The 72,089-nt window shown below is 54.4% G+C and overlaps 1 protein-coding gene across 1 annotated transcript; it reads left to right on the top strand.

Annotated features, from left to right (window-relative positions):
• The first annotated feature begins 25,663 nt into the window (after positions 1–25,663).
• On the top strand, positions 25,664–38,296 carry LOC140190185 (voltage-dependent calcium channel gamma-7 subunit-like). Its single transcript, XM_072246699.1, has 6 exons — positions 25,664–25,671; positions 26,878–27,161; positions 29,698–29,784; positions 30,405–30,545; positions 35,491–35,636; positions 36,769–38,296. Exons 1-6 carry the CDS (start codon positions 25,664–25,666, stop codon positions 37,021–37,023), a joined length of 921 nt encoding a protein of 306 aa, XP_072102800.1. The 3' UTR covers positions 37,024–38,296.
• The last annotated feature ends 33,793 nt before the right edge of the window (positions 38,297–72,089 follow it).

Raw genomic sequence — 72,089 nt, 5'->3', positions numbered from 1 at the left:
TTCCCCTCTCTCACTCTCTCCATCTCTCCCATTCACCTCCCACACTCTCCCCATCTCTCCCGTTCCCCTCTCACACTCTCTCCATCTCTCCCATTCCCTTGTCACACTCTCTCCATCTCTCCCATTCCCCTCTCTCACTCTCTCCATCTCTCCCATTCCCCTCCCACACTCTCTCCATCTCTCCCATTCCCCTCTCACACTCTCTCCATCTCTCCCATTCTCCTCTCTCACTCTCGCCATCTCTACTGAACCTCATTGAAACAGTCTCCATCTGTCCTGAACCCCTCATTCACACTCTCTCCATCTCTGCTGAATCACTCTCTCTATCATTCCTGAGCCCTCTGTCACACTCTCTCCATCTCTCCCATTCCCCTCCCACACTCTGCCCAACTGTCCCGTTCCCCTGTCACATTCTCTCCATCTCTTCTATTCCCCTCCCACACTCTCTCCATCTCTCCCATTCCACTCTCTCACTCTCTCCTTCTCTCCCGTTCCCCTCTCAGATTCCCTCCATCTCTCCGATTCCGCTCCCTCACTCTCTCCATCACTCCTATCCCCTCCCACACTCTCTCCATCTCTCCCATTCCCCTCCCTCACTCTTTCCATCTCTCCCATTCCCCACTCACCCTCTCTCCATCTCTACCATTCCCCACTCACACTCTCTCCATCTCTCCCATTCCCCACTCACACTCTCTCCATCTCTCCCATTCCCCTCTTTCACTCTCTCCATCTCTCCCATTCACCTCCCACACTCTCCCCATCTCTCCCGTTCCCTTGTCACACTCTCTCCATCTCTCCCGTTCCCCTCTCACACTCTCTCCATCTCTCCCATTCCCCTCCCACACTCTCTCCATCTTTCCCGTTCCCCTCGCTCACTCTCTCCATCTTTCCCATTCCCCTCCCACACTCTCTCCGTCTCTCCCATTCCCCTCCCTCGCTCTCTCCATCTCTCCCATTCCCCTCTCTCACTCTCTCCATCTCTCCCATTCCCCTCCCACACTCTCTCCATCTCTCCCATTCTCCTCTCTCACTCTCGCCATCTCTACTGAACCTCATTGTAACGGTCTCCATCTGTCCTGAACCCCTCATTCACACTCTCTCCATCTCTGCTGAATCACTCTCTTTATCAGTCCTGAGCCCTCTGTCACACTCTCTCCATCTCTCCCGTTCCCCTCCCTCGCTGTCTCCATCTCTCCAATTCTCCTCTCTCATTCTTTCCATCTCTCCTATTGCCCTCCCACACTCTGCCCAACTGTCCCGTTCCCCTGTCACACTCTCTCCATCTCTCCCATTCCCCTCCCACACTCTCTCCATATCTCCCGTTCCGCTCCATCTCTCTCTCCATCTCTCCCATTCCACTCTCTCACTCTCTCCTTCTCTCTCGTTCCCCTCTCAGATTCCCTCCATCTCTCCGATTCCTCTCCCTCACTCTCTCCATCTCTCCTATCCCCTCCCACACTCTGTCCATCTCTCTCATTCCCCTCCCTCACTCTCTCCATCTCTCCCATTCCTCTCCCTCGCTCTCTCTATCTCTCCCGTTCTCCTCTCTCACTCTCTCCATCTCTCCCATTCCCCTCCCACACTCACTCCATCTCTCTCATTCTCCTCCCTCGCTCTCTCCATCTCTCCCATTCCCCTCTCTCACTCTCTCCATCTATCCCATTCCCCACTCACACTCTCTCCATCTCTCCCATTCCCCACTCACACTCTCTCCATCTGTCCCATTCTTCTCTCTCACTCTCTCCATCTCTCCCATTCCCCTCTCACACTCATCCCATCTCTCCCGTTCTCTTCCCTCGCTCTCTCCATCCCTCCTGTTCCCGTCTCTCACTCTCTCCATCTCTCCCATTCCCCACTCACACTCTCTCCATCTCTCCCATTCCCCTCTCTCACTCTCTCCATCTCTCCCATTCACCTCCCACACTCTCCCCATCTCTCCCGTTCCCATCTCACACTCTCTCCATCTCTCCCATTCCCCTCTCTCACTCTCCATCTCACCCGTTCTGCTCTCACTCTCTCTCCATCCGTCCCGTTCCCCTCTCACTCTCTCTCCATCTCTCCCATTCCCCTCCCACACACTCTCCATCTCTCCCGTTCCCCTCTCTCACTCTCTCCATCTTTCCCATTCCCCTCCCACACTCTCTCCATCTCTCCCATTCCCCTCCCACACTCTCTCCATCTCCCCCGTTTCCCTCTCACACTCTCTTCATCTCTCCCGTTCCCCTCCCTCACTCTCTCCATCTCTCCTGTTCTCCTTTCTCACTCTCTCCATCTCTCCCATTCTCCTCTCTCACTCTCTCCATCTCTCCCATTCCCTTCTCACACTCTCTTCATCTCTCCCATTCCTCTCTCTCACTCTCTCCATCTCTACCATATCCCTCTCACACTCTCTCCATCTCTCCGATTCTCCTCCCACACTGTCTCCATCTCTCCCGTTCCCCTGTCGCACTCTCTCCATCTCTCCGATTCCCCTCCCACACTGTCTCCATCTCTCCCGTTCCCCTGTCGCACTCTCTCCATCTCTCCCATTCCGCTCCCTCACTCTCTCCATCTCTACCATTTCCCTCTCACACTCTCTCCATCTCTCCGATTGCCCTCCCACACTCTCTCCTTCTCTCCCGTTCCCCTCTCAGATTCTCTCCATCTCTCCGATTCCTCTCCCTCACTCTCTCCATCTCTCCCATTCCCCTCCCACACTCTCTCCATCTCTCCCATTCCCCTCCCTCGCTCTCTCCATCTCTCCCATTCCTGTCCCTCACTCTCTCCATCTCTTCTGTTCTCCTCTCTCACTCTCTCTATCTCTCCCATTCTCCTCCCTTGCTCTCTCCATCTCTCCCATTCCCCTCTCTCACTCTCTCCATCTCTCCCATTCTCCACTCAGCCTCTCTCCATCTCTCCCATTTCTCTCTCTCACTCTCTCCATCTCTCCCAGTCCCCTCTCTCACTCTCTCCATCTCTCCCATTCCCCTCCCACACTCTCCCCATCTCTCCCGTTCCCTTCTCACACTCTCTCCATCTTTCCGTCCCCTCTCACACTCTCTCCATCTCTCCCATTCCACTCTCACACTCTCTCCATCTCTCCCATTCTCCTCCCTCGCTCTCTCCATCTCTCCTGTTCCCCTCTCTCACTCTCTCCATCTCTCCCATTCCCAACTCACACTCTCTCCATCTCTCCCATTCCCCTTTCTCACTCTCTCCATCTCTCCCATTCCCCTCCCACACTCTCCCCATCTCTACCATTCGCCTCTCACACTCTCTCCTTCTCTCCCATTCTCCTCTCTCACTCTCGCCATCTCTACTGAACTTCGTTGAAATGGTCTCCATCTCTCCTGAATCCCTCATTCACACTCTTTCCATCTCTGCTGAATCACTCTCTCTATCACTCCTGAGCCCTCTGTCACACTCTCTCCATCTCTCCCATTCCCCTCCCACACTCTGCCCAACTGTCCCGTTCCCCTGTCACACTCTCTCCATCTCTTCTATTCCCCTCCCACACTCTCTCCATCTCTCCCGTTCCACTCTCTCACTCTCTCCAACTCTCCCATTCTCCTCTCTCACTCTTTCCATCTCTCCCATTCCCTTCTCACACTGTCTCCATCTCTCCCATTCCCCTCTCACACTCTCCCCATCTCTCCCGTTCCCCTCCCACATTCTCTCCATCTCTCCCATTCCCCTCTCACACTCTCACCATCTCTCCCAATACCCTCCCACACTCTCTCCATATCTCCTGTTCCCCTCTGTCACTCTCTCCATCTCCCCAGTTCCCCACTCACACTCTCTCCATCTCTCCCATTCTCACTCTCTCCATCTCCCCCATTCCCCATTCACACTCTCTCCATCTCTCCCGTTGTCCTCTCTCACTCTCTCCATCTCTCCCATTCCCCACTCAAACTCTCTCCATCTCTCCCATTCTCCTCCCTCGCTCTCTCCATCTCTCCAGTTCCCCTCTCTCACTCACTCCATCTCTCCCATTTCCACTCACACTCTCTCCATCTCTCCCATTCACCTCCCACACTCTCCCCATCTCTCCCGTTCCCTTCTCACACTCTCTCCATCTCTCCCATTCCCCTCTCACAATTTCCATCTCTCCCATTCTCCTCTCTCACTCTCTCCATCTCTCCCATTCCCCTCCCACACTCTCTCCATCTCTCCCATTCCCCTCCCTCGTTCTCTCCATCTCTCCCATTCCTCTCCCTCGCTCTATCTATTTCTCCCGTTTTCCTCTCTCACTCTCTCCAACTCTCCCATTCTCCTCTCTCAATCTTTCCATCTCTCCCATTCCCTTCTCACACTGTCTCCATCTCTCCCATTCCCCTCTCACTCTCTCTATCTCTCCCACTACCCTCTCACACTCTCCCCATCTCTCCCGTTCCCCTCCCACACTCTCTCCATCTCTCCCATTCCCCTCTCACACTCTCTCCATCTCTCTTGTTCCCTCCCACAGTCTCTCCATCTCTCCTGTTCCCCTCTCTCACTCTCTCCATCTCTCCTGTTCTCCTGCCACACTCTCTCCATCTCTCCCATTCCCCTCTCACTCTCTCCATCTCTCCCATTCCCCTCCCTCACTCTCTCCATCTCTCCCATTCCCATCCCTCGCTCTCTCCATCTCTCCCATTCCCCTGCCTCGCTCTATCTATCTCTCCCGTTTTCCTCTCTCACTCTCTCCAACTCTCCCATTCTCCTCTCTCACTCTTTCCATCTCTCCCATTCCCTTCTCACACTGTCTCCATCTCTCCCATTCCCCTCTCACACTCTCCCCATCTCTCCCGTTCCCCTCCCACAGTCTCTCCATCTCTCCCATTCCCCTCTGTCACTCTCTCCATCTCCCCAGTTCCCCACTCACACTCTCTCCATCTCTCCCATTCTCACTCTCTCCATCACTCCCATTCCCCACTCACACTCTCTCCATCTCTCCCATTGTCCTCTCTCACTCTCTCCATCTCTCCCATTCTCCTCCCTCGCTCTTGTCATCTCTCCTGTTCCTCTCTCACTCTCTCCATCTCTCCCATTCCCCACTCACACTCTCACACTCTCTCCGTCACCCCTGCGCCCTCTCTCACACTGTCTCCATCTCTCCCGTTCCTCTCCCTCACTCTCTCCTATTCCCATCTCACACTCTCTCCATCTCTCTCGTTCCCCTCTCTCACTCTCTCCATCTCTCCCGTTCTCCTCCCACACTCTCACCATCTTTCCCGTTCCCCTCTCTCACTCTCTCCATCTTTCCTATTCCCCTCCCACACTCTCTCCATCTCTCCCGTTCCCCTCTCACTCTCTCTCCATCTCTCCCATTCCCCTCCCACACTCTCTACATCTTTCCCGTTCCCCTCGCTCACTCTCTCCATCTTTCCCATTCCCTCCCACACTCTCTCCATCTCTCCCATTCCCCTCCCTCGCTCTCTCCATCTCTCCCATTCCCCTCTCTCACTCTCTCCATCTCTCCCATTCCCCTCCCACACTCTCTCCATCTCTCCCATTCCCCTCTCACACTCTCTCCATCTCTCCCATTCTCCTCTCTCACTCTCGCCATATCTACTGAGCCTCATTGAAACAGTCTCCATCTGTCCTGAACCCCTCATTCACACTCTCTCCTTCTCTGCTGAATCACTCTCTCTATCAGTCCTGAGCCCTCTGTCACACTCTCTCCATCTCTCCCGTTCCCCTCCCTCGCTGTCTCCATCTCTCCAATTCTCCTCTCTCACTCTTTCCATCTCTCCTATTGCCCTCCCACACTCTGCCCAACTGTCCCGTTCCCCTGTCACACTCTCTCCATCTCTCCCATTCCCCTCCCACACTCTCGCCATATCTCCCGTTCCCCTCCATCTCTCTCTCCATCTCTCCCATTCCACTCTCTCACTCTCTCCTTCTCTCTCGTTCCCCTCTCAGATTCCCTCCATCTCTCCAATTCCTCTCCCTCACTCTCTCCATCCCTCCTATCCCCTCCCACACTCTCTCCATCTCTCTCATTCCCCTCCCTCACTCTCTCCATCTCTCCCATTCCTCTCCCTCGCTCTCTCTATCTCTCCTGTTCTCCTCTCTCACTCACTCCATCTCTCCCATTCTCTTCCCTCACTATTTCCATCTCTCCCATTTCCCTCTCTCACTCTCTCCATCTCTCCCATTCCCCTCCCACACTCTCCCCATCTCTCCCGTTCCCTTCTCACACTCTCTCCATCTCTCCCGTTCCTCTCTCTCACTCTCTCCATCTCTCCCATTCCCCTCCCACACTCACTCCATCTCTCTCATTCTCCTCCCTCGCTCTCTCCATCTCTGCCGTTCCCCACTCACACTCTCTCCATCTCTCCCACTCCCCACTCACACTCTCTCCATCTGTCCCATTCTTCTCTCTCACTCTCTCCATCTCTCCCATTCCCCTCTCACACTCATCCCATCTCTCCTGTTCTACTCCCTCGCTCTCTCCATCACTCCTGTTCCCCTCTCTCACTCTCTCCATCTCTCCCATTCCCCACTCACACTCTCTCCATCTCATCTCTCCCATTCCCCTCTCTCACTCTCTCCATTTCTCCCATTCCCCTCTCTCACTCTCTCCATCTCTCCCATTCACCTCCCACACTCTCCCCATTTCTCCCGTTCCCTTCTCACACTCTCTCCATCTCTCCCGTTCCCCTCTCACACTCTCTCCATCTCTCCCATTCCCCTCTCACACTCTCTTCATCTCTCCCATTCTCCTCTCTCACTCTCTCCAACTCTACTGAACCTCATTGAAATGGTCTCCATCTCTCCTGAACCCCTCATTCACACTCTCTCCATCTCTCCCGAATCACTCTCTCCATCTCTCCCATTCCCCTGTCACACTCTCTCCATCTCTCCCGTTCTCCTCCGACACTCTCTCCATCTCTCCCATTCCACTCTCTCACTCTCTCCATCTCTACCATTTCCCTCTCACACTCTTTCCATCTCTCCAATTCCCCTCCCACACTCTCTCCTTCTCTCCCGTTCCCCTCTCAGATTCTCTCCATCTCTCCGATTCCTCTCCCTCACTCTCTCCATCTCTCCCATTCCCCTCCCACACTCTCTCCATCTCTCCCATTCCCCTCCCTCGCTCGCTCCATCTCTCCTATTCCTGTCCCTCACACTCTCCATCTCTTCCATTCTCCTCTCTCACTCTCTCCATCTCTTCCATTCTCCTCCCTTGCTCTCTCCATCTCTCCCATTCCCCTCTCTCACTCTCTCCATCTCTCCCATTCTCCACTCACCCTCTCTCCATCTCTCCCATTTCTCTCTCTCACTCTCTCCATCTCTCCCAGTCCCCTCTCTCACTCTCTCCATCTCTCCCATTCCCCTCCCACACTCTCCCCATCTCTCCCGTTCCCTTCTCACACTCTCTCCATCTTTCTGTTCCCCTCTCACACTCTCTCCATCTCTCCCATTCCCCTCTCACACTCTCTCCATCTCTCCCGTTCTCCTCCCTCGCTCTCTCCATCTCTCCTGTTCCCCTCTATCACTCTCTCCATCTCTCCCATTCCCAACTCACACTCTCTCCATCTCTCCCATTCCCCTTTCTCAATCTCTCCATCTCTCCCGTTCTCCTCCCTCGCTCTCTCCATCTCTCCTGTTCCCCTCTCTCACTCTCTCCATCTCTCCCATTCCCAACTCACACTCTCTCCATCTCTCCCATTCCCCTTTCTCAATCTCTCCATCTCTCCCATTCAACTCCCACACTCTCCCCATCTCTACCATTCGCCTCTCACACTCTCTCCTTCTCTCCCATTCTCCTCTCTCACTATCGCCATCTCTACTGAACCTCGTTGAAACGGTCTCCATCTCTCCTGAACCCCTCATTCACACTCTTTCCATCTCTGCTGAATCACTCTCTCTATCACTCCTGAGCCCTCTGTCACACTCTCTCCATCTCTCCCATTCCCCTCCCACACTCTGCCCAACTGTCCCGTTCCCCTGTCACACTCTCTCCATCTCTTCTATTCCCCTCCCACACTCTCTCCATCTCTCCCGTTCCCCTCTCTCACTCTCTCCATATCTCCCGTTCCCCTCCCTCTCTCTCTCCATCTCTCCCATTCCACTCTCTCACTCTCTCCTTCTCTCCCGTTCCCCTCCCAGATTCCCTCCATCTCTCCGATTCCGCTCCCTCACTCTCTCCATCTCTCCTATCCCCTCCCACACTCTCTCCATCTCTCCCATTCCCCTCCCTCACTCTCTCCATCTCTCCCATTCCTCTCCCTCGCTCTCTCTATCTCTCCCGTTCTCCTCTCTCACTCTCTCCATCTCTCCCATTCTCCTCCCTCACTCTTTCCATCTCTCCCATTCCCCACTCACCCTCTCTCCATCTCTACCATTCCCCACTCACACACTCTCCATCTCTCCCATTCCCCTCTCTCACTCTCTCCATCTCTCCCATTCCCCACTCACACTCTCTCCATCTCTCCCATTCCCCTCTCTCACTCTCTCCATCTCTCTCATTCACCTCCCACACTCTCCCCATCTCTCCCGTTCCCTTGTCACACTCTCTCCATCTCTCCCGTTCCCCACTCACACTCTCTCCATCTCTCCCATTCCCCTCCCACACTCTCTCCATCTTTCCCGTTCCCCTCGCTCACTCTCTCCATCTTTCCCATTCCCCTCCCACACTCTCTCCGTCTCTCCCATTCCCCTCCCTCGCTCTCTCCATCTCTCCCATTCCCCTCTCTCACTCTCTCCATCTTTCCCATTCCCCTCCCACACTCTCTCCATCTCTCCCATTCCCCTCTCACACTCTCTCCATCTCTCCCATTCTCCTCTCTCGCTCTCGCCATCTCTACTGAACCTCATTGAAATGGTCTCCATCTGTCCTGAACCCCTCATTCACACTCTCTCCATCTCTGCTGAATCACTCTCTCTATCAGTCCTGAGCCCTCTGTCACACTCTCTCCATCTCTCCCGTTCCCCTCCCTCGCTGTCTCCATCTCTCCAATTCTCCTCTCTCACTCTTTCCATCTCTCCTATTGCCCTCCCATACTCTGCCCAACTGTCCCGTTCCCCTGTCACACTCTCTCCATCTCTCCCATTCCCCTCCCACACTCTCTCCATATCTCCCGTTCCCCTCCATCTCTCTCTCCATCTCTCCCATTCCACTCTCTCACTCTCTCCTTCTCTCTCGTTCCCCTCTCAGATTCCCTCCATCTCTCCGATTCCTCTCCCTCACTCTCTCCATCTCTCCTATCCCCTCCCACACTCTCTCCATCTCTCTCATTCCCCCCTCACTCTCTCCATTCTCCCATTCCTCTCCCTCGCTATCTCTATCTCTCCCGTTCTCCTCTCTCACTCTCTCCATCTCTCCCATTCCCCTCCCACACTCACTCCATCTCTCTCATTCTCCCTCGCTCTCTCCATCTCTCCCGTTCCCCTCTCTCACTCTCTCCATCTCTCCCATTCCCCACTCACACTCTCTCCATCTCTCCCATTCCCCACTCACACTCTCTCCATCTATCCCATTCTTCTCTCTCACTCTCTCCATCTCTCCCATTCCCCTCTCACACTCATCCCATCTCTCCCGTTCTCCTCCCTCGCTCTCTCCATCCCTCCTGTTCCCCTCTCTCACTCTCTCCATCTCTCCCATTCCTCACACTCTCTCCATCACTCCCATTCCCCTCTCTCACTCTCTCCATCTCTCCCATTCACCTCCCACACTCTCCCCATCTCTCCCGTTCCCTTCTCACACTCTCTCCATCTCTCCCGTTCCCCTCTCACACTCTCTCCATTTCTCCCATTCCCCTCTCACACTCTCTCCATCTCTCCCATTCTCCTCTCTCACTCTCTCCAGCTCTACTGAACCTCGTTGAAATGGTCTCCATCTCTCCTGAACCCCTCATTCACACTCTCTCCATCTCTCCCGAATCACTCTCTCCATCTCTCCCATTCCCCTGTCACACTCTCTCCATCTCTCCCGTTCTCCTCCGACAGTCTCTGCATCTCTCCCATTCCATTCTCTCACTCTCTCCATCTCTACCATATCCCTCTCACACTCTCTCCATCTCTCCGATTCTCCTCCCACACTGTCTCCATCTCTCCCGTTCCCCTGTCGCACTCTCTCCATCTCTCCGATTCCCCTCCCACACTGTCTCCATCTCTCCCGTTCCCCTGTCGCACTCTCTTCATCTCTCCCATTCCGCTCCCTCACTCTCTCCATCTCTACCATTTCCCTCTCACACTCTCTCCATCTCTCCGATTCCCCTCCCACACTCTCTCCTTCTCTCCCGTTCCCCTCTCAGATTCTCTCCATCTCTCCGATTCCTCTCCCTCACTCTCTCCATCTCTCCCATTCCCCTCCCACACTCTCTCCATCTCTCCCATTCCCCTCTCTCGCTCTCTCCATCTCTCCCATTCCTGTCCCTCACTCTCTCCATCTCTTCCGTTCTCCTCTCTCACTCTCTCTATCTCTCCCATTCTCCTCCCTTGCTCTCTCCATCTCTCCCATTCCCCTCTCTCACTCTCTCCATCTCTCCCATTCTCCACTCAGCCTCTCTCCATCTCTCCCATTTCTCTCTCTCACTCTCTCCATCTCTCCCAGTCCCCTCTCTCACTCTCTCCATCTCTCCCATTCCCCTCCCACACTCTCCCCATCTCTCCCGTTCCCTTCTCACACTCTCTCCATCTTTCCGTCCCCTCTCACACTCTCTCCATCTCTCCCATTCCACTCTCACACTCTCTCCATCTCTCCCATTCTCCTCCCTCGCTCTCTCCATCTCTCCTGTTCCCCTCTCTCACTCTCTCCATCTCTCCCATTCCCAACTCACACTCTCTCCATCTCTCCCATTCCCCTTTCTCACTCTCTCCATCTCTCCCATTCCCCTCCCACACTCTCCCCATCTCTACCATTCGCCTCTCACACTCTCTCCTTCTCTCCCATTCTCCTCTCTCACTCTCGCCATCTCTACTGAACTTCGTTGAAACGGTCTCCATCTCTCCTGAATCCCTCATTCACACTCTTTCCATCTCTGCTGAATCACTCTCTCTATCACTCCTGAGCCCTCTGTCACACTCTCTCCATCTCTCCCATTCCCCTCCCACACTCTGCCCAACTCTCCCGTTCCCCTGTCACACTCTCTCCATCTCTTCTATTCCCCTCCCACACTCTCTCCATCTCTCCCGTTCCACTCTCTCACTCTCTCCATATCTCCCGTTCCCCTCCCTCTCTCTCTCCATCTCTCCCATTCCACTCTCTCACTCTCTCCTTCTCTCCCGTTCCCCTCTCAGATTCCCTCCATCTCTCCGATTCCTCTCCCTCACTCTCTCCATCTCTCCTATCCCCTCCCACACTCTCTCCATCTCTCCCATTTCCCTCCCTCACTCTCTCCATATCTCCCATTCCTCTCCCTCGCTCTCTCTATCTCTCCTGTTCTCCTCTCTCACTCTCTCCATCTCTCCCATTCTCCTCCCTCGCTCTCTCTATCTCTCCTGTTCTCCTCCCTCACTCTCTCCATCTCTCCCATTCCCCACTCACACTCTCTCCATCTCTCCCATTCCCCTCTCTCACTCTCTCCATCTCTCCCATTCACCTCCCACACTCTCCCCATCTCTCCCGTTCCCCTCTCACACTCTCTCCATCTCTCCCATTCCCTTGTCACACTCTCTCCATCTCTCCCATTCCCCTCTCTCACTCTCTCCATCTCTCCCATTCCCCTCCCACACTCTCTCCATCTCTCCCATTCCCCTCTCACACTCTCTCCATCTCTCCCATTCTCCTCTCTCACTCTCGCCATCTCTACTGAACCTCATTGAAACAGTCTCCATCTGTCCTGAACCCCTCATTCACACTCTCTCCATCTCTGCTGAATCACTCTCTCTATCATTCCTGAGCCCTCTGTCACACTCTCTCCATCTCTCCCATTCCCCTCCCACACTCTGCCCAACTGTCCCGTTCCCCTGTCACATTCTCTCCATCTCTTCTATTCCCCTCCCACACTCTCTCCATCTCTCCCGTTCCCCTCTCTCACTCTCTCCATATCTCCCGTTCCCCTCCCTCTCTCTCTCCATCTCTCCCATTCCACTCTCTCACTCTCTCCTTCTCTCCCGTTCCCCTCTCAGATTCCCTCCATCTCTCCGATTCCGCTCCCTCACTCTCTCCATCTCTCCTATCCCCTCCCACACTCTCTCCATCTCTCCCATTCCCCTCCCTCACTCTCTCCATCTCTCCCATTCTCCTCCCTCACTCTTTCCATCTCTCCCATTCCCCACTCACCCTCTCTCCATCTCTACCATTCCCCACTCACACTCTCTCCATCTCTCCCATTCCCCACTCACACTCTCTCCATCTCTCCCATTCCCCTCTTTCACTCTCTCCATCTCTCCCATTCACCTCCCACACTCTCCCCATCTCTCCCGTTCCCTTGTCACACTCTCTCCATCTCTCCCGTTCCCCTCTCACACTCTCTCCATCTCTCCCATTCCCCTCCCACACTCTCTCCATCTTTCCCGTTCCCCTCGCTCACTCTCTCCATCTTTCCCATTCCCCTCCCACACTCTCTCCGTCTCTCCCATTCCCCTCCCTCGCTCTCTCCATCTCTCCCATTCCCCTCTCTCACTCTCTCCATCTCTCCCATTCCCCTCCCACACTCTCTCCATCTCTCCCATTCTCCTCTCTCACTCTCGCCATCTCTACTGAACCTCATTGAAACGGTCTCCATCTGTCCTGAACCCCTCATTCACACTCTCTCCATCTCTGCTGAATCACTCTCTTTATCAGTCCTGAGCCCTCTGTCACACTCTCTCCATCTCTCCCGTTCCCCTCCCTCGCTGTCTCCATCTCTCCAATTCTCCTCTCTCATTCTTTCCATCTCTCCTATTGCCCTCCCACACTCTGCCCAACTGTCCCGTTCCCCTGTCACACTCTCTCCATCTCTCCCATTCCCCTCCCACACTCTCTCCATATCTCCCGTTCCGCTCCATCTCTCTCTGCATCTCTCCCATTCCACTCTCTCACTCTCTCCTTCTCTCTCGTTCCCCTCTCAGATTCCCTCCATCTCTCCGATTCCTCTCCCTCACTCTCTCCATCTCTCCTATCCCCTCCCACACTCTGTCCATCTCTCTCATTCCCCTCCCTCACTCTCTCCATCTCTCCCATTCCTCTCCCTCGCTCTCTCTATCTCTCCCGTTCTCCTCTCTCACTCTCTCCATCTCTCCCGTTCCCTTCTCACACTCTCTCCATCTCTCCCGTTCCCCTCTCACACTCTCTCCATTTCTCCCATTCCCCTCTCACACTCTCTCCATCTCTCCCATTCTCCTCTCTCACTCTCTCCAGCTCTACTGAACCTCGTTGAAATGGTCTCCATCTCTCCTGAACCCCTCATTCACACTCTCTCCATCTCTCCCGAATCACTCTCTCCATCTCTCCCATTCCCCTGTCACACTCTCTCCATCTCTCCCGTTCTCCTCCGACAGTCTCTGCATCTCTCCCATTCCATTCTCTCACTCTCTCCATCTCTACCATATCCCTCTCACACTCTCTCCATCTCTCCGATTCTCCTCCCACACTGTCTCCATCTCTCCCGTTCCCCTGTCGCACTCTCTCCATCTCTCCGATTCCCCTCCCACACTGTCTCCATCTCTCCCGTTCCCCTGTCGCACTCTCTTCATCTCTCCCATTCCGCTCCCTCACTCTCTCCATCTCTACCATTTCCCTCTCACACTCTCTCCATCTCTCCGATTCCCCTCCCACACTCTCTCCTTCTCTCCCGTTCCCCTCTCAGATTCTCTCCATCTCTCCGATTCCTCTCCCTCACTCTCTCCATCTCTCCCATTCCCCTCCCACACTCTCTCCATCTCTCCCATTCCCCTCTCTCGCTCTCTCCATCTCTCCCATTCCTGTCCCTCACTCTCTCCATCTCTTCCGTTCTCCTCTCTCACTCTCTCTATCTCTCCCATTCTCCTCCCTTGCTCTCTCCATCTCTCCCATTCCCCTCTCTCACTCTCTCCATCTCTCCCATTCTCCACTCAGCCTCTCTCCATCTCTCCCATTTCTCTCTCTCACTCTCTCCATCTCTCCCAGTCCCCTCTCTCACTCTCTCCATCTCTCCCATTCCCCTCCCACACTCTCCCCATCTCTCCCGTTCCCTTCTCACACTCTCTCCATCTTTCCGTCCCCTCTCACACTCTCTCCATCTCTCCCATTCCACTCTCACACTCTCTCCATCTCTCCCATTCTCCTCCCTCGCTCTCTCCATCTCTCCTGTTCCCCTCTCTCACTCTCTCCATCTCTCCCATTCCCAACTCACACTCTCTCCATCTCTCCCATTCCCCTTTCTCACTCTCTCCATCTCTCCCATTCCCCTCCCACACTCTCCCCATCTCTACCATTCGCCTCTCACACTCTCTCCTTCTCTCCCATTCTCCTCTCTCACTCTCGCCATCTCTACTGAACTTCGTTGAAACGGTCTCCATCTCTCCTGAATCCCTCATTCACACTCTTTCCATCTCTGCTGAATCACTCTCTCTATCACTCCTGAGCCCTCTGTCACACTCTCTCCATCTCTCCCATTCCCCTCCCACACTCTGCCCAACTCTCCCGTTCCCCTGTCACACTCTCTCCATCTCTTCTATTCCCCTCCCACACTCTCTCCATCTCTCCCGTTCCACTCTCTCACTCTCTCCATATCTCCCGTTCCCCTCCCTCTCTCTCTCCATCTCTCCCATTCCACTCTCTCACTCTCTCCTTCTCTCCCGTTCCCCTCTCAGATTCCCTCCATCTCTCCGATTCCTCTCCCTCACTCTCTCCATCTCTCCTATCCCCTCCCACACTCTCTCCATCTCTCCCATTTCCCTCCCTCACTCTCTCCATATCTCCCATTCCTCTCCCTCGCTCTCTCTATCTCTCCTGTTCTCCTCTCTCACTCTCTCCATCTCTCCCATTCTCCTCCCTCGCTCTCTCTATCTCTCCTGTTCTCCTCCCTCACTCTCTCCATCTCTCCCATTCCCCACTCACACTCTCTCCATCTCTCCCATTCCCCTCTCTCACTCTCTCCATCTCTCCCATTCACCTCCCACACTCTCCCCATCTCTCCCGTTCCCCTCTCACACTCTCTCCATCTCTCCCATTCCCTTGTCACACTCTCTCCATCTCTCCCATTCCCCTCTCTCACTCTCTCCATCTCTCCCATTCCCCTCCCACACTCTCTCCATCTCTCCCATTCCCCTCTCACACTCTCTCCATCTCTCCCATTCTCCTCTCTCACTCTCGCCATCTCTACTGAACCTCATTGAAACAGTCTCCATCTGTCCTGAACCCCTCATTCACACTCTCTCCATCTCTGCTGAATCACTCTCTCTATCATTCCTGAGCCCTCTGTCACACTCTCTCCATCTCTCCCATTCCCCTCCCACACTCTGCCCAACTGTCCCGTTCCCCTGTCACATTCTCTCCATCTCTTCTATTCCCCTCCCACACTCTCTCCATCTCTCCCGTTCCCCTCTCTCACTCTCTCCATATCTCCCGTTCCCCTCCCTCTCTCTCTCCATCTCTCCCATTCCACTCTCTCACTCTCTCCTTCTCTCCCGTTCCCCTCTCAGATTCCCTCCATCTCTCCGATTCCGCTCCCTCACTCTCTCCATCTCTCCTATCCCCTCCCACACTCTCTCCATCTCTCCCATTCCCCTCCCTCACTCTCTCCATCTCTCCCATTCTCCTCCCTCACTCTTTCCATCTCTCCCATTCCCCACTCACCCTCTCTCCATCTCTACCATTCCCCACTCACACTCTCTCCATCTCTCCCATTCCCCACTCACACTCTCTCCATCTCTCCCATTCCCCTCTTTCACTCTCTCCATCTCTCCCATTCACCTCCCACACTCTCCCCATCTCTCCCGTTCCCTTGTCACACTCTCTCCATCTCTCCCGTTCCCCTCTCACACTCTCTCCATCTCTCCCATTCCCCTCCCACACTCTCTCCATCTTTCCCGTTCCCCTCGCTCACTCTCTCCATCTTTCCCATTCCCCTCCCACACTCTCTCCGTCTCTCCCATTCCCCTCCCTCGCTCTCTCCATCTCTCCCATTCCCCTCTCTCACTCTCTCCATCTCTCCCATTCCCCTCCCACACTCTCTCCATCTCTCCCATTCTCCTCTCTCACTCTCGCCATCTCTACTGAACCTCATTGAAACGGTCTCCATCTGTCCTGAACCCCTCATTCACACTCTCTCCATCTCTGCTGAATCACTCTCTTTATCAGTCCTGAGCCCTCTGTCACACTCTCTCCATCTCTCCCGTTCCCCTCCCTCGCTGTCTCCATCTCTCCAATTCTCCTCTCTCATTCTTTCCATCTCTCCTATTGCCCTCCCACACTCTGCCCAACTGTCCCGTTCCCCTGTCACACTCTCTCCATCTCTCCCATTCCCCTCCCACACTCTCTCCATATCTCCCGTTCCGCTCCATCTCTCTCTGCATCTCTCCCATTCCACTCTCTCACTCTCTCCTTCTCTCTCGTTCCCCTCTCAGATTCCCTCCATCTCTCCGATTCCTCTCCCTCACTCTCTCCATCTCTCCTATCCCCTCCCACACTCTGTCCATCTCTCTCATTCCCCTCCCTCACTCTCTCCATCTCTCCCATTCCTCTCCCTCGCTCTCTCTATCTCTCCCGTTCTCCTCTCTCACTCTCTCCATCTCTCCCATTCCCCTCCCACACTCACTCCATCTCTCTCATTCTCCTCCCTCGCTCTCTCCATCTCTCCCATTCCCCTCTCTCACTCTCTCCATCTCTCCCATACCCCACTCACACTCTCTCCATCTCTCCCATTCCCCACTCACACTCTCTCCATCTGTCCCATTCTTCTCTCTCACTCTCTCCATCTCTCCCATTCCCCTCTCACACTCATCCCATCTCTCCCGTTCTCTTCCCTCGCTCTCTCCATCCCTCCTGTTCCCCTCTCTCACTCTCTCCATCTCTCCCATTCCCCACTCACACTCTCTCCATCTCTCCCATTCCCCTCTCTCACTCTCTCCATCTCTCCCATTCACCTCCCACACTATCCCCATCTCTCCCGTTCCCTTCTCACACTCTCTCCATCTCTCCCATTCCCCTCTCTCACTCTCCATCTCACCCGTTCTGCTCTCACTCTCTCTCCATCCGTCCCGTTCCCCTCTCACTCTCTCTCCATCTCTCCCATTCCCCTCCCACACACTCTCCATCTCTCCCGTTCCCCTCTCTCACTCTCTCCATCTTTCCCATTCCCCTCCCACACTCTCTCCATCTCTCCCATTCCCCTCCCACACTCTCTCCATCTCCCCCGTTTCCCTCTCACACTCTCTTCATCTCTCCCGTTCCCCTCCCTCACTCTCTCCATCTCTCCTGTTCTCCTTTCTCACTCTCTCCATCTCTCCCTTTCTCCTCTCTCACTCTCTCCATCTCTCCCATTCCCTTCTCACACTCTCTTCATCTCTCCCATTCCTCTCTCTCACTCTCTCCATCTCTACCATATCCCTCTCACACTCTCTCCATCTCTCCGATTCTCCTCCCACACTGTCTCCATCTCTCCCGTTCCCCTGTCGCACTCTCTCCATCTCTCCGATTCCCCTCCCACACTGTCTCCATCTCTCCCGTTCCCCTGTCGCACTCTCTCCATCTCTCCCATTCCGCTCCCTCACTCTCTCCATCTCTACCATTTCCCTCTCACACTCTCTCCATCTCTCCGATTGCCCTCCCACACTCTCTCCTTCTCTCCCGTTCCCCTCTCAGATTCTCTCCATCTCTCCGATTCCTCTCCCTCACTCTCTCCATCTCTCCCATTCCCCTCCCACACTCTCTCCATCTCTCCCATTCCCCTCCCTCGCTCTCTCCATCTCTCCCATTCCTGTCCCTCACTCTCTCCATCTCTTCCGTTCTCCTCTCTCACTCTCTCTATCTCTCCCATTCTCCTCCCTTGCTCTCTCCATCTCTCCCATTCCCCTCTCTCACTCTCTCCATCTCTCCCATTCTCCACTCAGCCTCTCTCCATCTCTCCCATTTCTCTCTCTCACTCTCTCCATCTCTCCCAGTCCCCTCTCTCACTCTCTCCATCTCTCCCATTCCCCTCCCACACTCTCCCCATCTCTCCCGTTCCCTTCTCACACTCTCTCCATCTTTCCGTCCCCTCTCACACTCTCTCCATCTCTCCCATTCCACTCTCACACTCTCTCCATCTCTCCCATTCTCCTCCCTCGCTCTCTCCATCTCTCCTGTTCCCCTCTCTCACTCTCTCCATCTCTCCCATTCCCAACTCACACTCTCTCCATCTCTCCCATTCCCCTTTCTCACTCTCTCCATCTCTCCCATTCCCCTCCCACACTCTCCCCATCTCTACCATTCGCCTCTCACACTCTCTCCTTCTCTCCCATTCTCCTCTCTCACTCTCGCCATCTCTACTGAACTTCGTTGAAATGGTCTCCATCTCTCCTGAATCCCTCATTCACACTCTTTCCATCTCTGCTGAATCACTCTCTCTATCACTCCTGAGCCCTCTGTCACACTCTCTCCATCTCTCCCATTCCCCTCCCACACTCTGCCCAACTGTCCCGTTCCCCTGTCACACTCTCTCCATCTCTTCTATTCCCCTCCCACACTCTCTCCATCTCTCCCGTTCCACTCTCTCACTCTCTCCATATCTCCCGTTCCCCTCCCTCTCTCTCTCCATCTCTCCCATTCCACTCTCTCACTCTCTCCTTCTCTCCCGTTCCCCTCTCAGTTTCCCTCCATCTCTCCGATTCCTCTCCCTCACTCTCTCCATCTCTACTATCCCCTCCCACACTCTCTCCATCTCTCCCATTTCCCTCCCTCACTCTCTCCATCTCTCCCATTCCTCTCCCTCGCTCTCTCTATCTCTCCTGTTCTCCTCTCTCACTCTCTCCATCTCTCCCATTCTCCTCCCTCGCTCTCTCTATCTCTCCTGTTCTCCTCTCTCACTCTCTCCATCTCTCCCATTCCCCACTCACACTCTCTCCATCTCTCCCATTCCCCCTCTCACTCTCTCCATCTCTCCCATTCACCTCCCACACTCTCCCCATCTCTCCCGTTCCCTTGTCACACTCTCTCCATCTCTCCCGTTCCCCTCTCACACTCTCTCCATCTCTCCCATTCCCTTGTCACACTCTCTCCATCTCTCCCATTCCCCTCTCTCACTCTCTCCATCTCTCCCATTCCCCTCCCACACTCTCTCCATCTCTCCCATTCCCCTCTCACACTCTCTCCATCTCTCCCATTCTCCTCTCTCACTCTCGCCATCTCTACTGAACCTCATTGAAACAGTCTCCATCTGTCCTGAACCCCTCATTCACACTCTCTCCATCTCTGCTGAATCACTCTCTCTATCATTCCTGAGCCCTCTGTCACACTCTCTCCATCTCTCCCATTCCCCTCCCACACTCTGCCCAACTGTCCCGTTCCCCTGTCACATTCTCTCCATCTTTTCTATTCCCCTCCCACACTCTCTCCATCTCTCCCGTTCCCCTCTCTCACTCTCTCCATATCTCCCGTTCCCCTCCCTCTCTCTCTCCATCTCTCCCATTCCACTCTCTCACTCTCTCCTTCTCTCCCGTTCCCCTCTCAGATTCCCTCCATCTCTCTGATTCCGCTCCCTCACTCTCTCCATCTCTCCTATCCCCTCCCACACTCTCTCCATCTCTCCCATTCCCCTCCCTCACTCTCTCCATCTCTCCCATTCTCCTCCCTCACTCTTTCCATCTCTCCCATTCCCCACTCACCCTCTCTCCATCTCTACCATTCCCCACTCACACTCTCTCCATCTCTCCCATTCCCCACTCACACTCTCTCCATCTCTCCCATTCCCCTCTTTCACTCTCTCCATCTCTCCCATTCACCTCCCACACTCTCCCCATCTCTCCCGTTCCCTTGTCACACTCTCTCCATCTCTCCCGTTCCCCTCTCACACTCTCTCCATCTCTCCCATTCCCCTCCCACACTCTCTCCATCTTTCCCGTTCCCCTCGCTCACTCTCTCCATCTTTCCCATTCCCCTCCCACACTCTCTCCGTCTCTCCCATTCCCCTCCCTCGCTCTCTCCATCTCTCCCATTCCCCTCTCTCACTCTCTCCATCTCTCCCATTCCCCTCCCACACTCTCTCCATCTCTCCCCTTCTCCTCTCTCACTCTCGCCATCTCTACTGAACCTCATTGAAACGGTCTCCATCTGTCCTGAACCCCTCATTCACACTCTCTCCATCTCTGCTGAATCACTCTCTCTATCAGTCCTGAGCCCTCTGTCACACTCTCTCCATCTCTCCCGTTCCCCTCCCTCACTGTCTCCATCTCTCCAATTCTCCTCTCTCACTCTTTCCATCTCTCCTATTGCCCTCCCACACTCTGCCCAACTGTCCCGTTCCCCTGTCACACTCTCTCCATCTCTCCCATTCCCCTCCCACACTCTCTCCATATCTCCCGTTCCCCTCCATCTCTCTCTCCATCTCTCCCATTCCACTCTCTCACTCTCTCCTTCTCTCTCGTTCCCCTCTCAGATTCCCTCCATCTCTCCGATTCCTCTCCCTCACTCTCTCCATCTCTCCTATCCCCTCCCACACTCTGTCCATCTCTCTCATTCCCCTCCCTCACTCTCTCCATCTCTCCCATTCCTCTCCCTCGCTCTCTCTATCTCTCCCGTTCTCCTCTCTCACTCTCTCCATCTCTCCCATTCCCCTCCCACACTCACTCCATCTCTCTCATTCTCCTCCCTCGCTCTCTCCATCTCTCCCATTCCCCTCTCTCACTCTCTCCATCTCTCCCATTCCCCACTCACACTCTCTCCATCTCTCCCATTCCCCACTCACACTCTCTCCATCTGTCCCATTCTTCTCTCTCACTCTCTCCATCTCTCCCATTCCCCTCTCACACTCACCCCATCTCTCCCGTTCTCTTCCCTCGCTCTCTCCATCCCTCCTGTTCCCCTCTCTCACTCTCTCCATCTCTCCCATTCCCCACTCACACTCTCTCCATCTCTCCCATTCCCCTCTCTCACTCTCTCCATCTCTCCCATTCACCTCCCACACTCTCCCCATCTCTCCCGTTCCCTTCTCACACTCTCTCCATCTCTCCCATTCCCCTCTCTCACTCTCCATCTCACCCGTTCTGCTCTCACTCTCTCTCCATCCGTCCCGTTCCCCCTCACTCTCTCTCCATCTCTCCCATTCCCCTCCCACACACTCTCCATCTCTCCCGTTCCCCTCTCTCACTCTCTCCATCTTTCCCATTCCCCTCCCACACTCTCTCCATCTCTCCCATTCCCCTCCCACACTCTCTCCATCTCTCCCGTTTCCCTCTCACACTCTCTTCATCTCTCCTGTTCCCCTCCCTCACTCTCTCCATCTCTCCTGTTCTCCTTTCTCACTCTCTCCATCTCTCCCATTCTCCTCTCTCACTCTCTCCATCTCTCCCATTCCCTTCTCACACTCTCTTCATCTCTCCCATTCCTCTCTCTCACTCTCTCCATCTCTCGCATTCCCCTCTCACACTCTCCCCATCTCTCCCATTCCCCTCCCACACTCTCTCCATCTTTCACTTTCTCCTCTCAGACTCTCTCCATCTCTCCCATTCCCCTCTCTCACTCTCCATCTCACCCATTCCCCTCTCACTCTCTCTCCATCCGTCCCATTCCCCTCTCACTCTCTCTCCATCTCTCCCATTCCCCTCCCACACTCTCTCCATCTCTCCCGTTCCCCTCTCTCACTCTCTCCATCTTTCCCATTCCCCTCCCACACTCTCTCCTTCTCTCCCATTCCCCTCCCTCGCTCTCTCCATCTCTCCCATTCCCCTCCCTCACTCTCTCCATCTCTCCTGTTCTCCTCTCACACTCTCTCCATCTGTCCCGTTCTCCTCTCTCACTCTCTCGATCTCTCCCATTCCCCTACCACACTCTCTCCATCTCTCCCATTCCCCTCCCACACTCTCTCCGTCTCTCCCGTTCCCCTCTCTCACTCTCTCCATCTTTCCCATTCCGCTCCCACACTCTCTCCATCTCTCCCATTCCCCTCCCTCACTCTCTCCATCTCTCCTATTCCCCTGTCACACTCTCCCCATCTCTCCCATTCCCTTCCCACACTCTCCATCTCTCCCATTCCCCTCTCAGACTCTCTCCATCTCTCCCATTCCCCTCTCTCACTCTCTCCATCTCTCCTGTTCTCCTCTCACACTCTCTCCATCTCTCCCATTCTCCTCTCTCACTCTCTCCATTTGTCCTGTTCCCCTCTCACTCTCTGTCCATCTCTCCCATTCTGCTCTCTCACTCTCTCCATCTCTCCCATTCCCCCTCACACTCTCTCCATCTCTCCCATTCCCCTCTCTCACTCTCTCCATCTCTCCCATTCTCCTCTCTCACTCTCTCCATCTCTATTGAACCTCATTCACACTCTCTGCATCTGTCCTGAGCCACTCGTTCACACTCTCTCCATCTCTCCTGGACCCTTCTCTCTCACTCTCTCCATCTCTCCTGAGCCCTTTCTCACACTCTCAACATCCCCCGTTCCCATCTCACACTCTCTTTACAGCTCGTCATTCCCCTCTCGCACTCTCTCCATTCCTCACCTTCCCCTCTCACACTCTCTCCATCTCTCCTGTGCCCCTCGTTCACACTCTCTCCATCTGTCCTGAGCCCTCTCTCACACTCTCAATATTCCCTGTTCCCATCTCACACTCTCTTTACAGCTCGTCATTCCCCTCTCGCACTCTCTCCATCTCTCCTGAATCCCTCGTTCACCTTCTCTCCATCTCTCCTGATCCCTCTCTCACACTCTCAAGATCCCCTGTTCCCATCTCACACTCTTTTTACAGCTCGTCATTTGCCTTTCGCACTCTCTCCATCTTCCCCTTTTCCCCTCTCACCCTCTTCATCTCCCCGTTCCCCTCTCACACTCGCTCCATTTCTCACCTTCCCCTCTCTCACTGTCTCTCCATCTCTCCCAATCCCCATCTCACACTCTCTCCATCTCTCCCATCCCCCTTGCAAGGTTTTGGGGGTATTGTTTTTTATGTAACTGAGCTGGTTACAGGCTGGGGTCTAATCCTGGGCTTCCGGAGCTTTACATGTATAATAACAGATCGTTGGGCATAGATTACACACTGTAATCCAGTGGTTCAAGGGGTTTATACATTGTCTCTGAAACATATTCACCCCACCCCATCCCAGAAGTTTTCATGTTTTATTGTCTTTCAACATTGAATCACATGGATTTAATTTGTCTTTTTTGACACTGATCAATAGAAAAAGACTTTGATGTCAAGGTGAAAACAGATCTCTACAAAATTATCAAAATTAATTACAAATATAAAACACAAAGTAACTGATTGCATTAATATTCACCCTCCCCTTTAAAATGACCACCAAATCATCACTAGTGCCGCCAATTGGTTTTAGAAGTCACATAATTAGTTAAATGGAGATCTGTTTTTGGAGACCTGTGTGCAGACAAGGTGTTTCAATTGACTGTAGTAAAAATACACCTGTATCTGGAAGGTCCAACTGCTGGTGAGTCAGTATCCTGGCAAAAACTACACCATGAAGACAAAAGAACACTCAGGAGATGGATACAAGAAAATTTCCAAGTCATTGAATGTCCCTTGGAGTACGGTTAAATCAATCGTCAAGAAATGGAAAGAATATAGCACAGTTGTAAATCTGCCGAGAGCAGGCTGTCCTCAAAATCTGAGTGACTCTGCAAGAAGGGTAGTCCAGCATTTTGTGTGTGTTACTTGGATTACCAGCATCTGCAGATTTTCTCTTGTTTGGGACTAGTGAGGGAGGCTACCAAGAGACATATGACAACTCTGGAGGAGTTACAAGCCTCGGTGGCTGAGATGAGGGAGACTGCACAGACAACAACTTTTACCCAGGTGCTTCACCAGTTGCAGCTTTATGAGAAAGCCACTGTTGAAAAAGAAAACTCGCATGGAATCTCAGCTAGAGCTTGCCAGAAGGCATATAGGAGGCTCTGAAGTTAGCTGGAAGAAGGTTCTATGGTCTGATGAAACCAAAATCGAGCTTTTTGGCCATCAGACTAAACGCTATGTTTGGTATATGCACAACATCAAAGACACACCATCCCTACCGTAGAGCATGGTGGAGACTGCATCGTGCTGTGGGGATGCTTCACTGCAGCAGGCCCTGGAAGGCTTCTAAAGGTATAGGGTGAAATGAATACAGCAAAGTACAGGGAAATCCTGGAGGAAAACCTGATGCAGTCTGCAAGAGAACTGCAACTTGGGAGAGTTGTTTTACAGCAAGACAATGACCCCAGGCATAAAGCCAAATCTACACAGGAATGACTTAAAAACACAAAGTTCATGTCCTGGAGTGGCCAACTCATAGCCCAGATCTCAATCCAATTGAGAATTTGAGGCTGGACTTGAAAAGGGCTGTTCACTCACGATCCCCATGCAATCTGACAGAGCTTGAGCAGTTTTATAAAGAAGAGTGGGGGGAAATTGCAGTGTCCAGATGTGCAAAGCTGATAGAGACCCTATCCACACTGACTCAAGGCTGTAATTGCTGCCAAAAGTGCATCTACTAAATACTGACTTGAAGGGGATGAGTAATTATGCAATCAATTATTTTGTGTTTAATAATTGTAATAAATTTAGACCTGAAGAAATTTGTTTTCACTTTGGCATGAAAGAGTCTTCCATGGATGGGAGTATTCAAGGACATTTTCAACCTCTCACTGCTACAGGCAGAAGTTCCCACTTGCTTCAAAAAGGCAATAATTATACCAGTGCCTAAGAAGAATAATGTGGGCAGCTTAACGACTATCACCCAGTAGCACTCACATCGACAATGATGAAATGCTTTGAGAGGCTGGTCATGACTAGACTGAACTCCTCCTCAGCAAGGACCTGAACCCATTGCAGTTTGCCTATCGCCGCAATAGGTCAATGGCAGACACAATCTCAATGGCTCTCCACACGGCTTTAGACCACCTGGACAACACAAACACCTATGTCAGGATGCTAACAACAGGAATTCTGCAGATGCTGGAAATTCAAGCAACACACATAAAAGTTGCTGGTGAACGCAGCAGGCCAGGCAGCATCTCAGGACTAGTCCTGACGAAGGGTCTTGGCCTGAAACGTTGACTGCACCTCTTCCTAGAGATGCTGCCTGGCCTGCTGCGTTCACCACCAACTTTTATGTGTGTTGCTTGTATGTCAGGATGCTGTTCATTGACTATAGCTCAGCATTTAATACCATCATTCCCACAATCCTGATTCAGAAGTTGCAGAACATGGGCCTCTGTACCTCCCTCTGCAATTGGATCCTTGACTTCCTAACCGGAAGACCACAATCTGTGCGCATTAGTGATAACATCTCCTACTTGCTGACGATCAACACTGGTGCACCTCAGGGGTGTGTGCTTAGCCCACTGCTCTACTCTCTCTATACACATGACTGTGGCTAGGCATAGCTCAAATACCATCTATAAATTTGCTGACGATACAACCATTGTTGGTAGAATCTCAGGTGGTGACGAGAGGGCGTACAGGAGTGAGATATGCCAACTAGTGGAGTGGTGCCACAGCAACAACCTGGCACTCAACGTCAGTGAGACGAAAGAGCTGATTGTGGACTTCAGGAAGGGTAAGATGAAAGAACACATACCAATCCTCATAGAGGGATCAGAAGTGGAGAGAGTGAGCAGTTTCAAGTTCCTGGGTGTCAAGATCTCTGAGGATCGAACCTGATCCCTACATGTCGATGTAGTTATAAAGAAGGTAAGACACTGGCTATACTTCATTAGGAGTTTGAAGAGATTTGGTATGTCAACAAATACACTCAAAACCTCTATGGATTTACCGTGGAGAGCATTCTGACAGGCTGCATCACTGTCTGGTATGGAGGGGCTGCTGCACAGGACCGATAGAAGCTGCAGAGGGTTGTAAATTTAGTCAGCTCCATCTTGGGTACTACCCTACAAAGTACCCAGGACATCTTCAAGGAGCGGTGTCTCAGAAAGGTAGTGTCCATTATTAAGGACCTCCAGCACCCAGGGCATGCCCTTTTCCCACTGTCACCATCAGGGAGGAGGTACAGGAGCCTGAAGGCACACACTCAACGATTCAGGAACAGCTTCTTCCCCTCTGCCATCAGATTCCTAAATGGACGTTGAATCCTTGCACATTACCACACTTTTTAAAAATCTGTCTTTTGCACGAGTTTTAATCTATTCAATATACGTATACAGTAATCGACTTATTTATTTATTTATTTATTTTGTGTCCTGTCGTTTCCCCCCCCCCTTCCATATTATGTATTGCATTGAATTGCTGCTGCTATGTTGACAAATTTCGTGGAACATTTCTGTGATAATAAACCTGATTCTGTTGATCAGTGTCAAAAAAGTCAAATTAAATCCACTGTTATACAGTAAAACAATAAAACATGAAAACTTCCGAAGGGGGTGAATACTTTCTATAAACATTGAATAGAATAACAGATCCTCAGGGTTATGTTACAGGTGGGGATCTAACCCAGTTATATATAGAATAACCGATTCCTGGGAGTGGGTTTCAGGCTGGGATCAATTCTAATCTCCCCTCTTTTCTCTCTGTCCCTTCCTCCCTTCAACCCTCCCTCTTTCTCTCACCTAACACCTACGGCCCCTTCCCTCCCTCTCCTTTACCCTCTCCCACACCTTCTTTCCTCTCCTCTTCCCTCCTTCTATCCCTGCTTCCTAACTTCCTCACAATCTTTCTTCCTACACTCTCCCTCACTGCCCTCTCCTTCCCCTTTCCCTCGCCATCTATCTTCCCCTCTCTCTTCCTCCTTCCCCCACTCTTTCTCTCCTCCTCTCTCCCCCTCCCTTCCCCTCTTTCCCTTCTCCACCCCCTTTTCCCCCTCGTCCTCGTTCCCATCTCCCCTGCTCCCGTCTCTTCACTCCTTACTGCCTCTCCCTCCCCCCACAGACACCCACCTGGCTGCCCCTTTTCCTCAGGGAGCGTGCGGGGAGCCCTCGGGCTCTCACCCCTCCTCCACACCGGCGAGCTGGAGGGCTTGGGGACGTGCAGTGCGCGGGCGCTTACGCTTCTGAGCAGCGCCTTCGGTGCGAGTGGGCTCCTGCTGGTGGGAATTGCTGTGAGCACTGACTACTGGCTGTACCTGGAGGAGGGGCTGGTCTCCCAACATAATCAGAGCACCGAGATCACCATGGCTCTCCATTCCGGCCTCTGGAGGGTCTGTTTCGTCGCTGGTAGGGGCGAGGTGCTGAGTGATGGAGGGAGCGAGGGATGGGAGGGTCAGATGGTCTGTTTCATCGTTGGTAAGGACAAGGGGTTGAGTGATGGAGGAGGAGAGAGGGACAGAGGAAGGAGCGAAGGAGAGTCTGCCAGTATACAGAGGTATGAGAGAAGAGCAGGTCAACATTGGTTGGAAGGAAACCAATTTTATAGAGAAAAAAATAGTGGGAAGTTAGAAGATTGGGAAGCTTTTAAAAACCAAAAGAAGGCAACTAAAAAAGTCATTAAGAAGGTAAAGGTGAAATACCAAGGTAAGCTAACCGTTAATATTAAAGAGATTCCTCAGGTGCATAAAGTGTAAAAGAGAGGTGAGAGTTGATATCAGGACCGCTGGAAGTTGATGCTGAAAGAGTAGTAATAGGGGACAAGGAAATGTGGAAGAACTGAATAAGTATTTTGCATCAGTCTTCACTGTGGAAGACACTAGCAGTATGCCAGAAGTTCGAGTGTGTCGGGGGGCAGAAACGTGTTAGGTTTTACTAGGGAGAAGGGTTTTGGGAAACTGAAAGGTCTGAAGGTGGATAAGTCGCCTGGACCAGATGGTGTGCACTCCAGAGTTCTGAAAGAGGAGGCTGAAGAGATTGTGGGGGCATTAGTAATGATCTTTCAAGAATCACTTGCCTCTGGAATGGTTCTGGAAGACTGAAAAATTGTAAATGTCTCCACTCTTCAAGATGAGAGAGAGGCAGAAGGAAGGAAATTATAGGCCACTTAGTCTGATTTCAGTGGCTGGGAAGATGAAGGAGTTGATAGTTAAGGATGTGGTTTCGGCTTGCTTGGAGACACATGATAAAATAGGCCATAGACAGCATGGTTTCCTCAAGGGAATATGTTTCCTGCCAAATCTGTTGGAATTCTTTGAAGGACTAACAAACAGGACGGGCAAAGGAGAATCGGTTGGTGTTGTGTACTTGGATTTTCAGAAGGCCTTTGACAAGGTGCCACACATGAGGCTACTTAACAGATTAAGAACCTATGGTATTACAGAGAAGATTCTAACAAAGATAAAGCAATGACTGATTGGCAAGAGGCAGAGAATGGGAACAAAGGGAGCCTTTTCTGGTTGGATGCCGGTAACTAGTGATGTTCCACTGGGCTGCTCCTTTTGACGTTATGTGTCAGTGACTTGAATGATGGAATCGATGGCTTTGTGGCAAAGTTTGTGAACAATACGAAGATAGGTGGAGGGGCAGATAGTCTTGAGGAAGCAAAGAGGCTACAGAAGGACTTGGGCAGATTAGGAAAATGGGCAAAGAAGTGGCAGATGGAATACAGCGTTGGGAAGTGTACGGTCATTCACTTTAGTAAAAGTAATAAAAGGGTTGACTATTTTCTAACTGGTGAAAAAAATCAAAAACCTAAAGGGACTTGTGAGTCGTCGTGAAGGATTCCCTAGAGGTTAATTTGCACATTGAGTCTGTGGTGACAAAGGCAAATGTGATGTTAGCATTCATTTTGAGAGGAATAGAATATAAAAGCCCCTTATCTAAAAATTGATGTGCTGACATTGGAGAGAGTTCACGAAAATGATTTCAGGGTTGAATAGCTTGAAGCATGTTTGAAGGCTTTGGGCCTGTATTCACTGGAATTCAGAACAGTAAGGGGTGAAAACTATCGAATGGTGAAAGGCCTTGATAGAGTGGATGTGGAGAGGATGTTTCCTATGGTGGGAGAGTCTAAGACCAGAGGACACGGCCTCAGAATAGAGGGGTGTCCCTTTTAGAACGAAGATGAGGAGGAATTTCTTTAGCCAGAGAGTGGTGAATCTATGGAATTCATTGCCACAGGTGGCTGTGGAGGCTGTCTTTATTAATATTCAAGGCAGAGGTTGATAGGTTCTTGATTGGTCCAGGCATGAAGGGATGCAGGGAGAAGGCAGGAGATTCGGAGAGATAGGAAAAGCCACGATGAAACGGTGGAGCAGACTCGACAGGCCAAATGGCCTTATTCTGCTCCTCTATCTTATGGTCTTATAACCAGAGGGTCAGTTTCATCCCAGGTAGGGATGAGGGACTGAGGGATGGTGGAAGGGAGAGAGGGAGGGATGGAGCGAGGGAGTATAATCGGAAGGTCTTTTTCATCGCAGGTAGGAACAAAGGAGTGAGGATGGAGAGAGGAAGGGGCAGTGGAAAGAGGAATGGGAAGGGAAGAATGAGAGGGAGGGATGGAGGAGAGCGAACTGTAGAGTGAGGGGGAGGGAGGATGGATTGAATGAGGTTGGCGAAGAAAGGTGGAGGTGTGAAGGGTGGGCGAAGAACAGTTCACACCCTGATATCTTCCTCCTTGCCTTTTACACCCTCTCTCCGCTCTCCTTTCTCTCTTTAACCCTCCCTGTCCCCTCTTTCCCCCTCTCTCACTCACCAATCTCCCTCCCCTCCCTCTCACCCTCACTCCCCCTCCCTCTCACCCTCTCTCTTACCCCTCTTTCTCCCCCCTCTATCTCCCTTTCTCTCCCTCTCTCATCCCCTCTCTCCTCCCCTCTCTCACCAGGCCGGGAGAACGGCCGATGTGTGGCGACAGAGTATTTCCTGGAGCCTGAAGTTGAGATTACAACAGAGAACACGGCCAATATTCTCAGTGAGCATGAGTCCCCTCTCATCCGTTCTCGGGACCCCTCCCATTCATCCTCCCTGGACAAGAGAACTCCCTGGGCACTAGATCCCCTCCCCAGAACCCCTCCCACCCATTCTCCCCGGGACCCTTCCCATCCTTTCTCGGGACACTGACGCACGTCCTCTCCAAGACCCCTCCCATCTGTCCCTGGGACCCCTCCCACCCGTCCTTCCCGAACACGGGAACGCATCCACCCACTTCCCTGGGACCCGTCCCACCTGTCCTTCCCGGGACCCCTTCCTACAGTGATGCCCCCTCTCTGCCGCCTCCCCCACTGAATGACCACCACACTGACACAGAATTACCCACTCTCCTCTCCCCTCCTTCTTCTCTGCATTCCCTCCCCCCTCTCCCTCCCCCTATCTGCTCCTCTCTTTCTCCCTCCTTTCTCTTCCCCTTCTCTTTCTCCTCCCTCTCTCTCTCCCCTCTTCCCTCCCCCTTTCTCTCTCCCCTCCACACCCTCTCTCCCCCTCACCCCTCTTTCTCCCCCTTATTCTCAACCCTCTCTCGCTCTCCCCTCTCCCTCACCCCGTCCCTCTCTCCCCTTTCTCTCTGCCCCTCCCTCTCCCTCCCCTGTCCCACAGAGATGATTCAGACAGCCACCCCCTTTCCGATGGTGAGCCTCCTCTTTGTCTTCACTGCCTTCATCATCAGTAACATTGGACACATCCGTCCCCAGCGCACCATCCTGGCCTTTGTCTCTGGAATATTCTTCATTCTGTCTGGTAAGTGCCTGCCTTTCCCCGTGGGAGTGGTCAGATTGAGAACAGAGTGATCCCCGGGCAACGCTTCCCCTTCCTCCTCCGTTCACAGACCAGGGAATGTCGGCCGGGACGGTGCCCGGAGTGCCTGTGCAAACTGAATATAGAATATTGCAGCACCAGGCATTTTCACCTCTGTCTGTGCCCCTCGCAATCTGATAAACCTCTATCAGATCTCCCCTCAGTGTCCGACGCTCCAGGGGAAACAGCCCAAGTTAGACCGACCTCATGTCCTCTAATCCACACAACATCTGGTGAACCTCTCCAAAGCAACCTCCCCATCCCCCGCACCCGTCCCTTAATGGGGAGACCAGAACCGCGCACGATACTCCGAGAGCGGACAGACCAGAGTTTAATACAGCTGCAACGTAGCTTCCCGACTTGTACTCAGCGCCCGACCGATGAAGACAAGCACAAGTGTTGTGCGCCTTCTTTACTGCCCTGTCTACTTGTGCAGCCACTTTCAGGAACCCCAGGACCCCTTTGTACATCAACACTCATCCTGTGCCCTCACGTTCGACCTCCCAAAGTGCAACACCTCATACTTGTCCGGGTTAAACTCCATCTGCCATTTCTCCACAGACTGCTGATAAAGTATGTGCATAAATGTGTATAAAAGCTGTAATAATAACAGGGTTGTCATGGTGGGAGATTTTAATTTCCCAAATATTGATTGGCATCTCTCTGGAGCTAGGGGTTTACATGGGGTGGAGTTTGTTGGGTGTGTTGGCGCGTGGCCAAGTGGTTAAGGCGTTCGTCTAGTGATTTGAAGGTCGCTAGTTCGAGCCTTGACTGAGGCCGTGTGTTGTGTCCTTGAGCAAGGCACCTAACCACACATTGCTCTGCGACGACACCAGTGCCAAGCTGTATGGGTCCTAGTGCCCTTCCCTTGGACAACATTGGTGGCATGGAGAGGGGAGACTTGCAGCATGGGCAACTGCCGGTCTTCCATACAACCTTGCCCAGGCCTGCGCCCTGGAAACCTTCCAAGGTGCAAATCCATGTCTCATGAGACTAACAGATGCCTATTATTATTATTATTATTATTATGTTAGGTGTGTTCAGGAAGGTTCCCTGACACAATATGTAGATAAGCCTACAAGAGGAGAGGCTGTACTTGATCTGGTATTGGGAAATGAACCTGGTCAGATGTCAGATCTCTCAGTGGGAGAACATTTTGGAGATAGTGATCACAATTCTCCCTCCTTTACCATAGCATTGGAAAGGGATAGGAACAGACAAGTCAGGAAAGTGTTTAATTAGAGTTTAATTGAAGCTATCAGGCAGGAACTTGGAAGCATAAATTGTGAAGAGATGTTCTCAGGGAGATGTACGGCAGAATTGTGGCAAATGTTCAGGGGACATTTGTGTGAAGTTCTGCGTAGGTACGTTCCAATGAGACAGGGAAAGGATGGTAGGGTTTAGGAACCATGATGTACAAAGGCTGTTGAAAATCTAGTCAAGCTTAAGAAAAGCTTAAGAAAGGTTCAAAAAACTAGGTAATGATAGAGATCTAGAAGATTATAAGGCTAACAGGAAGGAGCCTGAGAATGAAATTAGGAGATCCAGAAGGGGCCATGAGAAGGCCTTGGCGAGCAGAATTAAAGAAAACCTCAAGGCATTCTACAAGTATGTGAAGAGCAAGCGGATAAGATGTGAGAGAATAGGACCTATCAACTGTGACAGTGGAAAATTGTGTATGGAACCGGAGTAGAGGTAGCCCAGGAAATTATAGACCAGAGAGTAATACTTCAGTTGCTGGTAAATTGATGGGAAAAATCCTGAGAGGCAGGATTTATGAACATTTGGAGAGGTATAATATGATTAAGAATAGTGAGCTTGGCTTTGTCAAAGGCAGGTCATGCCTTACGAGCCTGATTGAATTTTTTGAGAATGTGACTAAACACGTTGATGAAGTTCGGGCAGTAGATGTAGTGGATATGGATTTCAGCAAGGCATTTGATAAGGTACCCCATGCCAGGCTTATTGAGAAAGTAAGGAGGCATGGGATCCAAGGGGACATTGCTCTGTGGATCCAGAACTGCCTTGCCCACAGAAGGCAAAGAGTGGTTGTAGACGGGTCATATTCTGCATGGAGATTGGTGACCCATGGTGTGCTTCAGGGATCTGTTCTGGGACCCCTTCTCTTCATGATTTTTATAAATGACCTGGATGAGTAGGTGGAGGGATAGGTTAGTAAATTTGCTGATGACACAAAGGCTGGGGGTGTTGTGGATAGTGCGGAGGGCTGTCAGAGGTTGCAGCAGGACATCTATAAGATGCAAAACTGGGCTGAGAAGTGGCAGATGGAGTTCAACCCGGATAAGTGTGAGGTGGTTCATTTTTGTAGGTCAAATGTGATGGCAGAATATAGTAAGGCTCTTGGCAGTGTGGAGGATCAGAGGGATTTTGGGGTCCAAGTCCATAGAACACTCAAAGCAGCTGCGCAGGTTGACTCTGGTTAAGAAGGCATACAGTGCATTGGACTTTATAGCTTTATAGGACCCTGGTCAGACCCCACTTGGAGTACTTTGCTCAGTTCTGGTCACCTCACTAGGAAGGATGTGGTAACTATAGAAAGGGTGCAGAGGAGATTTACAAGGATATTGCCTGGATTGGGGAGCATGTCCTATGAGAACAGGTTGAGTGAACTTGGCCTTTTCTCCATGGAGCGACGGAGGATGAGAGGTGACCTGATAGAGGTGTATAAGATGATGAGAGGCATTGACCGTGTGGATAGTCAGAGGCTTTTCCCCAGGGCTGAAATGGCTAGCACAAGAGGGCATAGTTTTAAAGTGCTTGGAAGTAGGTACAGAGGGGATGTCAGGGGTAAGTTTTTTTATGCGGAGAATAGTGAGTGTGTGGAATGGGCTGCCGGTGACGGTGGTGGAGGCGGATACGATAGGGTCTTTTAAGAGACTCCTGGGTAGGTACATAGAACTTAGAAAAATAGAGGGCTGTGGGTAACCCTCAGTAATTTCTAAAGTAAGTACATGTTTGGCACAATATTGTGGGCCGAAGGGCCTGTATTGTGCTGCAGGTTTTCTGTGTGTCTAGGTATCTAATATGTACGGTCTTCTTTGTAATTGTGTTAATATGTTAGTACGATTATACAACAGAGATGTTGACACCCAGGAACTAGAAACTGCTCACCCTTTCCTCTTCTGATCCTTCGATGAGGACTGGTGTGTGTTCCCTCGAGTTCCCCTGCCTGCAGTCCACAATAAACTCCTTGCTCTTACTGATGTTGAGTGCAAGTTTGAACCAGCTGATCTATCTCACTCCTGTACGCCTCCCTGTCACCGTCTGAAATTCTGCCAACTTTAGTTGTGTTATCGGCAAATTTATAGGTGTTTTAGCTGTGCCTAGCCACACAGTCATGGGTGTAGAGAGGGAGTAGAGCATTGGGCTAAGCAGGTGAGCCAGTGTTGACTGTCAGCAAGGAGGAGATGATTTTTCTGATCCGCACAGACTTTGGCCTCCTGGTGAGGAAGTCAAGGATCCAGTTGCAGAGGGAGATGCAGAAGGCCCAAGTATTGGAACTTTTTGATTAGAACTGAGGGTGTGATTGTGCTGACACTGAGCTGCAATCAATAATCAGCAGCCTGATGTAGGTATTGCTGTTGTCCAGGTGATCTCGGACCACACGGAGAGCCAATGGGACTGTAGATCTACTGTGGCAATAGGCAAATTGCAGTGGGTCCAGATCCTTGTTGATTCAGGTCACAACCAACCTCTCAAATCGCCGTAGGTATGAGTGCAACTGGGGAGAGTCATTGAGACAGCTCACCCGGCTCTCCTTGGACACCGCTATGCTTGCTGCCCTTCTGAAGCAGGTGGGAACCTCTGACTGCAGCCGTGACAGATTGAGGTTGGTTGCCATGGGCTTTCAGACCCTTCCAGGGCCTGAGGCCTTGCGAAGGGTCGTCCTTTTGGAAGATGTTCAGACATTGGACCCCAGTACCGATATCACATAAAAGGTGTTCCTGGTCTGCGAGAGAAGCACCACAACCACTCGTGATGTTGAGTTTCGCTTTGTGGGAAGTAACGGCCTGCAAACCCACCAGCGCCAACGGGCATCTGATTCCATCGTTAACCTCTATTGGAATTGTTATTTAACATACGGGGAGAGAGAGAGAAAGGGGGCGATTGGACAGCAAGAGGGAGGAGTGAGTGAGAGGGGGGACAGGAGGGGTGGAGAGAGAGATGGAGAGAGGGGTGGAGAGAGAGGGATGGAGAGAGGGGTGGAGATAGGTGAAGGGGGTATAGAGAAGGGTGGAGGGGGATGCAGAGAGGGGAGGGGGGGATTGGGTGAAGGGATGGAGAGAGTGAGGAGTAAAGAGAGTGAAATGGAGAGAGGGTAGAGAGAGCAGAAGGGGACAGAATGGTGGAGAGAGTGAGAGTTGAGAGAGGGGAGATAGCAGGGGATGGAAAGAGAAAGGTGGGGTGAGGGGAGAGTAGGCTGGAGAGAGAGGGGTGGACAGAGAGAGTGGGGAGAGAGGTAGGGTGAGGAAGAGGGGAGAGAGGTAGGGTGAGGAAGAGGGGAGAGGTGTAGGGTGAGGAAGAGGGGAGAGGGGTAGGGTGAGGGAGAGGGGAGAGAGGTAGGGTGAGGAAGAGGGAAGAGGTGTAGGGTGAGGAAGAGGGGAGAGGGGTAGGGTGAGGGAGAGGGGAGAGGGGTAGAGTGAGGAAGAGGGGAGAGGGGTAGGGTGAGGAAGAGGGGAGAGGGGTAGGGTGAGGGAGAGGGGAGAGAGGTAGGGTGAGGGAGAGGGGAAGAGATGGTCAGGGGTCAGAACCTGTTGTTTACTCTCTGTTGCTCGTCTCCCCCTCATTGCCTCCATCACTCTCCTTGCCCCTCACTCCTCTCCCACTTCCCCATCGCACCGTCCTTTCCCTTCCCAAACCTGCCCAGGTCTGAGCCTGGTGGTGGGCTTGGTCCTCTACATCTCCAGCATCAACGATGAGGTGATGAACCGTCCGAGGGAGCCGGAGCTCCACTTCCGCTACCGCTACGGATGGTCATTTGCTTTCGCCGCCTCGTCCTTCCTCCTCAAAGAGGTGCGTCCCTCTCGGGGATGGGAGGGGAGGGGAGAAGGGAGAATGGGATAGGAGGGGAGGGATTATGAGGAGAGAGAGGGGGTGAGGGAAAGAGAAGAGGGAGGGGGAGAGGAGTGGATGGGGAAAGGAGGGGGATGGAGGGGAGGGGGAGGCATGAGGAGGTGAGCAGGATGGAAAGGGAGAAAGGAGAGGGAAGAAGGGAAGAGTAGAAGATGAAAAGGAGAGGGCGGGTAGAGGAGACGGAGTGTGGAGAGGGAGGAGAGGGGAGAATGAGAGGTAGGGAGAGGGGAAAGAAGGGAGTGGATGTGGAGGAGAAAGAGAGGAGGGAAGAGTGAAAGGGTGAGGGAGGGGGAGAGGGTCAACACTGAACCATCACCTCATCCCTTACCCTCACCCTGCATCCTGCCACGGCACAGAGCTGCCTCACCATCACTCCCACAATTCCCACTTCATCCACCCCTCACCCCGTACTGGGCTCGCTCATACACACCCCTCCCTCACTGACACCACAATCTGCTCTTTTGTAGTATGCCAACGTACAGAGCTCTCTCACTGCTCCCACAGTCTGCCCCCTCATTGACAGAGGTGTGCTCCCTCACAGGGTGCTGGCATGCTCCCTCACTGTCTCCACATTGTACTCCATCACTGAGGGTGGTGTGCTCCCTCATTGTTTCCACAATGTGCTCCCTCACTGATGGTGGTATGCTCCCTCATTGGTCCCACAATGTGCTCCCTCACTGATGGTGGTATGCTCCCTCATTGGTCCCACAATGTGCTCCCTCACTGATGGTGATGTGTTCTCTCATTGTTCCCACAATGTTCTCCCTCACTGATGGTGATCTGCTCCTTCATTAGTCCCACAATGTGCTCCCTCACTGATGGTGGTATGCTCCCTCATTCTACCCACAATGTGCTCCCTGACTGATGGTGATGTGCTCCCTCATTGTACCCACAATGTGTTCTCTCACTGATGGTGGTCTGCTCCCTCACTGGTTCCACACTGTGCTCCCTCACTGATGGTAATGTGTTCTCTCTTTGTTCCCACAATGTGCTCCCTCACTGATGGTGATATGCTCCCTCATTAGTCCCACAATGCGCTCCCACACTGATGGTGGTATTCTCCCTCACGCAGGGCGCTGGAGTGCTTTCGGTCTATCTGTTTATGAAGCGCTACGCAGAGGAAGAGATGTACCGGCCACATCCAGCCCTCTATCGCCCGCGGCTGAGTGACTCGTCTGACCATTCAGCCCAGTTTCTGCACCCCCAGCCCTGGCAACGGGCACGCAGTGCATCCGAGATTTCCAGCGACATTTCCATCCAGATGAACGAGAGCTTCCCGCCTGCTGTCACCTGTGATCGTGGGAGGTACTCGACCTCCCCCTGCTGAGCAGAAAGAAAACTGGACGCACTTGCACAGAGTGAAGTTCACTCCAGACCATCCCATCACTCCCTCCCGGGGTCAGACAGTCTGAAGTCCTCTCCACACCAACCCATCACACACTCCCAGAATCAGACAGAGTGAAGCTCCCTCCACACCGTCCCATCACACACTCCCGGGGTCAGACACAGAGTGAATCTCCCTCCACACCGTCCCATCACACACTCCCAGGGTCAGACACAGAGTGAATCTCCCTCCACACCGTCCCATCACACACTTCAGGGTCAGACAGAGTGAAGCACCCTCCACACCGTCCCATCACACACTTCAGGGTCAGACAGAGTGAAGCTCCCTCCATATTATCCCAGCACTTACTCCCAGGGTCAGACACAGTGAATCTCTCTCCACACTGTCCCATCGCTAACTCACGGGGTCGGACACAGAGTGAAACTCCCTCCACACCATCCCATCACACACTCCTGGGGTCAGACACAGAGTGAATCTCCCTCCACACCGTCCCATCACACACTCCCGGGGTCAGACACAGAATGAATCTCCCTCCACACCGTCCCATCACACACTCCCAGGGTCAGACACAGAATGAATCTCCCTCCACACCGTCCCATCACACACTCCCAGGGTCAGACACAGAGTGAATCTCCCTCCACACCGTCCCATCACACACTCCCGGGGTCAGACACAGAGTGAATCTCCCTCCACACCGTCCCATCACACACTCCTGGGGTCAGACTTTTTCCTCCTCACTCCCTCTGTTCTTTTTCTGTGTTTCTCTTTCTATCCGTCCAGGTGTCTTAGCTTCTCCTACGTTCGACAGCCATCTCTTGCTCTTGCTCCATCTCTGTTCCTCTCTCTCTGTCTCTCTCCTGCTCTTTCTCTCTTTCTCCCCCCGTCCATCACCCTACCCGTCCCACTCCCCCTTTCTCCCTCCTGCTCCACTTCCCCTCCCTCTTCTTTCTCTTTCTGCTTCCCTCCCATCTCTCTTCATAATTTCCCTCTCCCTCCCTGCATTCTGCCCTTCTCTCTGTTTCTCTGGTATGTGTCCATGACCCCATCATGTCCTCACCCTCCGCAAATTTGCCAGGACGCGGTGTGTCCGAGAGGGAGACCACCCACGGGGCCCAGGTGTGAGCAAGAGCTCCCTCTGGTATGGCCAGAGACCCTGGCTGTGGGAGGGTGGGGGGTGCAAGGAGAGAGAGGTGTGTGATGTGGACGGAGGGAGTGCGGGGACTGAGATCCTCACCCTGTCGCAAAGTCTGGCCGTTCTGAGGACCCAGAGGAGGGTCGGGGGTGGGGGGTGGGGGTTGGGGCAAAAAGAAACCACGATGTGGGGTGAGAAAAAAAACATTGCACGTCCTTTTATACGATCCGTGAACATTGTCAACTGTTGCGTGTTTTGTGTACCTGCGCGTGGCTATCCATCGTTCGCAATCAATCTCGCCCCGGAGGGGCGCAGGCTGGGGTGGGGGGGGGGGTTGGGGGGATGAGGGCTGTGGGGTAGGGGCTGGAACTAGTGGCAGAGGTGTGCAGGCAAAGAGTGGAAGCTATTTCTCAACAGGAGAGTCGCCGACAGAGTGTTGGAGCGTGAATGTGGACAAATAAAAAACACCCCACACACTGGTTTGAAGTTGGTTAAGTATCACTGTGGGCACAGGGGTGTGGGGGTGGCAGAGGGGTGACAATGCGACAGAGAGCACACCCCGGGTACGACGCTGACGAAGCCCACTTCAGATCGTCACACACTCCCGGGTCAGACACAGCGTCAATATCCCTCCACATGGTAACACACTCCCGGGTCAGACACAGCGTGAAACTTCCTCCACGTCGTCACACAATCCCGGGTCAGACACAGCGTGTAACTCCCTCCGCATAGTCACACACTCCCGGGTCAGACACAGCGTGAAACACCCTCCACATCGTCACACACTCCTGAGTAAGACACAGCGTGTAACTCCCTCCGCATAGTCACACACTCCCGGGTCAGACACAGCGTGAAACTTCCTCCACGTCGTCACACAATCCCGGGTCAGACACAGCGTGTAACTCCCTCCGCATAGTCACACACTCCCGGGTCAGACACAGCGTGAAACTCCCTCCACATCGTCACACACTCCCGGGTCAGACACAGCGTGAAACTTCCTCCACGTCGTCACACAATCCCGGGTCAGACACAGCGTGTAACTCCCTCTGCATAGTCACACACTCCCGGGTCAGACACAGCGTGAAACTCCCTCCACGTCGTCACACACTCCTGAGTAAGACACAGCGTGTAACTCCCTCCGCATAGTCACACACTCCCGGGTCAGACACAGCGTGAAACTCGCTCTGAATCATCAGGCACAGAGTGAAACTCCCTCCACGTCGTCATACAATTATGGGTCAGGCACAGCGTGAAACTCCCTCCACATCGTCACACACTCCTGAGTAAGAAACAGCGTGAAACTCCCTCCACATCGTCACACACCCGAGGTCAGACACAGCGTGAATCTCCCTCCACATAGTCACACACTCCTGAGTAAGAAACAGCGTGATACTCCCTCCACATCGTCAGACACCGCGTGAAACTCACTCCATGTCGACACACATTACCGGGTCAGACACAATGTGAATCTCCCTCCACATCGTCACACACTCTTCAGTCAGACACAGCGTAAAACTCCCTCCGCATCATCACACACTCCCGGGTCAGACACAGCGTGAAACTCTCTCCACATTGTCACAAACCCCAGGTCAGACACAACGTAAGCTCCCTCCACATGGTCACACACTCCTGAGTAAGAAACAGCGTGAAACTCCCTCCACATCGTCACACACCCCGGGTCAGACACCCCCTGAAACTCCTTCCACGTCGACACACACTCCCGGGTCAGACGCAGCGTGAAACTCCCTCCACATGGTCACACACTCCTGAGTAAGAAACAGCGTGAAACTCCCTCCACATCGTCACACACCCCGGGTCAGACACCGCGTGAAACTCCCTCCGCATCGTCACACACTCCTGAGTAAGACACAGAGTGTAACTCCCTCCGCATAGTCACACACTCCCGGCTCAGACACAGCGTGAAACACCCTCCACATCGTCACACACTCCCGGGTCAGACACGGCGTGAAACTCCCTCCACATCGTCACACACTCCTGGGTCAGACACAGCATGAAACTCCCTCCACATCGTGACACACCCCAGGTCAGATACAACGTCAAACTCCCTACACATCGTCATACACTCCTGAGTAAGAAACATCGTCACACACCCCGGGTCAGACACCGCGTAAAACTCCCTCAACATCGACACGCACTCCCGGGTCAGACACAGCGAGAAACTCGCTCTGAATCATCAGGCACAGAGTGAAACTCCCTCCACGTCGTCATACAATTCTGGGTCAGGCACAGCGTGAAACTCCCTCCACATCGTCACAAACCCCAGGTCAGACACAGCATAAGCTCCCTTCACATGGTCACACACTCCTGAGTAAGAAACAGCGTGAAACTCCCTCCACATCGTCACACACCCCGGGTCAGACACCGCGTGAAACTCCCTCCATATCGTCACACACTCCCAGGTCAGACACAGCGTGAAACTCCTGAGTAAGACACAGCGTGTAACTCCCTCCGCATAGTCACACACACCCGGGTCAGACACCGCGTAAAACTCCCTCAACATCGACACGCACTCCCGGGTCAGACACAGCGAGAAACTCACTCTGAATCATCAGGCACAGAGTGAAACTCCCTCCACGTCGTCATACAATTCTGGGTCAGGCACAGCGTGAAACTCCCTCCACATCGTCACAAACCCCAGGTCAGACACAGCATAAGCTCCCTTCACATGGTCACACACTCCTGAGTAAGAAACAGCGTGAAACTCCCTCCACATCGTCACACACCCCGGGTCAGACACCGCGTGAAACTCCCTCCATATCGTCACACACTCCCAGGTCAGACACAGCGTGAAACTCCTGAGTAAGACACAGCGTGTAACTCCCTCCGCATAGTCACACACACCCGGGTCAGACACAGCGTGAAACTCCCTCCACATCGTCACACACTCCCGGGTAAGACACAGCGTGAAACTCCTCCGCATCATCACAAACTCCCGGGTCAGACACAGCGTGAAACTCCCTCCACGTCGTCACACACTCCTGGGTCAGACACAGCGTGAAACTCCCTCCACATCGTCACAAACCCCAGGTCAGACACAGCATAAGCTCCCTCCACATGGTCACACACTCCTGAGTAAGAAACAGCGTGAAACTCCCTCCACATCGTCACACACCCCGGGTCAGACACCCCCTGAAACTCCTTCCACGTCGACACACACTCCCGGGTCAGACGCAGCGTGAAACTCCCTCCACATGGTCACACACTCCTGAGTAAGAAACAGCGTGAAACTCCCTCCACATCGTCACACACCCCGGGTCAGACACCGCGTGAAACTCCCTCCGCATCGTCACACACTCCTGAGTAAGACACAGAGTGTAACTCCCTCCGCATAGTCACACACTCCCGGCTCAGACACAGCGTGAAACACCCTCCACATCGTCACACACTCCCGGGTCAGACACGGCGTGAAACTCCCTCCACATCGTCACACACCCCAGGTCAAACACCGCGTGAAACTCTCTCCACATCGTCACACAGTCCTCAGTCAGACACAGCGTGAAACTCCCTCCACGTCGTCACACACTCCCGGGTCAGAGCCAGCGTGAAACTCCCTCCAGATAGTCAGACACTCCGGGGTCAGACACACTGTGAAAGTCCCTCTGCATCGTCACACACTCCCGGGTCAGACGCAATTGAAACTCGCTCCGCATCATCACACACTCCCGGGTCAGACACAGAGTGAAACTCCCTCCACGTCGTCACACACTCCCGGGTCAGACACAGCGTGAAACACCCTCCACATCGTCACACACTCCTGAGTCAGGCACGACGTGAAACTCCCTCCACGTCATCACACACTCCCGCGTCAGACACAGCGTGAAACTTCCTCTGTATTGTCACACACTCCCGGGTCAGACACAACGTGAAACACCCTCCACATCATCACACCCTCCTGAGTCAGGCACGACCTGAAACTCCTTCCACGTCGTCACACACTCCCGGGTCACACACAGCGTGAAACTCCCTCTGTATTGTCACACACTCCCGGGTCAGACACAGCGTGAAACTCCCTGCACAACGTCACACACTCCTGAGTCAGGCACGACGTGAAACTCCCTCCACGTCGTCACACACTCCCGGGTCAGACACAGCGTGAAACACCCTCCACATCGTCACAGACTCCTGGTTCAGACACAACGTGAAACTCCCTCCACATCGTCACACACCCCGGGTCAGACACCGCGTAAAACTCCCTCCACGTCGACACGCACATCCGGGTCAGACACACCGAGAAACTCCCAACGCATCATCACACACTCCCGGGTCAGACACAGCGTGAATCTCCTTCCGCATCGTCACACACTCCGGGGTCGCACACAGCGCGAAACTCCCTACTCTTCACACACTCCCGGTTCAGGCACGGCGTGAAACTCCCTCCAGGTCGTCACACACTCCCGGGTCAGAGCCAGCGTGAAACTCCCTCCAGGTCGTCACACACTCCCGGGTCAGAGCCAGCGTGAAACTCCCTCCAGATAGTCAGGCACTCCGGGGTCAGACACACTGTGAAAGTCCCTCTGCATTGTCACACACTCCCGGGTCAGACGCAATTGAAACTCGCTCCGCATCATCACACACTCCCGGGTCATACACAGAGTGAAACTCCCTCCACGTCGTCACACACTCCCGGGTCAGACACAGCGTGAAACACCCTCCACATCGTCACACACTCCTGAGTCAGGCACGACGTGAAACTCCTTCCACGTCGTCACACACTCCCGGGTCACACACAGCGTGAAACTCCCTCTGTATTGTCACACACTCCCGGGTCACACACAGCGTGAAACTCCCTCCACGTCGTCACACACTCCCGGGTCAGACACAGCGTGAAACACCCTCCACATCGTCACAGACTCCTGAGTAAGATAGAGTGTGAAGCTCCCTCCACATCGTCACACGCCCCGGGTCATACACCGCCTGAAACTCCTTCCACGTCGACACACACTCCCGGGTCAGACGCAGTGTGAAACTCCGTCCTCGTCACACACTCCCGGTTCAGTCACAGAGTGAAACTCCCTCCACGTCGTCACACACTCCTGGGTCAGACACAGCGTGAAACTCCCTCCACATCGTCACACACCCCGGGTCAGACACCGCGTAAAACTCCCTCCACGTCGACACACATTACCGGGTCAGACACAGTGTGAATCTCCCTCCACATCGTCACAAACCCCAGGTCAGACACAGCGTAAGCTCCCTCCACATGGTCACACACTCCTGAGTAAGAAACAGCGTGAAACTCCCTCCACATTGTCACAAACCCCAGGTCAGACACAGCGTAAGCTCCCTCCACATGGTCACACACTCCTGAGTAAGAAACAGCGTGAAACTCCCTCCACATCGTCACACACCCCGGGTCAGACACAGCGTGAAACGCCTTCCACATCGTCACACACTCCTGAGTCTGACACACCATGAAACCCCCACCATGTCGTCGCGCACTCCCGGGTCAGACACAACGTGAAACTACCTCCAGATCGTCACACACACCCGGGTCAGACACAGCCAGAAGCTCGCTCCACATCATCACACACTCCTGAGTAAGAAACAGCGTGAAACTCCCTCCACATCGTCACACACCCCAGGTCAAACACCGCGTGAAACTCTCTCCACGTCGACACACACTCCCGGGTCTGGCACAGCGTGAAACACCCTGCACATCTTCACACAGTCCTCAGTCAGACACGGCGTGAAACTCCCTCTGAATCGTCACACACTCCCGGGTCAGACACAGCGTGAAACTCCCTCCACATCGTCACACACCCCAGGTCAGACACAACGTGAAACTCCCTCCACATGGTCACACACTCCTGAGTAAGAAACAGCGTGAAACTCCTTCCACGTCGACACACACTCCCGGGTCAGACGCAGTGTGAAACTCCATCCTCGTCACACACTCCCGGTTCAGTCACAGAGTGAAACTCCCTCCACATCGTCACACACTCCTGGGTCAGACACAGCGTGAAACTCCCTCCACATCGTCACACACCCCAGGTCAAACACAACATGAAACTCCCTCCACATCGTCACACACCCCAGGTCAGACACAACGTGAAACTCCCTCCACATCGTCACACACTCCCAGGTCAGACACAGCGTGAAACTCCTGAGTAAGACACAGCGTGTAACTCCCTCCGCATAGTCACACACTCCCGGCTCAGACACAGCGTGAAACACCCTCCACATCGTCACACACTCCCGGGTCAGACACGGCGTGAAACTCCCTCCACATCGTCACACACTCCTGGGTCAGACACAGCATGAAACTCCCTCCACATCGTGACACACCCCAGGTCAGATACAACGTCAAACTCCCTACACATCGTCATACACTCCTGAGTAAGAAACATCGTCACACACCCCGGGTCAGACACCGCGTAAAACTCCCTCAACATCGACACGCACTCCCGGGTCAGACACAGCGAGAAACTCGCTCTGAATCATCAGGCACAGAGTGAAACTCCCTCCACGTCGTCATACAATTCTGGGTCAGCCACAGCGTGAAACTCCCTCCACATCGTCACAAACCCCAGGTCAGACACAGCATAAGCTCCCTTCACATGGTCACACACTCCTGAGTAAGAAACAGCGTGAAACTCCCTCCACATCGTCACACACCCCGGGTCAGACACCGCGTGAAACTCCCTCCATATCGTCACACACTCCCAGGTCAGACACAGCGTGAAACTCCTGAGTAAGACACAGCGTGTAACTCCCTCCGCATAGTCACACACACCCGGGTCAGACACAGCGTGAAACTCCCTCCACATCGTCACACACTCCCGGGTAAGACACAGCGTGAAACTCCTCCGCATCATCACAAACTCCCGGGTCAGACACAGCGTGAAACTCCCTCCACGTCGTCACACACTCCTGGGTCAGACACAGCGTGAAACTCCCTCCACATCGTCACAAACCCCAGGTCAGACACAGCATAAGCTCCCTCCACATGGTCACACACTCCTGAGTAAGAAACAGCGTGAAACTCCCTCCACATCGTCACACACCCCGGGTCAGACACCCCCTGAAACTCCTTCCACGTCGACACACACTCCCGGGTCAGACGCAGCGTGAAACTCCCTCCACATGGTCACACACTCCTGAGTAAGAAACAGCGTGAAACTCCCTCCACATCGTCACACACCCCGGGTCAGACACAGCGTGAAACTCGCTCCGCATCGTCACACACTCCCGGATCAGACACAGCGTGAACCTTCCCCCATATCGTCACACACATCTGAGTAAGATACAGCGTGAAACTCCCTCCACATCGTCATACACCCCGGGTGAGACACGGCGTGAAACATCCTCCACGTTGACACACACTCCCGGGTCCGACACAACGTAAAACTCCCCCCATATCGTCACACACATCTGAGTAAGACACAGCGTGAAACTCCCTCCACATCGTCACACACCCCGGGTCAGACACCGCGTGAAACTCCCCCCATATCGTCAAACACATCTGAGTAAGACACAGCGTGAAACTCCCTCCACATCGTCACACACCGCGTGAAACTCCCTCCATGTCGACACACACTCCCGGGTCAGACGCAGTGTGAAACTCCGTCCTCGTCACACACTCCCGGTTCAGTCACAGAGTGAAACTCCCTCCACGTCGTCACACACTCCTGGGTCAGACACAGCGTGAAACTCCCTCCACATCGTCACACACCCCAGGTCAGACACAACGTGAAACTCCCTCCACATCGTCACACACCCCGGGTCAGACACCGCCTGAAACTCCTTCCACGTCGACACACACTCCCGGGTCAGACGCAGTGTGAAACTCCGTCCTCGTCACACACTCCCGGTTCAGTCACAGAGTGAAACTTCCTCCACGTCGTCACACACTCCTGGGTCAGACACACCGAGAAACTCCCAACGCATCATCACACACTCCCGGGTCAGACACAGCGTGAATCTCCTTCCACATCGTCACACACTCCGGGGTCACACACAGCGTGAAACTCCCTACTCTTCACACACTCCCGGTTCAGGCACGGCGTGAAACTCCCTCCACGTCGTCACACACTCCCGGGTCAGAGCCAGCGTGAAACTCCCTCCAGATAGTCAGACACTCCGGGGTCAGACACAGTGTGAAAGTCCCTCTGCATCGTCACACACTCCCGGGTCAGACGCAATTGAAACTCGCTCCGCATCATCACACACTCCCGGGTCAGACCAGAGTGAAACTCGCTCCGCATCATCACACACTCCCGGGTCAGACACAGAGTGAAACTCCCTCCACGTCGTCACACACTCCTGAGTCTGACACACCGTGAAACCCCCACCATGTCGTCACGCACTCCCGGGTCAGACACAACGTGAAACTACCTCCAGATCGTCACACACACCCGGGTCTGACACAGCCAGAAGCTCGCTCCACATCGTCACACACTCCTGAATAAGAAACAGCGTGAAACTCCCTCCACATCGTCACACACCCCAGGTCAAACACCGCGTGAAACTCTCTCCACGTCGACACACACTCCCGGGTCTGGCACAGCGTGAAACACCCTGCACATCTTCACACAGTCCTCAGTCAGACACGGCGTGAAACTCCCTCTGAATCGTCACACACTCCCGGGTCAGACACAGCGTGAAACTCCCTCCACATCGTCACAAACCCCTGGTCAGACACAATGTGAAACTCCCTCCACATGGTCACACACTCCTGAGTAAGAAACAGCGTGAAACTCCCTCCACATCGTCACACACCCCGGGTCAGACACACCGAGAAACTCCCAACGCATCATCACACACTCCCGGGTCAGACACTGCGTGAATCTCCTTCCACATCGTCACACACTCCGGGGTCACACACAGCGTGAAACTCCCTACTCTTCACACACTCCCGGTTCAGGCACGGCGTGAAACTCCCTCCACGTCGTCACACACTCCCGGGTCAGAGCCAGCGTGAAACTCCCTCAACATCGACACGCACTCCCGGGTCAGACACAGCGAGAAACTCGCTCTGAATCATCAGACACAGAGTGAAACTCCCTCCACGTCGTCATACAATCCTGGGTCAGACACAGCGTGAAACTCCCTCCACATCGTCACACACTCCTGAGTAAGAAACAGCGTGAAACTCCCTCCACATCGTCACACACCCGAGGTCAGACACAGCGTGAATCTCCCTCCACATCGTCACACACTCCTGAGTAAGAAACAGCGTGAAATTCCCTCCACATCGTCAGACACCGCGTGAAACTCCCTCCACGTCGACACACATTACCGGGTCAGACACAGTGTGAATCTCCCTCCACATCGTCACAAACCCCAGCTCAGACACAGCGTAAGCTCCCTCCACATGGTCACACACTCCTGAGTAAGAAACAGCGTGAAACTCCCTCCACATCGTCACACACCCCGGGTCAGACACCGTGTGAAACTCCCTCCATATCGTCACACACTCCCAGGTCAGACACAGCGTGAAACTCCTGAGTAAGACACAGCGTGTAACTCCCTCCGCATAGTCACACACACCTGGGTCAGACACAGCGTGAAACTCCCTCCACATCGTCACACACTCCCGGGTAAGACACAGCGTGAAACTCCCTCCGTATCATCACAAACTCCCGGGTCAGACACAGCGTGAAACGCCTTCCACATCGTAACACACTCCTGAGTCTGACACACCATGAAACCCCCACCATGTCGTCGCGCACTCCCGGGTCAGACACAACGTGAAACTACCTCCAGATCGTCACACACACCCGGGTCAGACACAGCCAGAAGCTCGCTCCACATCATCACACACTCCTGAGTAAGAAACAGCGTGAAACTCCCTCCACATCGTCACACACCCCAGGTCAAACACCGCGTGAAACTCTCTCCACGTCGACACACACTCCCGGGTCTGGCACAGCGTGAAACACCCTGCACATCTTCACACAGTCCTCAGTCAGACACGGCGTGAAACTCCCTCTGAATCGTCACACACTCCCGGGTCAGACACAGCGTGAAACTCCCTCCACATCGTCACACACCCCAGGTCAGACACAACGTGAAACTCCCTCCACATGGTCACACACTCCTGAGTAAGAAACAGCGTGAAACTCCCTCCACATCGTCACACACCCCGGGTCAGACACCGCCTGAAACTCCTTCCACGTCGACACACACTCCCGGGTCAGACGCAGTGTGAAACTCCGTCCTCGTCACACACTCCCGGTTCAGTCACAGAGTGAAACTCCCTCCACATCATCACACACTCCTGGGTCAGACACAGCGTGAAACTCCCTCCACATCGTCACACACCCCAGGTCAAACACAACATGAAACTCCCTCCACATCGTCACACACCCCAGGTCAGACACAACGTGAAACTCCCTCCACATCGTCACACACCCCGGGTCAGACACCACGTGAAACTCCCTCCATATCGTCACACACTCCCAGGTCAGACACAGCGTGAAACTCCTGAGTAAGACACAGCGTGTAACTCCCTCCGCATAGTCACACACACCCGGGTCAGACACAGCGTGAAACTCCCTCCACATCGTCACACACTCCCGGGTAAGACACAGCGTGAAACTCCTCCGCATCATCACAAACTCCCGGGTCAGACACAGCGTGAAACTCCCTCCACGTCGACACACACTCCCGGGTCTGGCACAGCGTGAAACACCCTCCACATCTTCACACAGTCCTCAGTCAGACACGGCATGAAAGTCCCTCTGAATCGTCACACACTCCCGGGTCAGACACAGCGTGAAACTTGCTCCGCATTGTCACACACTCCCGGATCAGACACAGCGTGAACCTTCCCCCATATCGTCACACACATCTGAGTAAGATACAGCGTGAAACTCCCTCCACATCGTCATACACCCCGGGTGAGACACGGCGTGAAACATCCTCCACGTTGACACACACTCCCGGGTCCGACACAACGTAAAACTCCCCCCATATCGTCACACACATCTGAGTAAGACACAGCGTGAAACTCCCTCCACATCGTCACACACCCCGGGTCAGACACCGCATGAAACTCCCCCCATATCGTCAAACACATCTGAGTAAGACACAGCGTGAAACTCCCTCCACATCGTCACACACCGCGTGAAACTCCCTCCATGTCGACACACACTCCCGGGTCAGACGCAGTGTGAAACTCCGTCCTCGTCACACACTCCCGGTTCAGTCACAGAGTGAAACTCCCTCCACGTCGTCACACACTCCTGGGTCAGACACAGCGTGAAACTCCCTCCACATCGTCACACACCCCAGGTCAGACACAGAGTGAAACTCCCTCCACGTCGTCACACACTCCCGGGTCAGACACAGCGTGAAACACCCTCCACATCATCACACACTCCTGGGTCAGACACAGCGTGAAACTCCCTCCACATCGTCACAAACCCCGGGTCAGACACCGCGCAAAACTCCCTCCACGTCGACACGCACTTCCGGGTCAGACACACCGAGAAACTCCCAACGCATCATCACACACTCCCGGGTCAGACACAGCGTGAATCTCCTTCCACATCGTCACACACTCCGGGGTAACACACAGCGTGAAACTCCCTACTCTTCACACACTCCCCGTTCAGGCACGGCGTGAAACTCCCTCCACGTCATCACACACTCCCGGGTCAGACACAGCGTGAAACTCCCTCCACGTCGTCACACACTCCCGGGTCAGAGCCAGCGTGAAACTCCCTCCAGATAGTCAGGCACTCCGGGGTCAGACACAGTGTGAAAGTCCCTCTGCATCATCACACACTCCCGGGTCAGACGCAATTGAAACTCGCTCCGCATCATCACACACTCCTGGGTCAGACACAGCGTGAAACTCCCTCCACATCGTCACACACTCCTGGGTCAGACACAGCGTGAAACTCCCTCCACATCGTCACACACTCCCGGGTCAGACCAGAGTGAAACTCGCTCCGCATCATCACACACTCCCGGATCAGACACAGAGTGTAACTCCCTCCGCATAGTCACACACTCCCGGCTCAGACACAGCGTGAAACACCCTCCACATCGTCACACACTCCCGGGTCAGACACAGAGTGAAACTCCCTCCACGTCGTCACACACTCCTGGGTCAGACACAGCGTGAAACTCCCTCCACATCGTCACACACCCCGAGTCAGACACCGCGTAAAACTCCCTCCACGTTGACACGCACTTCCGGGTCAGACACAGCGAGAAACTCTCAACGCATCATCACACACTCCTGGGTCAGACACAGCGTGAATCTCCCTCCACATCGTTACACACTCCGGGGTCACACACAGCGTGAAACTCCCTCCTCTTCACACACACCCGGTTCAGGCACGGCGTGAAACTCCCTCCACGTCGTCACACACCCCGGGGTCAGACACAGCGTGAAACTCCCTCCACGTCGTCACACACCCCGGGGTCAGACACAGCGTGAAACTGCCTCCACATCGTCACACACTCCTGAGTCCAACACAGCCTGAACTCCCAACACGTCGTCACACACTGCAGGGTCAGACTCAGGGTGAAGCTCCCTCCACACCGTCCATTCACACACTCCCGGGGTCAGAAAAAGGGTGAAACTCCCTCCACACCATCCCATCACTCACTCACGGAGTCAGGCACAGACTGAAACTCCCTCCGTACTGTCCCATCACACACACCTGGGGTCACACACAGAGTGACTCTCTCTCCACACCGTCCCATCACACACTCCCGTGGTCAGACACAACATGAAACTCCCTCCATGTCGTCACACACCCCAGGTCAGAAAACACGTGAAACTCCCTCCATGTCGACTCACACTCCCGGGTCAGACACAGAGTGAAACACCCTCTGCATCGTCACACTCTCCCTGGTCAGACACAACGTGAAACACCCTCCACATCGCCACACACTCCTGAGTCAGGTTCGGCGTGAAACTCCCTCCATGTCGTCACACACTCCCGGGTCAGACACAGCGTGAAACTCCCTCTGAATTGTCACACACTCCCGGGTTAGACACAGCGTGAAACACCCTCCACATCGTCACACACTCCTGAGTCAGACACGGTGTGACACCCTCCCCATCATCACAGACTCCTGAGCCAGGCACGACGTGAAACTCCCTCCACGTCGTCACACACCCCAGGGTCAGACACAGCGTAAAACTCCCTCCTCTTCACACACTCCCGGTTCAGAGACACACTCTCCCGGGTCAGAGACAGGGTGAAGCTCCCTCCACACTGTCCCATCACGCTCTCTCGGAGTCAGATACAGAGTTAAACTCCCTCCACACTGTCCCATCACACACTCCCGTGGTCAGACACAGTGTGAAACTTCCTCCACGTCGTCACACACTCCCGGGTCAGACGCAGCGTGAAACTCCCTCCTCGTCACACACTCCCGGGTCAGACACAGCGTGAAACTCCCTCCACATCGTCACACACTCCCGGGTCAGACACTGCGTGAAACTCCCTCCACGTCGACACACACTCCCGGGTCAGACACAGCGTGAAACACCCTCTGCATCGTCACACACTCCCTGGTCAGACACAGCGTGAAACTGCCTCCACATCGTCACACACTCCGGGTCAGACACAGCTTGAAACTCCCTCCACATCGTTACACACCCGGGTCAGACACAGCGTGAAACTCCCTCCACGTCGTCACACACTCCGGGGTCAGATTCAGCGTGAAACTCCCTCCTCTTCACACACTCCCGGTTCAGACACAGTGTGAAACTCCCTCTGCATCGTCACACACTCCAGGGTGAGACAAAGCGTATAATTGCTTCCACATCGTCACACACTCCTGAGACAGACACAACGTGAAACTCCCACCACGTCGTCACACACTCCTGAGTAAGAAACAGCGTGAAACTCCCTCCACATCGTCACACACCCGGGGTCAGCAACCGCGTGAAACTCCCTCCTCGTTTCTACACACATTGCCGGGTCAGACAACGCGTGAATCTCCCTCCATATCGTCACACACTCCTGAGTCAGACACAGCGTGAAACTCCCTCCACATTGTTACACACCCCGGGTCAGACACAGCGTGAAAGTCCCTCCATGTGTCGACACACACTCCGGGGTCAGACACAGCGTTAATCTCCCTCCACATCGTCACACACTCCCGAGTCTGACACAGCGTGAAACACCCTCCAAAGCTTCACACAGTACTGAGTCAGACACGGCGTAAAACTCCCTCCATGTCTCAAACACGACCGGGTCAGACACACCGTGAACCTCCCCCCGCATCATCACACACTCCCGGGTCACACACAGCGTAAAACACCCTCTACATCGTCACACACTGCTGAGTCAGACACGGCGTCAAGCTTCCTCCATGTCGTCACACACTCCGGGGTCAGACACAACGTGAAACTCCCTCCTCGTCACACACTCGCGGTTCAGACACAGCGTGAAACTCCCTCCACATCGTCACACACTCCTGGGTCAGACACAGCTTAAAACTCCCTCACATCGTCACACGCTCCAGGACAGACTCAGCGTGAAACTCCCTCCACATCGTCACACACTCCTGAGTAAGAAACAGCGTGAAACTCCCTCCACATCGTCACACACCCTGGGTCAGACACTGTGTGAAACTCGCTCCACGTCGATACACACTCCCGGGTCAGACACAGTGTGAATCTCCCCCCACATCGTCACACACCCCGGGTCAGACACCGCGTGAAACTCCCTCCACATCATCACACACCCCCGGGTCAGACACAGCGTGAAACTCCCTCCACATCGTCATAGACTCCCGGGTCAGACACAGTGTGAAACTCCCTCCTCGTCACACAGTCCCGGGTCAGACATAGCGTGAAACTCCCTCCAGATCATCACACACTCCGGGGTCAGACTCAGTGTGAAACTCCCTCCACATCGTCACAAACTGCCGGACCAGACACAGCGTGAAATTGTCTCCACATCGCCACACACCTGAGTCAGACACAACGTGAAACTCGCTCCACATCGTCACTCACTCCCGGGTCAGACACAGTGTGAATCTCCCTCCACATCGTCACACACTCCTGAGTAAGAAACAGCGTGAAACGCCCTCCACATCGTTACACACCCCGGATCAGACACTGCGTGGAACTCCCTCCACGTCGACACACACACTCGGGTCTGACACAGCATGAAACTCCCTCCAGATCGTCACACACTCTCCGGATCAGGCACAGCGTGAAACACGCTCCGCACCGTCACACACTCCTGAGTAAGAAACAGCGTGAATCTCCCTCCACATCGTCACACACCCCGGTCAGACACAGCGTGAAACTCCCTCCACGTCCTGACATAATCCTGGGTCAGACAAGTCGTGAAACTCCCTCCACGTCGTCACACACTCCGGGGTAAGACACAGCGTGAAACTCCCTCCACATCGTCACACACTCCTTGGTCACACACAGCGTGAAACTCCTTCCACATCGTCACTCACTCCTGAGTCAGTCACGGCGTGAAACTCCCTCCACGTCGTCACACACTCCCGGTTCAGACAGAGTGTGAAACTCCCTCCACATCGTCACACACTCCCGGGTCAGACACAGCGTGAAACTCCCTCCAGATCGTCACACACTCCCGGGTCAGACACAGACTGAAACTCCGTCCGCATCCTCACACAATCCAGGAGTCAGACACAGGGTGAAGCTCCCTCCACACTGTCCCATCACTCTCTCTCGGAGTCAGATACAGAGTTAAACTCCCTCCACGTCATCACACACTCCCGGTTCAGACAGAGTGTGAAACACCCTCCAGATCGTCACACACTCCCAGGTCAGACGCTGGTGTGTGTACGCACACGACTGGCGGCTCTCCGCCTCAGGACTCTGCAGGGATTCCTGTACGCCGAGCACCCTCCCAGGTGGCACGTGTTGGCGACTTTCTTCCTCCGGAGGGGCTGCTGTCTTGCCGAAGATATGCAGCTACCACCGGCGGGCGTCAGCCGTGCTGCTTTGCAGAGGCTGCCCGGCTTCTATCAGGACCTACTGAGAGTCTGGAACATGGTTGCCTCAGGCTGGGAATCCCCTCCTCTGGCAGAGGGCGGGGTCCTGGCCGACCCTTGCCCTGTCTCAACGGATGTCAGTGCGGCTCAGGTGTGTGGAACGACTCGGGCTGAGCTGCTCGTCGGGCCCAGGCCCCGCAGCCTTACCCGAGAGACGAATCCACACAACTTGAGCCGTCTTTCATCGACACCCACAATCCCATTCAGGGATGCAGGCAGGAGGTACCTTTATGGGCTGCTGCTCCACAGCCTCCACTTCCTAGCATTTGTCCACCGTCCCGACACGCCATGGCGGTCGGTCTTTCCACCTGGAGGTGAGGGGGGTCCCCAGTGGAAGTCCCTCTACAATGGAGTCCTTCCCATGCACCTTGGGGATCTCGGCTGGAGGGTGCTGCATAAAGCGGTGCCCTGCAATAAGTTCTTTAGTCTGTACACGGATCTCCCAGCCGCGTGTCACTTCTGCGGGCTGGAGGAGACCATGTACCATATATACATGGAGTGTGTGAGGCTGCAGCCCATTTTCGCGTATTTGCGTGGGCTGCTTCTCGCCTTCTGGTTGCATTTCAGTCCCACCCTATTCATATATGGTCATCCAGTAAGGAGGGGGGCACAGAGGGATGAGGATGACCTTGTCAACTTGCTCCTGGGGCTGGCGAAAATTGTCATCCGTGGCTCCTGGAAAGGGTGGCTGGAGGTTCTCCCCGGGCGGACTGCCTGGCTATGTTTAGGGGGTATGTTCGAGCCCGGGTGAACATTGAAAAGGAATACGCACAGTCCACGGCGACCGTAGAGATGTTCCGGGACCGTTGGGCTCCGCGGGGTGTAAATGCCATCATTGATGAGGATGGCAATATATTGGTTTAACAGGTATTGTCTGTTTGTAGTGTAGTAAATGTGTTAGTCACTGTTTTGTAAATATTGTATAGCACCGACATTTGTAATAAAGAATTTTGTAAAAAAAAAAAGGTCAGACGTAGAGTGAAACTCCCTCCGCATCATCACACACTCCTGGGTGAGATACAGCGTGAAACTCCCTCCACGTCGTCACAAACTCCGGGGTCAGATTCGGCGTAAAACTCCCACCCCTTCACACACTCCCGGTTCAGACACAGTGTGAAACTCCCTCCACGTTGTCACACACTCCCGGGTCAGACACAGGGTGAAACTCGCTCCGCATCGTCACACACTCCTGGGTCAGACACAGCGTGAAAGTCCCTCCATGTGTCGACACACACTCCCGGGTCAGACACAGCGTTAATCTCCCTCCACATCGTCACACAGTCCCGAGTCTGGCACAGCGTGAAACACCTTCCACAGCTTCACACAGTCCTCAGTCAGACACAGCGTGAAACTCGCTCCGCATCGTCACACACACACGGGTCAGACACAGAGTGAAACTCCCTCTGCATTGTCACACACTCCCGGGTCAGACACAGCGTGAAACTCCCTCCACGTCGTCACACACTCCGGGGTCAGATTCAGCGTGAAACTCCCTCCTCGTCACACTCTCCCGGTTCAGACACAGTGTGAAACTCCTTCCACGTTTCTAAACACACACCCGGGTCAGACACAGCGTGAAACTCCCTCTGCATCGTCACACACTCCAGGGTCAGACAAAGCGTATAACTGCTTCCACATCGTCACACACTCCTGAGACAGACACAGCGTGAAACTCCCACCACGTCGTCACACACTCCTGAGACAGACACAGCGTGAAACTCCCACCACGTCGTCACACACTCCTGAGTAAGAAACAGCGTGAAACTCCCTCCACATCGTTACACACCCGGGGTCAGCCACCGCGTGAAATTCCCTCCTCGTTTCTACACACACTGCCGGGTCAGACAACGTGTGAATCTCCCTCCATATCGTCACACACTCCTGAGTCAGACACAGCATGAAACTCCCTCCACATTGTTACACACCCCGGGTCAGACACAGCGTGAAAGTCCCTCCATGTGTCGACACACACTCCCGGGTCAGACACAAAGTTAATCTCCCTCCACATCGTCACACACTCCCGAGTCTGGCACAGCGTGAAACACCCTCCACAGCTTCACACAGTACTGAGTCAGACACGGCGTAAAACTCCCTCCACGTCTCACACACGACCGGGTCAGACACACCGTGAAACTCCCTCCATGTCATCACACACTCCTAGGTCAGACACAGCGTGAAACACCCTCTACATCGTCACACACTGCTGAGTCAGACACGGCGTGAAGCTTCCTCCACGTTGTCACACACTCCGGGGTCAGACACAATGTGAAACTCCCTCCTCGTCACACACTCGCGGTTCAGACACAGCGTGAAACTCCCTCTGCATCGTCACACACACCTGGGTCAGACACAGAGTGAAACTCCCTCCACGTCGTCACACACTCCTGGGTCAGACACAGCTTAAAATTCCCTCACATCGTCACACACCGCAGGACAGACACAGCGTGAAACTCCCTCCACATCGTCACACAATCTTGAGTAAGAAACAGCGTGAAACTCCCTCCACATCGTCACACACCCCGGGTCAGACACTGTGTGAAACTCCATCCACATCGATACACACTCCCGGGTCAGACACAGTGTGAATCTCCCTCCACATCGTCACACACTCCGGGGTCACACACAGCGTGAAACTCCCTACTCTTCACACACTCCCGGTTCAGACACAGAGTGAAACCCCCTCCACATCGTCATAGACTCCCGGGTAAGACACAGCCTGAAACTCCCCCTGCATCGTCGCACACTCCCGGGTCAGACACAGTGTGAAACTCCCTCCTCATCACACAGTCCCGGGTCAGACACAGCGTGAAACTCCCTCCAGATTGTCACACACTCCGGGGTCAGACTCAGTGTGAAACTCCTTCCACATCGTCACACACTCCCGGGTCAGACACAACGTGAAACTCCCTCTGAATCGTCCCAAACTCCCGGGTCAGTCACGGCGTGAAACTCCCTCCACGTCATCACACACTCCTGAGTCACACACAGCATGAAACTCCCACCACGTCGTCACACACTCCCGGGTCAGACACAGGCTGAAACTCCTTCCACACCGTCCCATCACACACTCCCGGGGTCAGACACAGGGTGAAGCTCCCTCCACACTGTCACATCACTCACTCATGGAGTCCGACACAGACTGAAACTCCCTCCATACTGCCCCATCACACTCTCCCGGGGTCAGACACATAGTGACTCTCTCTCCACACCGTCCCATCACACACTCCGGGGGTCAGACACAGTGTGAAACTCCCTCCACATTGTTACACACTCCCGGGTCAGACACAACGTGAAACTCCCTCTGAATCGTCACAAACTCCGGATCAGACACAGCGTGAAATTGCCTCCACATCGTCACACACTCCTGAGTCAGGCACAGCGTGAAACTCCCTCCACGTCGTCCACACTCCCGGGTCAGACACAGCGTGTAACTTCCTCCAGATCGTCACACACTCCCGGGTCACACACAGCGTGAAACTCCCTCCGCATCGTCACACAAACCCGGGTCAGAGACAGAGTGAAACTCCCTCCACATCATCACACACGCTTGAGTAAGAAACAGCGTGAACCTTCCTCCACATCGTTACCCACTCCGGGTCAGGCACTGCGTAAAAGTCCCTCCACGTGTCGACACACACTCCCTGGTCAGACACAGCATGAATCTCCCAACCGCATCATCACACACTCACGGGTCAAACACAGCGTAAAACTCCCTCCACGTCGACACACACTCCCGGGTCAGACACAGCGTGAAACTGCCTCCACATGGTCACACACTCCTGAGTCAGACACAGCGTGAAACTCCCACCACGTCGTCACACACAGCGGGGTCAGACACAGGGTGAAACTCCCTCCACACACCGTCCCATCACACACTCCCGGGGTTAGACACACCGTGAAACACCCTCCACGTCGTCACACACTCCCTAGTCGGACACAGCGTGAAATTCCTTCCAGATAGTCACATTCCGAGGTCAGACACAGCGTGAAACTCCCTCCACATCGTCACACACTCCCGGGTCAGACACAGCGTGAAATTGCCTTCACACCGTCACACACTCCTGAGTCAGGCACAGCGTGAAACTCCCGCCGCATCGTCACACACTCCCGGGTCAGACGCAGAGTGAAACTCGCTCCGCATCTTCACACACTCCCAGGTCAGACACAGAGTGAAACTCCCTCCACGTTGTCACACACACCAGGGTCAGACACAGCGTGAAACTCCCTCCACATCGTCACATACCCCAGGTCAGACACAGCGTGAAACTCCCTCCAAATCGTCACACACTCCTGAATAAGAAACAGTGTGAAACTCCCTCCACGTCGACACACACTCCCGGGTCAGACGCAGTGTGAAACTCCCTCCACATTGTCACACACCCCCAGTTCAGACACAGCGTGAAACTCTCTCCACATCGTCACACACAGCGGGGTCAGACACAGGGTGAAACTCCCTCCACACCGTCCCATCACACACTACCAGGGCCGGACACAGGGTGAAACTCCCTCCACGTCGTCACACAGCCCGGGTCAGACAACGCGTGAAACTCCCTTCACGTCGACACAGACTCCCGGGTCAGACAGAGCGTGAAATTCCCTCTGAATCGTCACAAACTCCCGGGTCAGACACAGCTTGAAATGCCCTCCACGTCGTCACACACTCCCAGGTCAGACACAGCGTTAATCACCCTCCACATCGTCACACAAACCTCAGTCAGACACGGCGTGAAACTCCCTCCACGTCATCACACACTCCTGAGTCACACACAGCATGAAACTCCCACCACATCGTCACACACTCCCGGGTCAGACACAGGCTGAAACTCCTTCCACACCGTCCCATCACACACTCCCGGGGTCAGACACAGGGTGAAGCTCCCTCCACACTGTCGCATCACTCACTCATGGAGTCCGACACAGACTGAAACTCCCTCCATACTGCCCCATCACACACTCCCGGGGTCAGACACAGGGTGAAGCTCCCTCCACACTGTCGCATCACTCACTCATGGAGTCCGACACAGACTGAAACTCCCTCCATACTGCCCCATCACACACTCCCGGGGTCAGACACAGGGTGAAGCTCCCTCCACACTGTCGCATCACTCACTCATGGAGTCAGACACAGACTGAAACTCCCTCCATACTGCCCCATCACACTCTCCCGGGGTCAGACACAGAGTGACTCTCTCTCCACACCGTCCCATCACACACTCCCGGGGTCGGACACAGCGTGAAACTCCCTCCATATCATCACACACTCCCGGGTCAGAAACAGTGTGAAACTCCCTCCAGATTGTCACACACTCCGGGGTCATACACGGTGTGAAACTCCCTCTGAATCGTCACAAACTCCGGATCAGACACAGCGTGAAATTGCCTCCACATCGTCACACACTCCTGAGTCAGACACAGCGTGTAACTTCCTCCAGATCGTCACACACTCCCGGGTCAGACGCAGTGTGAAACTCCCTCCGCATCATCACACAATCCCGGGTCAGAGACAGAGTGAAACTCCCTCCACATCATCACACACCCTTGAGTAAGAAACAGCGTGATTCTTCCTCCACATCGTTACACACCCCGGGTCTGGTACTGCGTAAAAGTCCCTCCACGTATCGACACACACTCCCTGGTCAGACACAGCGTGAAACTCCCACCGCATCATCACACACTCCCGGGTCAGACACAGCGAGAAACTCACTGCATGTCATCACATACTCTGGAGTCAGACACAGCGTGAAGCTCCCTCCCCTTCACACACTCCCGGTTCAGACACAGTGTGAAACTCCCTCCAGATCGTCACACACTCCCGGGTCAGACACAGCGTGAAACTCCCTCTGCATCGTCACACACTCCAGGGTCAGACAAAGCATGAAACTGCTTCCACATCGTCACACACTCCTGAGTAAGAAACAGCGTGAAACTCCCCCTACATCGTTACACACCCGGGGACAGCCACCGCGTGAAACTCCCTCCACGTTTCTACACACACTCCCGGGTCAGACACCGCGTGAATCTCCCTCCACATCGTCACACACTCCAGAGTCAGACACAGTGTGAATCTCCCTCCACATTGTTACACACCCCAGGTCAGACGCAACGTGAAACTCCCTCCTTGCCACACACTCCTGGTTCAGACACAGCGTGTAACTCCCTCCACATCGTCACACCCACCTGAGTAGGAAACAGCATGAAACTCCCTCCAAATTGTTACACACCCCGGGTCAGACACAGCGTGAATCTCCCTCCACATCGTCACACACTCCCGGGTCTGGCACAGCGTGAAACGCCCTCCACAGCTTCACACAGTCCTGAGTTAGACACGGTGTAAAACTCCCTCCACGTCGTCACAGACTCCCGGGTTAGACACACCGTGAAACTCCCTCCACGTCGTCACACACTCCCAGGTCAGATCCAGCGTGAAACACCCTCTACGTCGTCACAGACTGCTGAGTCAGACACGGCGTAAAGCTTCCTCCACGTCGTCACACACTCCGGGATCAGACACAGCGGGAAACTCCCTCCTCGTCACACACTCGCGGTTCAGACACAGCGTGAAACTCCCTCTGCATCGTCACACACTCCCGCGTCAGACACAACGTGAAACTCCCTCTGAATCGTCCCAAACTCCCGGGTCAGACACAGCATGAAACTCCCACCACATCATCACACACTCCCGGGTCAGACACAGCGTGAAACTCGCTCCAATCGTCACACACTCCTGGGTCAGATGCAGTGTGAAACTCCCTCCGCATCGTCACACAATCCCGGGTCAGAGACAGAGTGAAACTCCCTCCACATCATCACACACCCTTGAGTAAGAAACAGCGTGAATCTTCCTCCACATCGTTACACACCCCGGGTCAGGCACTGCGTTAAACTCCCTCCACGTCGACACACACTCCCGGGTCAGACACAGCGAGAAACTCCCACCGCATCATCACTCACTCCCGGGTCAGACACAGCGTGAAACTCGCTGCACATCGTCACATACTCTGGAGTCAGTCACAGCGTGAAGCTCCCTCCCCTTCACACACTCCCGGTTCAGACAAAGCGTGAAACTCCCTCTGCATCGTCACACACTCCCGGGTCAGACACAGCATGAAACTGCCTCCACATCGTCACACACAGCGGGGTCAGACACAGGGTGAAACTCCCTCCACACCGTCCCATCACACACTCCCGGGGTCAGACACAGCGTGAAACTCCGTCCATGTTGTCACACAGCCCGGGTCAGACAACACGTGAAACTTTCTCCACGTCGACACACACTCCCGGGTCAGACACAGCGTGAAACTCCCTCCGCATCATCACACACTCCCGGGTCAGACACAGCGTGAAACACCCTCCACATCATCACACACTGCTGAGTCAGACACGGCGTGAAGCACACTCCACATCGTCACACTCCCTGGGTCAGACACAGCGTGAAACTCCCTCCATGTCGTCACACACTCCCAGTTCAGACAGAGTGTGAAACTCCCTCCACATCGTCACACTCTCCCGGGTCAGACACAGCATGAAAATCCCTCCAGATCGTCACACACTCCCGGGTCAGACACAGACTGAAACTCCGTCTGCATCCTCACACAATCCAGGGGTCAGACACAGGGTGAAGCTCCCTCCACACTGTCCCATCACTCTCTCTCGGAGTCAGATACAGATTTAAACTCGCTCCACACTGTCCCATCACACACTCCCAGGGTCAGACACAGCGTAAAACTCCCTCCACGTCACACACTCCCGGGTCAGACACAGCGTGAAACTCCCTCCAGATCATCACACACTCCCGGGTCAGACACAGCGTGAAACTCCCTCTGCATCGTCACAAACTGCCAGGTCAGACACAGCGTGAAACTTGCTCCACGTTGTCACACACCCCGGATCAGACACTGCGTGGAACTCCCTCCACATCGACACACACACTCCAAGGTCAGACACAGCGTCAAACTCCCCCCTCGTCACATATTCCTGGTTCAGACACAGTGTAAAACTCCCTCCACATCGTCACACACCCCCGGGTCAGACACAGCGTGAAACTCCCTCCGAACAGTCACACACTCCCGGGTCAGAGACAGAGTGAACCCCCCTCCACGTCGTCACACACTCCTGGGTCAGACCCAGCGGGAAACTCCCTCCACATCGTCACACACCCCACGTCAGACACAGCGTGAAACTCCCTCCACATCGTCACACACTCCTGAGTAAGAGACAGCGTGAAACTCCCTCCAGATCGTCACACACTCCGAGGTCAGACATAGCGTCAAACTCGCTCCTCGTCACATATACCCGGTTCAGACACAGTGTGACACTCCCTCCACATCCTCACAAATTCCCGGGTCAGTCACAGCGTGAAACTCCCTCCACGTCGTCACACACTTCCGGGGTCAGACACAGTGTTGAAATCACTCTGCATCGTCACACACTCCCGGGTCAGACACAGAGTGAAACTCCCTGCGCATCGTCACACACTCCCGGGTCAAACACAGCGTGAAACTCCCTCCACACCGTCCCATCACTCACTCCAGCCATCAGACACAGGGTGAAGTTCCCTCCACACTGTCCCATCACTCACTCACGGAGTCATATACAGAGTGAAACTCCCTCCATACTGACCCATCACACACGCCCAGGTCAGACACAGCATGAAACTCCATCCGCATCGTCACACACGCCCGGCACACACAGAGTCAAACTCCCTCCACGTCGCCACACACTCCTGGGTCAGACACAGCGTGAAACTCCCTCCACATCGTCACACACTCCTGAGTGAGAAACAGCGTAAATCTCCCTCCACATCGTCACACTCCCTGGGTCAGATACGGCGTGAAACTCCCTCCACATCGACACACGCCCCGTGTGAGACACAGCGTGAAACTCCCTCCACATTATCACACACTCCCGGGTCAGACACAGCGTGAAACTCCCTCCACGTCGTCACACACTCCCAGGTCAGATACAACGTGAAACTCCCTCCACGTCGTAAAACACTCCGGGGTCAGACACAGCGTGAAACTCCCTCCACGTCACATACTGCCGGCTCAGACACAGTGTGAAACTCCCTCCACGTCGTCACACACTCCCGGGTCAGACACAGCGTGAAAATCCCTCCACGTTGTCACACACTCCCGGGTCAGACACAGCGTGAAACTCCCAGCATTTCGTCACAGACTCCGGGGTCAGACACAGCGTGAATCTCCCTCCACATCACATACTGCCGGCTCAGACACAGTGTGAAACTCCCACCACGTCGTCACACACTCCCGGGTCAAACACAGCGTGAAACACGCTCTGCATCGTCACACAATCCCGGGTCAGACACAGACTGAAACTCCCTCCGTATCATCAAACACTCCCGGGTCAGACACAGCGTGAAACTCCCACCATTTCGCCACACACTGCCCAGGTCAGACACAGCGTGTAACTCGCTCCGCATCATCACACACCCCCGGGGCAGACACAGCGTAAAATTGCCTCCACATCGCCACACACTCCTGAGTCAGACACAGCGTGAAACTCTTTCTGCATTGTCACACACACCCGGGTCAGACACAGTGTGAAACTCCCTCCACGTCGTCACACACTCCCGGGTCAGACACAGCATGAAACTCGCCCCACATCGTCACACACACCCGGGTCAGACGCAGAGTGAAACTCCCTCCGCATCGTCATACATTCCCAGGTCAGACACCGCGTGAAATTGCCTCCACGTCGATACACACTCCCGGGTCAGACACAGCGTGAAACTCCCACCGCATCATCACACACTCCCGGGTCAGACACAGCGTGAAATTCCATCCAGATCGTCACACACTCCGACGTCAGACACAGCGTCAAACTCCCTCCTCGTCACATATTCCCAGTTCAGACACAGTGTGACACTCCCTTCACATCGTCACAAACTCCCGGGTCAGACACAGCGTGAAATTGCCTACACATCGTCACACACTCCCGGGTCAGACACAGTGTGAAACTCGCTCCGCATCGTCACACACTACCGAGTCAGGCACGGCGTGAAACTCCCTCCACGGTTTCACACACTCCCGGGTCAGACACAGCGTGAAACTCCCTCCACGTCGTCACACACTCCCAGGATCAGGCACAGCGTTGAAATCACTCTGCATCGTCACACACTCCCGGGTCAGACACAGAGTGAAACTCCCTGCGCATCGTCACACACTTCCGGGTCAGACACAGCGTGAAACTCCCTCCTTGTCACAAACTCCCGGGTCAGACACGGCGTGAAATTGCCTCCACATCGCCACACACTCCTGAGTCAGACACAGCGTGAAACTCTCTCCACGTCGTCACACACTCCCGGGTCAGACACAGCCTGAAACTCGCTCCACATCGTCACACACTCCCGGGTCAGACGCAGAGTAAAACTCCCTCCGCATCATCATACATTCCCGAGTCAGACCCGCGTGAAATTGCCTCCACGTCGACACACACTCCCGGGTCAGACACAGCGTGAAACTCCAACCGCATCATCACACACTCCAGGGTCAGACACAGCGTGAAACTCCAACCGCATCATCACACACTCCCGGGTCAGACACAGTGTGAAACTCGTTCCACATCGTCACACACCCCAGATCATACACAGCGTGAAACTCCCTCCACACCGTCCCATCACTCACTCCAGGTGTCAGACACAGGGTGAATTTCCCTCCACACTGTCTCATCACTCACTCACGGAGTCATATACAGAGTGAAACTCCCTCTATACTGTCCCATCACACACTCCCGGGTCAGACACAGCGTGAAACTCCATCCGCATCGTCACACACTCCCGGGACAGACACAGAGTCAAACACCCTCCACGTCGCCACACACTCCTGGGTCAGACACAGCGGGAAATTCCCTCCACATCGTCACACACTGCTGAGTAAGAAACAGCGTGAAACTCCCTCCACATCGTCACACACTCCCGGGTCAGACAAAGCGTGAAACTCCCACCACGTCGTCACACTCTCCCGGGTCAGACACAGCGTGAAACACGCTCTGCATCGTCACACAATCCCGGGTCAGACACAGACTGAAACTCCCTCCGTATCATCAAACACTCCCGGGTCAGACACAGCGTGAAACTCCCACCATTTCGTCACACACTGCCCAGGTCAGACAAGCGTGTAACTCGCTCCGCATCATCACACACCCCCGGGTCAGACACAGCGTAAAATTGCCTCCACATCGCCACACACTCCTGAGTCAGACACAGCGTGAAACTCTTTCTGCATTGTCACACACACCCGGGTCAGACACAGTGTGAAACTCCCTCCACGTCGTCACACACTCCCGGCTCAGACACAGAGTGAAACTCCCCCCTCGTCACAAACTCCCGGGTCAGACACAGCGTAAAATTGCCTCACGTCGCCACACACTCCTGGGTCAGACACAGCGGGAAATTCCCTCCACATCGTCACACACTGCTGAGTAAGAAACAGCGTGAAACTCCCTCCACATCGTCACACACTCCCGGGTCAGACAAAGCGTGAAACTCCCACCACGTCGTCACACTCTCCCGGGTCAGACACAGCGTGAAACACGCTCTGCATCGTCACACAATCCCGGGTCAGACACAGACTGAAACTCCCTCCGTATCATCAAACACTCCCGGGTCAGACACAGCGTAAAATTGCCTCCACATCGCCACACACTCCTGGGTCAGACACAGCGTGAAACTTCCTCCAGATCGTCACACACTCCCGGGTCAGACACAGCGTGAAACTCGCTCCATATCGTCACACACACCCGGGTCAGACGCAGAGTGAAACTCCCTCCGCATCGTCATACATTCCCAGGTCAGACACCGCGTGAAATTGCCTCCACGTCGATACACACTCCCGGGTCAGACACAGCGTGAAACTCCCACCGCATCATCACACACTCCAGGGTCAGACACAGCGTGAAACTCGCTCCAAATCGGCACACACTCCCGGGTCAGACACAGTGTGAAACTCCCTCCTCGTCACATATTCCCAGTTCAGACACAGTGTGACACTCCCTTCACATCATCACAAACTCCCGGGTCAGACACAGCGTGAAATTGCCTACACATCGTCGCACACTCCTGGGTCAGACACAGTGTGAAACTCGCTCCGCATCGTCACACACTACCGAGTCAGGCACGGCGTGAAACTCCCTCCACGGCTTCACACACTCCCGGGTCAGACACAGTGTGAAACTCGCTCCGCATCGTCACACACTACCGAGTCAGGCACGGCGTGAAACTCCCTCCACGGCTTCACACACTCCCGGGTCAGACACAGCGTGAAACTCCCTCCACGTCGTCACACACTCCCAGGGTCAGACACAGCGTTGAAATCACTCTGCATCGTCACACACTCCCGGGTCAGACACAGAGTGAAACTCCCTGCGCATCGTCACACACTTCCGGGTCAGACACAGCGTGAAACTCCCTCCTCGTCACAAACTCCCGGGTCAGACACAGCGTGAAATTGCCTCCACATCGCCACACACTCCTGAGTCAGACACAGCCTGAAACTCGCTCCACATCGTCACACACTCCCGGGTCAGACGCAGAGTGAAACTCCCTCCGCATCATCATACATTCCCGAGTCAGACCCGCGTGAAATTGCCTCCACGTCGACACACACTCCCGGGTCAGACACAGCGTGAAACTCCAACCGCATCATCACACACTCCCGGGTCAGACACAGTGTGAAACTCGTTCCACATCGTCACACACCCCAGGTCATACACAGCGTGAAACTCCCTCCACACCGTCCCATCACTCACGCCAGGTGTCAGACACAGGGTGAATTTCCCTCCACACTGTCCCATCACTCACTCACGGAGTCATATACAGAGTGAAACTCCCTCTATACTGTCCCATCACACACTCCCGGGTCAGACACAGCGTGAAACTCCATCCGCATCGTCACACACTCCCGGGACAGACACAGAGTCAAACACCCTCCACGTCGCCACACACTCCTGGGTCAGACACAGCGTGAAACTCCCTCCACATCGTCACACTCCCCGGGTCAGACACGACGTGAATCTCCCTCCACGTCGACACACACCCCGGGTGAGACACAGCGTGAAACTCCCTCCGCATCATCACACACTCCCGGGTCAGACACAGCGTGAAACTCCCTCCATGTCGTCACACACTCCCGGGTCAGACACAACATGAAACTCCCTCCACGTCGTAAAACACTCGGTGGTCAGACACAGTGTGAAACTGCCTCCACATCGTCACACACTCCCGGGGTCAGACACAGAGAGGAGCTGTGCTGACTGAGCTGGGAGAAATCGAGGCAAAACTACTGGATAAAGGTCGTGGAATACTTTGGAGGTGGCTCTAAAAGTCTCTTGGACAACTGAGTGAGTGACGGCGCTGGTGTGGAAACTCGGTGTGGAGCTTTACTGCCGGTTTGGGCCGGGTTTGTCGGCGGCTGCTAACTGCGTAGCTCCCAGCTGCGGCCGCTGGCAACTCGCCAGGAAGCCGGTTCGCTCCAAAACCGGAGGCAAGCGCCGTCGTTCCCCCCCATTGACATCGGGGCAACGTTCCTCCTCCATTGTTTTCCTGATTTTCGTCCGGTGTTGGTGCCGAAGCATCTGGAAGGACGTTTCGGCCTCTCCCGGCCTGGGTCTCTGCAAGTCCGACGGAGCCTTTCCTGGCGCCGAGCCAGCGAGGAACTGTCGACTGCAAACTTTCCCGGCCAGTTATTCGACTCGTTCCAGGACTTCTAACCGGCACCGCTGTAGGATTCTCGGACTGGAAAGAGCGCCAGCATGCCGGACCGGTCTCCGGGGAGTCGCGGGCCTTCGGGGAGTTACGCGAGGGCGGCTGCCTCCCCGGCCTCGGACAACGCCCTGTTCCGGTCGGTGAAGGTGGAACGTGGGGTGCAAAGTATTTTGCGCCCTGGAATGACACTAGAAAAGTGTACGGAGGCAATGGAGGACCTTGTGGGGAAAGGTGGTATTCTGGCCACCGAGAAGGAGTTCGGAAAGGCGGTGTTCTATCTGGCGAATGAAGAGGTAGTGCACCGGGCCCTAAGCAGGGGAGTCACGGTAGACAACATCTTTTTACCTATGGAGCTGGTGACGGCCCCCACGCAACGTATCGTGCTTGGGCATGTTAAGCCTTTCATTCCAAATGAGGACTTGCTACCCCCACTGGCCCGTTTAGGGCAAGTAAGGTCGGAGATCACTGCCATCCGACACAAATTTAAGAGACGCATCCTCCGCACCGTAATCTCTTTCCGGCGTCAGGTATTCATGCAGCTGGAGAGGGAGGACGATGTTGAGGGCCGGTTTACTGTCCGGCACGAGGGAGTGGATTACCAGGTGTACTGGAGCTCCGAGCGCCCGCGGTGCCATGCGTGCAGGGAGGTGGGGCACTTTCGGAGGGACTGTCCTGCCGCCCGGAACCCGAGGGAGCCCACTCTGGGCACCAGTGCCCCAGCTACCTCTGCCCCTGATCCTACTCCTGCGCGTGCGTCTGCGCCTGCATCTGACCCTGCCCCCGCCCGTGATCCTGCCCCAGCCCCTCACCGTGCCCCTACCCCTACCCCTGTCCCTACTCCTACGGTTGGGTCGGTCCCTGCTCCTCTCCCTGTGGTTCAGGTGGGGGACGGGGTGGAGTCTGTGCGGAGCAAGAAGGCAAAGGGGAAATCCAAACACAGTAAGAAGCGGGCCTTTGAGGCCGCAGAGCTCACGCCCATTTCGCCTGAAGTGGAGCGTGGGGCTCGGGGAGGTGCGCAAGCAGAAACAGAGAGCGCCGCCCCATCGGTGAAGCCTGCACCTGTGTGCTCCTCCGGCGTGAAGAGGAGAAGGGAACGTTCCCGCAAGAGGGCAGGGGATGTAGATGTGGGGGAGTCCCAGGAAGGGGTGGGAATCCGGGTAGGGGTTGGTTCTAAACCTGAGTCCCCAGATGTAGCCACCAGTCCTGGGGTAGATGGTGTGGTTGTGCAAAAAGCTTGTGATAGCCCTGTTTGCACAAATGAGGCAGCCCTGGAGGCCTCCACCCAGGACCTACAAGTCAGCGCCTCTCTGGAGGCCAGTGTACCGAATAGTGTAAGAGGAGACGAGACAAAGCTCTCTCATTCTCAGCACCAGGCGGCTTGTGAATCCCTTGGACCAAAGGTCGGGTTCCCCTCTATGCCTGCCCCCTGGGGAGGGCGATATTCTGTGCACGTCGACCCCAGCAATTAATGACTTGTCGGGAGTCCCTGGGGATTGTCCCTCCACTGTCGCAAATGTGGATGAGGCTGATGCGATGGTGGAGCGGGCAGGTAAGAGCGAGGTGCCCGCTGCGCGGTATGGGTCACATGCGCAGCCATCTATTGGAACATGCGGGGAGGCCGATGGCTATTCTGTCTGCAGTGACGGGTTGGAGGGGGACTCTTTCGATAGTGAAATAAGGGACATCCTCACCCCTCCTGAGAAGTCCCCATTGATACCTGTAGAGGAAATTAAGCATTTTATTCTCACCTCTGAGGGTGCCAAGCACCGACCTCAACTAGCCTCGCTTCGCTGGCCCAGCATGCCGAGGCTGGTGAGGTCCCTGCGAGTCATCCTCGGACGAAAGGGAAAGGGAAAGAGGAATGCGGTGGCGGGGAACGACAGACGGCAACTAAAATCTTTCCTAGATGACCTAGTAAGGGACATCAGAGGGAGAAGCAGCCTCGCTCCTACGGGGGATGGTGGGTCACAGGGTGTCGCTGGTACCGCTCGAGCCCGGAAGGCAAAAAGTAACCTTGCTTTTCCGGACAGTGTGGTGGAGGGCGCCTCCGCTCTCACCGAAATGGGCACAGCTGCTGAGACCTAGTGTGCTCCCGCCATGAAGCTTACCATAGCTAGTCTCAACGTAAACGGCAGCAGGGGTCCTCTTCGCAGGCATAACAATCTCTCAGCCCTCAGGGATGGGCGGTATACGGTGAGTTTCCTGCAGGAAACCCATACCATCCCTGGGGACGAGTCTGCTTGGCTCCTGGAGTGGCGGGGCGGGGTCTACATGAGCCACCTCAGCTCCAACTCTAGCGGGGTGGCGATCCTGTTGGCCCCGACCTTCCAGCCAGTAATTGAAAGAGTCCAGGACGTTGTGCCCGGCCGTCTGCTCCACCTGGCTGTTTGCCTGGATGGCGTACCATTGCATTTTATCAATGTGTATGCTCCCAGGCGCGGTGTGATGCAGACGCGCCTATTCTGCCAGCTGTCCACCCTGCTGAGCTCCATCGATCCTGGGGATTGCGTCATCCTCGGGGGAGACTTCAATTGTACCCTCGAGGCGGAGGACCGTTCGGGCCTCCAACGCGACCCAGCATCGGCAGAAAAGTTAAAGGAGCTAGTCGGCTCCTTTGACTTGGTGGACAGCTGGCGGAATCTTCACCCCGACTCTAGCGCCTTCTCGAGAAGGTCTAGAGAAGGAGGTTCCAGGATAGACCGCATTTACATCTCTCGGGCCTACGTCTCCCGCGTGTCGGCGTCCTCCATGCGGCCAGTGTCGTGCTCGGATCATCACCTTGTGTGGGTGGAATTTATTCCACTACACCCTTGGGTGGGATCCGGGTATTGGCATTTTAACAACCGGCTGCTGGAGGACAGCCGATTCCGGGATTCGTTCCGAGCGTTCTGGGTCTCCTGGAAGGAGAGGCGGAGAGAGTTCTGCTCCCTACGGCTATGGTGGGATGTGGGCAAAGCCCACATCCGGTTTTTATGTCGGGAGTACACTAGGGGGTCGACAAAGAGGCGGAGCTCTGAGGTTGAGCGGCTTGAGAGAGCGTTGCCTGACCTGGAGTCCCGCCTCGGTCCGACCGCTGGAGACCAGCAGCTGTGGCAGGAATACCAGGAGAAGAAGGACGCACTAAGGAACCTGCAGCTCTAGCAGTCCCGAGGTGCGTACGTGAGGTCACGGATCCAAATGCTGCAGGATTTGGACCGTGGCTCACCCTTCTTCTACTCGTTGGAAAGGTGGCGGGGAGTTAAAAAGCAGCTGGTGGAGCTGCTGGCTGCCGATGGCTCCTCCATCACGGACCCTGATCGAATTAACAACGAAGTCCGTTCATTCTATCGGTCCTTATTCTCGCCTGATCCGTCAAATGCGGAGGCGTGTAATGAGGTCTGGAAGGATTTGCCTAAGGTCAGCCCAGAGGACGCAGTGCGTCTGGGTGCCCCTCTGACTCGGGAGGAGCTGTCCACTGCCCTTCGGCAACTCCGGAGGGGTAAGTCCCCTGGCTTGGATGGACTGAGTGTTGAGTTTTATCAAGCTTTTTGGGATGTCCTGGGGGATGATTACAGCCTTGTCCTGGGGAGAGCCTAGCCACCGGAGAAATGCCCCTCTCATGGCGAAGAGCTGTTGTGGTCCTACTGCCCAAGAAGGGAGACCTCCGCCTGCTAAAGAACTGGCGGCCGGTCTCCCTCTTGTGCGCGGACTACAAGATCTTCGCCCGGGCAATGGCCAACCGTCTGGGTTCGGTAATTGGACAGGTGGTCCATCCTGACCAATCTTACACAGTCCCGGGCCGCTCCATCCAGGACAATGTCCACCTAGTACAGGACCTGATCCACCTACTCCAGGAGACTGGGACCCCGGCAGCATTTCTTTCTCTTGACCAGGAGAAGGCTTTTGACCGGGTGGACCACAGTTTCCTGGTGGGCACCCTGCAGGCTTTTGGGCTCGGACCACACTTTGTGGCCCGAGTTCGGCTCCTGTACTCTGCCGCAGAGTGCCTAGTTAAGATTAACGGATCATTGACAGGACCTATCCACTTCCAAAGAGGAGTGCGTCAAGGGTGCCCCATGTCCGGTCAACTGTATGCGATCTGTGTCGAGCCATTCCTCAGCCTTCTTCGGCGAAGGCTGACAGGTCTGGTTCTGCGCGAACCGGACATGGGGGTCGTCCTCTCGGCCTACGCCGATGACGTACTCCTCATGATGACAGACCCCTGTGACCTGCGGAGGATGCGCG

This window comes from Mobula birostris, chromosome 29 (genome assembly GCF_030028105.1).
Source record: "Mobula birostris isolate sMobBir1 chromosome 29, sMobBir1.hap1, whole genome shotgun sequence".
In the NCBI taxonomy this organism is placed as follows: Eukaryota; Metazoa; Chordata; class Chondrichthyes; order Myliobatiformes; family Myliobatidae; genus Mobula; species Mobula birostris.
This window is presented reverse-complemented; position numbering and strand designations above follow the sequence as displayed.

What these genes read in the sequence shown, in the direction of transcription:
- LOC140190185 (XM_072246699.1), top strand. An exon ending in AATATTCTTCATTCTGTCTG is followed by an intron (nt 30,546 to 35,490) that starts GTAAGTGCCTGC and finishes AAACCTGCCCAG; the next exon opens with GTCTGAGCCTGGTGGTGGGC. An exon ending in CGTCCTTCCTCCTCAAAGAG is followed by an intron (nt 35,637 to 36,768) that starts GTGCGTCCCTCT and finishes TCCCTCACGCAG; the next exon opens with GGCGCTGGAGTGCTTTCGGT.